This window comes from Seriola dumerili, unplaced genomic scaffold (genome assembly GCF_002260705.1).
Source record: "Seriola dumerili isolate Sdu_G_001 unplaced genomic scaffold, Sdu_1.0 BDQW01002429.1, whole genome shotgun sequence".
Classification (NCBI taxonomy): Eukaryota; Metazoa; Chordata; class Actinopteri; order Carangiformes; family Carangidae; genus Seriola; species Seriola dumerili.
Window position 1 is genome coordinate 313,894 of NW_019176684.1, and position 66,780 is coordinate 380,673.

The window sequence follows — 66,780 nt, forward strand, 5'->3', positions numbered from 1 at the left end:
GTGTGTTTGCTTTGATCGGTCCAATATATAAATAAACTATAAAATGAAATTGTATATTCATGCCCCCTTTTAAAGTTTAAATTCTTCAATAGGAAACAATGGGCGATGCATCGGGTGCCACAGAGAGGGTTCACTTTGTTGGCAGACTCTGGACCTGGTTCATGTGGCCTACCTGCTGCACAGGGGAAGTGAACCACTGACCGGTGCGTTCTTACCTCTGTCCATCACTGACCCTGCTCCTCCACACAAAGGAAGGCCACTGTCAGCGGGGAGGAGAGGGAAGGGAAGAGCACCACTCTGTACCAGCTGGGGTGGGGTGGTGGGGTGAATGCATGGAGGATGAGATGGAGGGATGTTAGAGATGGGAACATGAATCTTTCAGTACAGCACACGTGAGCAAAATATTAAGAACACCAGGTGAAGTTTCGGATCTATTACTGTTTGTTTGACTTATTAAATATACTGCAGATCAAAGATGATGAGGCTGAGAGGCGGCAGAAACGCTAAACACTTAAATACAGGATGATTAACACATTAGTCACCTTTACAGCAGGAAGGTGTTCCTGATATTTTGAACACTTTCATTAAAAATTGAAAATGTTAACAACTTAATTACAGCGTATGACATTAAGAGTTTTATTACAGACTAGGATTTCCATTTCCAAAAGCCAACCGTACATTTTTAAATGGACTGCACTTATACAGTGCTTCTCTACTTTTAACAGACACAGCACATCTCTATACTTATCCCTACTCATACAGCATTAATCATATAATTAAAAAAAAAAAAGTATGGTGCTTTCTAAAGAACAGTAGGTAACCTAAGCCCTTGCTTTGCCTGTGAATGTGATATAACTTAAACACACTGTCTCCCCTCTACATAAGAGGATCAGTCAGTTGGTCAATTTTATATTAAATGATAAAGTTTCACTAATGATTTCTATTCAAGTCAGTCAAATTCGTATTAAATGATAAAGCTGAAGTAATTGTTTCTGTTAAAGTTGGGTAAGTTTTTAAATATTAAATAACAGTGTTAAGGTAATTATTTTTTCTCAAAGTGTTGTGGAATAAAACTCTTCTTAAAGGACCACATCCATGTTTTTGGAAACTGGACAAATAACAGTTTAGGAGATGATTGGAATGACACTTAAAAAAAAATGAGCAAGAGTCCAGTTTCCCACACAGTGAGGTCCTTTAAGTTGTGATATGAGATGTAAAGGTGTGGTAATGACCTGATGGCCGGGCGGTGGTGGATATCCTGGGTAATTCACCAGGATGAGTTTGCTGAAGTTGAACTTGTAGGTGAACCTTTTCCCTTTGGTCTTGTGCAGGATGCGTTTGTTGTAGTAGTATCTGGAAATGAAATGTTTCCTGTGTCAGACTACACTGACTGTATGTCTATGGTATGCGCTGAACGTTGCTGTCGGGCACTTCAGATAAAAGCGCTTCCCAAACGACACGTGTTGCATCTGTTTTCAGTTTTTTTTTAGATTTTCAGAATCTAAATTGACAGCATATGTTAGGGAGTGTGTTTTGTTTTTTTTTACAGCATCAGCCTGAGGGAGAAGCTGCACAGAGAGATGATTTCACACATTCACACTTAAAGAGCTGTAACTCATAGTTATTTATGTACACAGTGCATATGCGCACGTCACAATGAATATAACAACTTCACTGGTTTATTTTGAATTACCTGAGCGCCCGGCTGAGCTTGTCATAGTTCATGTGTGGTTTGCCCTTCCTCTCCCCCCACAGCCTGGCCAGCCTCTCAGGGTCCCGTATGACGAATTCGCCCCACTCCCCTCCCCAGCCGATGGCCCCGCCCTCGCCCCGCCCCAGCAGCTCCAGCAAGAAGTGCCAGAGCTGTACTTGTCTGGAGCCTGGAGACCAGGCCGGCTTGTAGGCCCAGTCGGGGAACAGCACTGCTGGAGAGACAAGAGGAAGTATTGTCAAAATTACTCCTTGTGGGTTTCCATCCAAATGTAGAACAAATTTGAACTGAATTTCAAAGAAAATCGCAAAAGGAAAATGCAAATTAATGCGCATCCACTACTGTTATGCCAATTTTTGGTTGAGATAAACAGCTGGTGGCGCTAATTCTCCAGTTGGATACGGGAGTAAAGCAGAATCCCAGCAGAAGAAGAGGGCGCAACAAGATGACATAATTAAAAACAACCCCAGTAAAAACCTCAAATAGTGAAAAAAAAAAAAAAACATGATAGAATTATGGCATTTCATCTACTAATCTGAGGAATCTTAGAATCTCCTCACACATCTGTTTTCGTCTCCCCCCGCTACTTTTGGTTCGAGCAGAAGCTTCAGTGAACGTAACATGCTTCATGTACGTCATGATTTATTCAATACGTCTTTCTCCATTGTAGCATTTGTAGCATTTTGTTTTTATAAATACACCAATTCTTCCACCTCAGACAAGTGTAAAAACATTTTAATGATGTTTGGAGATTTTTTTTAAACTTATTTCCAGCATTTCCACTCAAATTGAAAATCTGCATAAAAACAGGTGGAGGGAAACCCAGGAGATGAGCTCCTGCCTGTACGTTTATTTTTTCATTTATTTGTCAGTTGGATGCATGTTCTCTGGAAACCACAAATCAAATTCTGCTGAAGCAGGAGGCAGTAAGAGGTTCAATTTGACATTTTGGGGAATACACTTGCAGAATGTGCCTTCATGGTGAGAATTTAATGAGAAGATCGATACCACTCTCACGTCTGTATGGCAAATATGACGCAGCTCAGCAAACAAGACATAACCTGTTAATTAGTGAGTATTAGAGGAGCTGCTGGGTGGATTTTGTTTCCTTTGGAAGAAGCCGGGTTAGCTGTTTGTCTCTTAGCGGAGACAGAGAAACATGAGAGTGATATTGATCTTCTCATCTTAACTCATGGCAAGAAACTGAATTTGTGCATTTCCCAAAACCTTGACCTGTTATTAGAAGTACTTTAGGCGGTTATTTTATGCCTGTATTAGAGCCACTCTCTAATACAGGCATAAAATATCCACTATAGAACAGTGTGGAGAGAGAGACATCACAGTTCATTTTTTAACCTGCTTATTTGCATAAAGTCGTCAGTGCGACCTTAGATGATTGGTTGTTTCACCAACTGTGCTGTACATTCATGACCTCTGACCTTGAGACTAACCTTCAGACTCCCTAACCTTGGGAAATGATTCGTCTCACACAAGCTATTTTTAGTTTTAGATATAAACTACTGTACACGTTACATAAAGTTGTCATCATTCATTCATGAGCTATTGTATATGTCCATTTGTCCAGTTTGTCCATAAATGTCTCACACATATCTATTTTTTGGGAAATGAGGAAAATGAAACATTTTACCACTCAGCACTAAAAATTAATTGTTGTTAATTAATGTTTTGGTTTTTTTTTTTGCAGTGGAGGAGTTGCTAAATATTCACCTCAACAAGACATGTGATGTAAAACATTATCTCGGGTGACAGAAGAGTGCATGTGTAATTATTTACCCGTCTTCTTCCTGTGATCAAGAAGCTTTGCATTCCTGTGAGCACAAACTAATCATTCCTTCATTATGAGAAAACAATTTCAAGCTCATTACGCTGCATTCACAACGTGATTCTCTGTTACAGAGGTTTACATTTCTCACTGCAGAGGAGATACCTGTGATGACATCTCATTACATCCCGTGACATGCCTGAGTTTTCGTAACATGCGCCTCACACCCTGCTTACTCGGTTTAGCTTATGAAACAAAAGTGGAATTTCACATGGAAATCTTGAGTCTTGTTTAAACATTTTGAGAAAAACCCTGCGCTCAGCGTGGCATCGTATCGAAAAATAAATCTCTCTCAGCTCTCCACGAGTACACGAATAAATGAATTGAATTTCGTGTGATAAGGAACAATAATTTTGTAACGAAAACGACCTGACTTTGTGATCACGAGAAATAAACAAAATCAATATCTTTAATCGCCCCTGAGCCTCCGTACAATGTAGGGACCGTCGCTGCTTTAATTTAAGTACATTAAAGTAAATAAAAATTACAACAATTGTGCCAAAGTGGGCGCAAAAATCAGAGGTCGGAACAGGGCAACTCAGAATATTGTTTGCTGATTTGTTATGAGGGAGACTGCATCATTTGTCAGGGGTGACATGTTTATTGTTGCTTTGTTTGTCATGACTATTTTTATCATGGTGCTGTAACACAGACAGACGCACACCGCAAAGAATGAATATATAATAACTCTTACATAAAAACGAAAAATTCTCCCACACAAATACCAACCCACACTCATGTAAATAATCAAGATGAATACTCACACACACACACACACACACGCACGCACGCACAGTCTTACTTCTACTCCAGTAAGGCGATGAAAGGGGTCCGGCCGAAGAGCTACAGCTGCACTGCATCTGAAAACACATCATTTGTGGTTTCTTCATCACTATGATCATCATCATCATCATCGTCATCATTACGGTGAAGTCAGAGAGGTGAGAAAAGAGGGAGAAAAAAAAACTGCTCAAAAGAAATTTCAATTAGCTGTTATGTGGTGTTAAATTAGCCATCACAACAAAGCACAGATGTACGGTAACTGACTGCAGCAGCTTCTGCTCCCAGTGACACTTATACGATTAAATCATCTTCACACATATTAATTTAATGACAAATCTAAACCCAGAACAAAGACAATCTCCAGACTCTATATTGCATCAATATCAGTATAATTGTCAGTTCATGATGTGCTTGGAATTACATTTACTGAGGCATCAGCTGATTTGATTAGAGCAAGTCCGAACCTTTTGCAGTAAAATAAATGTGTCAAAGCATCGTTTTCCCTGCAGAGCCTGTTTAGTATTTTTCTATATTTTTTTCTGTAATTTCATCCCATAAACACACACACATCATCCACCCACAGATGCAATGACCTTCCCAGGCAATTCGAAGCAGCAGAGACACCCACCATCTTCCCTGGAAGGCTGAAAACTCATCTCTTCCAGAAGTGCTTCACATAACCCTTTTCCCCCACTGAATGATGTCTCCTCTCCTATAAGCCCTCTTCCATGAGCTGTAATATCCTCTTATCTTGGAGCAACAACAACAACAACAACAACAAAAAAATCCCACCATGTCTGCCTTTTTCTGCTCTTATTTTATTTCCTTCTCCCATGCAGCACTACACTCACACAGGATCACTGCAGGGTCACAGGGACATTATCAGGAAACCAGGAATGCTGAGCCAAAGCTTTTTGCCCACAGACAGAAACTTAAAGAAATAAACAGATGACAAATTAAAACATGAGAAAAGGATAAAGAAAAATACAGTCATGCTCCAATAAGAGTGTTTCCTGTGCAATTCAATACAAACACTGGCTCTCGTGTGTGTCCCTCCCTTTCCTTTTTATTGGTTGATTTGTTGCTTAACTACAAATTAAAGCTCATTCTACTGGATAAGAGAATCAGCTGTGTCCCTAAATATGCAAATCTAAGTGCACTGTCAGTCTAATGAGTAAAAAAAAAAAAAAAAAAAAAAAAAAAAAAAAAAGTTGAAATCATCATGCCAGTCAAGCACAAAAGGGTCGACAGAGAGGTGATTTTCAAAAGTAGACTTTCACGTCTAATTTAACTAATCACTAACAAGAACTCTCCCTTACAATCATCTCGTTTACAAAGAGTGGGCTGATTAAAGGCTCCGGTGTAAGTGTAATAATAATTCAATTGGTCCTGTTACCTTGATTTGAGCAGGAGTGGAAAAGGCTTCGTTAGATGAATAACAATGATCTGCTTGTCTGTCGGCCCCACTTCAAGTCTGGGAGGACTGAAGGATGGATGGACCGAATCTTAAACCCTCTATCTCATCTCCCCCCCCAACCACACACTCCCCCACACTACCCTCCCCCCAACTCCCTTCCCCTCCCCTCTCCTGTAACATCCCTCCATCTCTACCCCCCCCCCCCCTTCCAGAATTAGGGAGACTAGGTCAAAACTAAACATCTTATGCTGATTACATTGATCAAGTCTTTGAGAAAAATAGTCCCACTTCTCAATGTAAGTCACACAGAGCGTCGAGACAAGTCAAAAATCCACAAAACTGTTTCCTTTTGCTTAAAGGATTAATTAGTTTATCAACAGAAAATTAATCAGCAATCAGATAATCAATTAATCAAGGGCTACAACCCACAATTAAATTAATTATTGATGAATCTACCAATTTTTTCTCTATTTTTTTTTGTTTGTTTGTTTTTTTACAGTTTTTAATGTATAAAATGTTCAAAAACTAAATTCCTGTTTTTCATCAGGCTAAAACTCAAAGATATTCAGTTTGCAATCTCAAATGACTAAGAAAAACAGCAAATCCTGACATTCCTCTCAATGGAAGCATCAAAATCAGATAATTTTTTGGTGTTTTTGCTTGAAAAATGACCGAAACGATGAATCGATAATCAGAATAGTTGCTGATTCATTTTCTGCCAATCTATGGAATAGATTAATCCACTAAATTTTTCAGCTCTTCTTGTCATTAATCATTAATCAAGCAAAAATATTTAAATTTGAAGCAGATATCAGAACTTACATTTATTTATTCAGACAAAACAAATAGGCCTAATTCAATGACATGGACATGGAAATTATGAGGGGCTTTAATCACTTTTTCCTGATAATAAAAAAATACAGTTGCAAGATTGATTTAGAAACCTAATTTGCAGCCCTGCATGTGACTGGGAATATTTATAATAATCATATAAATGAGTAGTGATGAGTGTAGAAAGAGAGAAACAGTAGAATAAGTTTAGATGACCATCATTACAAGTGAGGGTGTAAAGGGTTCGACCTGACATAAGCTCAAGGAAAAAAGAAAAAAAAACAAACTGGGATGAAATAGGTGAAGGGACTTTTCTTCCACGTCAGGATTGGAGCGTATTACAGCGAGCCGAGGGGGGAGATATGATTGAGTGGAGTGAAGGTGACTGGAGGTTTTTCCTTTGCTGAATCAAAGAGGTGATGAACTCAATACCAGAGCCACACTTTATTCCACTACAGCTGCTTTTCACTCGACAAGGGATGACTTTCTCCAAGGTCAACAGGCTGTTCAATACTCTGCCGCACAGGCTCAGGAGGCTGTTAGTGGCGGAGGCAGCGCTGACACATTTTGCTCGAGCTGACGTCCTGCTGACTGTCCCTCAATTACTCCAGTCTCAAGTGCTCGTGTCACTCCAGTGAAACTGAGGATGAATTCCTGCAGCCTGTATCTCTAGAGGAGAAACTGCTTACCAAGTCGTGATGCTTTTAAATTCTACACATTTAGATGAGACGTAATGAAATATCTTCATCCTTTGATGGTCATTTGCGCAGGAAATTCTATTAGCACATTTAATGCCACATTAAATCTTCTTCAAGAGGGACATTTTTTTAAACTTTGGGCATAGAAAAACATTTTAGATTTCAGTACACTATAATTTTACATTCAAAAGAGGCTGCTTTTTCCAAAACTGTCTCAAATCCAAACGTTGCAAAATACTGGAAGTAAAAGTTATAATTAAGTGTCAGATGCAACCGTGTTGATTTACAAGTAAATGTATGAACGGAATTTTCATTTTTATCGCAATCAAGTATAAATACAGGTATGAGTTAAGACTATTTATATTGATAATGTCAGTTGCTTTTCCTTTTTAAAAGAGGACATTTTTATTGAAGCAAAGTTATATGACTGCTTCTGTTTAAATTCAACATTTTCAGAGGAGATCAACACCACTCTCATAACTGTGAAATAAACAGGAAGCTACCGCCAGCAACCGTGTACTTTAGCTTAGCAATAAGGACTGGAAACGGCTAGCCAAGCGCTGTCCAAAGGTGACAAAATCCACCTACCAGCACCTTTAAAACCTCACGAACTCACATGGTATATCACATTTTTCAAATTTGTACAAAAACCTGGACAAATTCTTAGCCACACTTTCTGGAGTTTCATTGCAAACTCATGGTGATAATGACTGGACAGAGCTGGGCTAGCTTATTCTTCATGCTAAGCTAAGCTTCATATTTTCCCTACACACAATAATGGTATCAATTACCTCATCTGAATCGAGGAAGAAAGCAAATAAGCGTTTTCCCCAAAATCCTCAATTAACATTTGAGATCATTGTCAGCTTCTTTAGTTTAGTAGAAAGGTTTTGTAAAGAAACATGTTTATATTTCTTCAAGTGTAGTATCGAGAAGAAAATGGTATTATTGGTATTATTACCAAAACTCTGTTATTGGATCAGAAGTCGTACTGTAAATTTTTACAGCATAGCTAATCTGTCATAGCTGCATAGCTTAATGGAGTCTAATATGTGTCACAAAGTTTTTCAGTGAGAAGTGGGTTACAAGTTAATTCTGTACTTTAGTAAAACTCACTGTGTGTGAGTGTGTGTGTGTGAGTGTGTTTGTGTGTGTGTGCGCGTGTGTGTATTGTTGCGTTTGTAGGTGGATTAGCAGTGATTTAGTTTTCTCTCTGCAGCAGAAAAGGAGACAGAAAGAAAAGCCTCCAGCAGTAATCCATTTAGGCTTATGACATACATGCATCCCTATACATTCCTGCCATGCTCAAACACATGCACACACACACACACACACACACTCACACACGCACACTTATCGTCCCCCAGATGTGATAGCTGACACCGGAGGCTTTTAATTCCAGTGTAAATACAAATACTCTCCCAGACAGCTATCAATTATGCATGCTGCTAATTGAGTTGAATGTTGTGCTTTTAGCAGCCCAGGGACCCTGGGTCACAACCAACCAAACACACACACACACACACACACACACACACACACACACACACACACACACACACACACACAGACTAATATTTATATACTTACACTTTTGCACTTATGAGGACTCTGATATCATTCACTCCCTTGCTTCTAACTTTAATCTTAATAGATTGCAGCAGTGATTTTGCATGCTTCAGTCCATTTACTTTACATTTAGAAAATTTTACATCACTGATGATGATTTTGCTCACACTGCTGTGGAGTTTCCATGCTGCGCAAGGGGCCATTAGTTTCCATTAATTTCCATTTGCTATGAAAACCAGTTAGTAGACTCTTGAAACATGCTTGAGTCGTGTAAGTGGATGTTTAGTGTGCATTAATTATGGTCAGTTATATTATTGTTTTGTAGAAACAGTGTAAATATTGCACTTAAACCGCATCACCATGTAGCAGTGATGGGATTTTGAAGAAAAAAAACCAATAAAGCAGGTTTGATGTTCACTGTGATGGATTTACTCAGTTCACACTGGTTTCATAAGCAAATATGAAAATGCACAGAAAGAACAGCTGAAACACCAGTGTGGTCCTTTAACCATCATGTAAGTGCAGTTAGCTTAGCTTAGCATATAGACTGTAAACAGAAGGAAGCAGCTACGGTCTGGCTCTGTCCGAAGTTAAAACATACTCCTATCGACAAAACTGGACAGATGCTGAATGATTTTACTGTCGTTGTATGTGTGTGAACCCGACACTACACATTTTTCTGCAGGGCCAGAACTTTCAGTCTCTCTGCTCACACGGTACGGGTCAATCGACTGTCCACTAAGCAGCGCTCACATAGGCATGGAGCCCCCAGTCGCATTTGTCCAGTGACATTTCCAATAAGGTTTATTCTGACAAGATGACGGCGTTCAAAAGAATTATACGGAGCTGCAGATGGCTGGAAGATGCAGACATTACTCTTTCTGTTCTCCAGCGAAGTTTATTTCACAGCAGACTCAAAACTACAGATTTAGCCACAACATGTAAAATACTACTCCACAGCTCTCTACAATTTATAGCAGATATTTTGAGCGCAGCCATGTGGGAAATCAGACTGCAAGACAGCTGACCAAAATTTCCATCATGCCAAAAATCTATCCGATTGTCTGGGAGCCAGATCACTGATCATCCAGGTGATTAATCGGGCACCGTGACCCCCATTAAACTACACGTCAAGCGACAACCACTCTGGCAGAAATTCAGCCCAGTTCTAAAATTACTCAGGGGTGACCGATTCAGGGAATCCATACAGCGTCTGCCCGGCTTAAGGCTCATTAATTAACACAAACAGCAATGTAAAAGTCTTAACTTGTGGCTGTAGTGGGAGTTATGTGCTCTAACTGTTATTGGCAGCAACAGATGAAGAAGAGCTGACAGATAAACACGTGTTAGTCAAGAAACATTCACGGCACATTTAGGGGAAATTCATGAATAATCTTATCAATCAAGTATCAATCTTCTCATATGACTCTTAAGAATATTTCCCAAAATGGGAAACTAATACTTTAAATGTTGCGTGAACACAAACAGCCATGCAAAGACTTCGCTTAAATGAAACAGTCAACAACTGGAAAAAAATTAGATTTAAACCATCTCATTAAGTAAACAATATTTCCCCAAATACACTTTTACCTGCCTAAAAATGTAACAATATAACTATCCCAATCTAAAGACAGTTGTTGGTTGTGTATTTGCAATGGTGACATCATTAATTCAACCACAGTCCTGATGAAGCAGATTAGCCATAATGAAGGATGCTGTTAGTTTTATTTTTGCTTGTTTAATCACAAATATTTAAAAGTAAGGCTGCAATGAATTAATATTTTCATTGTTAATTAATTCTCCCAATTAGTTTCTTCATTAATCAATTGGTTGTTTTCCCTATACAATGTCAATAAGGAGTGAAAAACAAACATCACAATATCCAGAAGTTTTCATGTTTGTTTTGTTTTACCAACAGTCCAAAGCCCCAAAATACTGAGTTTATCAAAGCAAGAATTAATTACATTTGAGCAGCTGCAGCCATTAAATATTTGGCAACAACTGAAACTTAAATGACTGAAAAAAAAAAACTGAAACTAATAATTTCATCTCGATTTAATATTACAAAGAAGAAAAGGTTGAGCCTCAGAGTTCCTTCTTAACCTTGGACACAATAACAAAATCTCCACTCAGGTTCGTCTTTGTTGCTTGTTCCGGAGCTTTTCACCACAGTCACACAGTCTTCATTAGCAGATGAAGTTTGCTCAGTTGCAAAGTTGTATAACAAGCTGTTCCCTCGGTTGTTAAGCTCGACTTCCAAAGCAACATGGACCAAAAATAACACAAGACGTCAGAAAATCTATACTTACACGACAACTTCATCTGCTGATGAAGGCCATGTGATGTGGATGAAAGCTCTAGAACGTACAACTCCAGAGCATCAACCTTGTTTTGTCAAACATTTTCAGGTGCTTCAACCCCAAAAACCCTCAATTTGAGTCTGAGAGCACCAGCAAAAACATCCTCACTTCCCCAAAATGTTCTCATTCAACCACCAAAATCGGAAATTGGTCTCCTCAAAGACAGAAGTACAAGTTGTTGCACACAATAAAAGACACTGCTGCTGCTCGTGGATTCACAGAGGCATTTCTTTGTACACACACAACACACAAAACACACATCCACAACAAAAAGGAAGAGGCCTCACACTGAGTATAAAAGCTGACAGTTTGGAAATTGAGCCTTTGGACTGATGGAGCCGCCCAGGCAGCATCCACACCCAGATGACAGGAAGAGAGATTTAAACAAACGGGCTGAATATTGAGGCGAGCAGCGCTGTCAGGGGAATATTACTGTAAAGATGTAATATAAACACTGAATTGAGGAGGGAAAACTCCCTCCTCTGCCTTATTTACTCTTCACTGTCTCTCTGCCAGATATTAGCCCGGGCTAACACCAACAGAAGCAGTGCAGGGGGAAAAAAATGAATATAATGAAGGACTTCTGCCTGGGTATAATAAGACTGCACATTCCCTGAGGGGCAATTTAGGTAGCGGCACACAAAAACGGGCCCTGAGACGGGAATTTGCTTTCCACCAAGATTGTCATCCTTTTTTCTTTTCTTTTTTTCCCCCCTCCCCTCCTTCAGCGAGCTCCATTATCTCCTCTGTGACGGACTGTGTGTGTGTATGTGTGGTGCGTGTGAGGATGAGGATGAGGAGGATGAGAGAGGAGGGAGTGGTGGTGATGAAGGGGGGGGGGGTTAAGTCGGGATTTGATCCCCGCTAAAAGGACTGTTTGTTTTACAGCTGACGACCCCAGAGTTTAATCTGGTGCTTAGCTGCCTGCTCAATCTCTCCTCTCCTTCGTCTCCCTGCATCCTCTCCTCGTCCCTGCCTCTCTCTCTCTCTTCCCTCTTCATCTCTCTTTCTCACTCACTCAGTCGTATCATCCTCTCCAAGCGAGTTAACCCACCCACCCCTCACCACCACCTCTCTCCGTCACCCTCCTTCTCTCCATCCTCCACTCCATCCCTTGTCATCTCCTTATTTCTCTCCCCCTTTTTTTTTTTTTTTTTTTTTTTTATTAGAGCGCCAGGAGCAATTGTACGCAATTCACATTTAACTGGATCCATCAAGTTGTGTGTTATGCGTAAAATTATGCGGCGTTACATCATACAGTACAGTGGGTGCATGTGTGAGTGTATGTGTGTGCATGTGGGAGGACGGTGGTTTCGGGCCCTGAAATGTTTCCATGCATGTGTGTCAGGGCCTCCAAAATGTGTGTGTGTGAAACTGTGTGTGTGTAAGTTAGGAGGACAATAGTGAGAGTGTATGTTAAACAGGATGATGGAATTGCAGCAGATGAGGGTCATGCTCCAGGTCTTAAGGGTCAAATCCTGTTAGAAGTAAGAGGGATCAAGGCTTTAGCAAGGCGCTGCCTTTTTTACTGCTGCAATATTCACTGACAGTGTGCAAGAGGGGCTCTGTGAGTGTGTGACAGACATTTGGAAAGAAAGTGTGTGTGGCTGTAGAGTGGCTTAAAACTGCTTAGTTTGATTTGGTTGAACTTAGTTACATATAATAAAAAAAAACTGCGGTAGAAGAGACAAGAAAATGACAGGTTGTGTGAGTGTAAGATAAAAGAATAACCAGAAGAAAATAGTGCATCAAACTTCGATACTTTCATGGACCGACTGAATTTGTTGGTTTGATACAATTGAGGATTGAAAAATGTTTTGTCATTCAATACCTAAGGAGTAAATGAGTAAATCTCATCAGCGTCAGTGAGTCAATAAGCACCAAGATCCACAGATTGGCTGTTTATTTACACACATATGTTTGAGTGAGTAAAGAGACCGAACTTAAAAATACAAGTAAAACTAAAATTTGGGCCGTAGTGTGTATTGTAATTTTCTTTTTGTTAAAATGGATTTCATTAAACTGGTATTGGAAAAAGTATTGGTAAGAATCGTCAAAGGTATTGGAATCAGTCCCGGGATCGAAAGTTTTTGAACGATACCCAGCCCTAGTAGCAAAATACCCCTTAACATAGGCTTCGCTCCCTGAATGAGCACCGTATGTACACATTATATATCAAACCCAAGACTGTTTTTGGAAACATCGAAATATTCTTGGTGTCTTGAGCATCATTTTATAGAAATTTCCTGAAATTTTAAACTTCACGCTTTTGGTATCTACCGAAATGTTCTATCTCGAGTAGAATTTAAAATAAAATTTTGTAGGTTTGAGCGATGTTTGAGGAAACAACATGAGTTTGTATTGGCTGACACTGTTGGGCTGCTTCACATGCATTGTGGCAAATTATAAGAAGATTAATGGATGACACGGGACCAAACATCATCAAAAAGGTTGAAGACGTGGACTAAGTTGCACCAGCTTTTCATAAATCCATAACTGAGTTTGAATGTACTGTAAAGTCCTCCCTATTCTCTTAGTGACTCCCAGCTAGTTTGCAGCATTAAAACGTAAAGAATGTCTCGGCAAGTAAAGACTTCAATAATGTGTAAATGGGTGTGTAGTCAAGAGTAATCAACATTGTAAACAGGAAGTGATTGTTGCATCACAAGGTAGCATAATGTCCAAAAATTTAAGTATTAGAGACACAAATTATATATCTTTTATGAATGTAGATATGACTTTGTGAAATATGTGTTTCTGAGTAAGTAGAATTCATACATTTGAATAAGAGAGAAACATCCAATTACAATAACCAAACTGATGCTGTCATTGACAAAATGTTTCATAATTTAAGGTATGATGACATCTATTTAACATCTTCATTGTTTACATCACAATTAGACAGCATTAAATTTTCAGGTCAGATATGTCGACGATATTGCAATTCATCTCTCATCTCTCTTACTTTTCACTTAAACATGAGCAAGATGTGAGCATAGTTTCACCAGACAGACTCGACATTAGCTTTCTTTGAGCTGCAATAAGTCTTAAAAATGGTTGAATTGCTTTAAAAACACAATCAAAACAGAGCACTTATTTAAGTAATATCATGCAAATAAATCTAACGAATCATACTTATATTAACCTGGAGATTTGGGATAATTCCACAGTATAGTCTGCAGACTTGAGCTGGAATCGTATCATGGTTACATCTCACACAGTTGTTTCAAATCACCCCATCAGGAGATATTTGGGGTTCAATGTCTTGCTGAAGGACACTTAAACATATGGCCACAATTAATGGGCAACCTGTTCCATCTGAGATTCAAACGCCTCATAAAGTAATGACATGATGATTTTGTGTTATCATTTCAATAAATCCTGTTGTCCAAATTACTGATTCACAGCAAATGTTAATTAAAAACTAAGTCGTTTAGTTGTCAGACAACTCTGTGGATCACACTAACACTGAGTATTGATTTGATTATTGAATGTATGTTCGGCCTAGATTTCTCATTTTGTGATATAAAGCAAAAATCACTAATATGATAATGGGAAACAGAGATTATGTACAGTTTGTTTGTGAGAGGTTTGAGAAAATAAATATATAAATTACAAAGAACTAGAAGTAATAAAGAGAAAACATTATTAATATTATAATTTCAACCTTATTGTTAAGCTCTAATCAAACCTCACTTTATTTATTCACTTTATTTATTCACCAAATTTCCCTCTGAAATTTAGCCTCAAAATCATTCATAGCATCCAAAGTAAAAGCAGCTTTGTCAAATGTCTGTGACGCAAAAGCCATTACCAGTCACGTACTGGATTTATTGTTTCGCTGCCTTTTCAATGGTGTTAAAAAAGCAATTCTCATCAAAAAGAGCATGTTTCCTAATGGCTGGATTAGTGAAATTGTAATGAGCGAAAGGATTCTCAACCGTGAAGTGATCGGCAAAAAGCATTGTCTGCAGCAACAACAATCTTACAGTACACTAGATACTGTACTTGGCAGTTGTACAAGGCAAAATAAATGTAGTTGTGACAGTCATGATCCAAGACAGACAAAGACAGAGATTTATACTATATGAAATTTCCTGTCTCCTTCCTGCCTTATACCATCTGAAGAGTCCCACATCGAATGGAATTGTCATTGATGTATCTCACGAGGGAAAACCATCAAGATGGCAAAGAGAACGAAAACGGAGAGCAGAGGCAGCAACGCTCCCTACGGAGGTAAAGCAGTACAATATCATGAATGAAAAAATAAGGAAATAAAATGATAATAAAATGGACCTGACGCATGTTGAGTAGGATTGTGTGTCCATGTGAGAAAGAGGCTGAGTGTGTGTTGTGTTACACAATGAAAGCAGGCAAATGCCCTCTCACCTAAAACCAGGAGGTTATAGGACCAATTGTCTTCCTCGCTTTTTTTTTTTTTCCCCCTTTTCCCCTTCACTCAGCCTCCCTGCTTTGTGCTGCTCTCCAGGGAGCTGTGGTTTCTGAAAGGTTTCTCAGTGTCCTTAATCCCTCCATCTCTTTGTGTCCAGGCAAAAAATATATCCGCATGAAACTCAAGAGGCCGACAGGGGCCAAGTCGTGTGAGAGGAGCTGCTGCTTAAAACTGTGAAGGTAGAAACTAATTTGGCTTCTTTTTAAAGAACAGCACAATGCTTCAAATTAGTGGTTACTTAAACTGGAGTCTTTCGGGTTCAGCAAAAACAGGAATGGCTTGATTTCTCTCATTTTAATAGCTACAAATTACACGAATTAAGAGAGTGGATGCCGGCTTTAATCACTGCTCAGTTGCCAACATTATAAAATCAAAAATATAAACTATCACAGATGGGGGTATGTTAATTGGAGGGGTATGTGGAAAGATTGTACAGTAGCTCAACTAATTTGAAAGATAACATATATTCACATATTTAAATTTTTTAATTTAAAAGGCAATTTAGTCCAAGGCAACGTATAAATGAGGTACAGATTGGTGTGATGCGCATCTTTCATATATTTACGATAACCAATAACCAAAAATAACCAATAACCCGAGTCAGCTTTAACATATCAATACCACATGCTGCGATCAATAGTGTGTAAAAACGAGTTAGTAGCAAGCAGAGAAGACAAAATAGCTTAAAGTAGTGTCTAAAATGTTGAATTAGCCAAGAGTAATGGATAACTGTTGAAACAGTCAACCAAATGTATGGATAGTTGATTGATGACTCTTGCTAACCAAGAGTCATCAATATACTGATATAATTATAATAATTAAGCTAGCTAAAAGCAATGAATACATGATAAGTTGGCTAAAAACAATAGGTAGCTACATGGTGGAAATGGTTAGTTCAGAGTAATGGAGAAACAGTTAAAATAGCTAAAGAATAAATGGTTGAAATGATTAGCTAAGATACATTACAACTAGCTGTAACCAAGTGGCAACCCTTAGCCATAAGTAATGGATAATTGGTTGAAATAGTTAGGCTAGCTAAAAGTAAGAGATAAATAATTGCAATGGTTAAGATACATTTTTTGAACTAGTTGAAACTGTTATTAATAGATAAATGGTTCAAATAGTTTACTAAGAGTAATGGTAAAAAGCTAAAAAGTTAGCTGGTAACATAAATCAGTTAAATAGTTTTGGACAGTAGGAATAGTTAGGCTAGCTAAAAGGGATAAATAGTCGAAATGGTTAGCTAAAAATAATGGATTAAATCGTTAGAATAGATAATTGAATTAGCCAAATGCAATGAGCAATCGAAATAGATAAAAGTATAGGATAAATGGTTGAAATAGGGAAGGATAGAAAGAGTTAAGAAGTAATGCTAGTAGTGCTAATGCAAACTTGACAAAACCCATCTAAACACTGAGATTTCAACAAATAATTTTAAGTTAACATCAATTCAAAGCACTGGAAGAACAGAAACATGGCAGTGATGTCATTTACGGCCGTGTGTATAGGTCACACAAAAAGGTTGGAGAGCCACTGGATTACACATCCAACCTCAGTTTGGTACAGGTGCTGGACAAAGCAGCATTTAAAGTATGGAAAAGAAAGGTGGTGCCAACACTGAATAGTGCAAATTCCCATAATATTTATGATTCAACATTGATGATTGACCTTGGAGATCTTAGTCAGGCATGTTTTCTTTGAAACGCTGCATCATAAAACTCATAAATCATACATTTTTTCATGTGGCATCTTTCAAGTAGACAAGTTCCTTGGTTGACATTTGGAATGACAGCAAGTTTGGAAATAATAAAATAGAAAAATAAATGAAATGTACCGGCATTCATGGCTTTATCAGATCCTGTGTGTCGTTCAAAAAAATCAGATATGAACTCGCATCAGCTGTTTTGTACATCATCATGTCTTTATTTGTGTGTAAACAAACTCTGAAAAGAGCATTAGCCAGGTTCTTTATCATTGGCATTAACATGATTGATTTCTTTTGCAGTCATGGATAAAACATGATCACTCCACTGCAAAAAAGGTCTTTTTTTTAAACAAGTCATATCACCTTAATTCTGTCCTATAATCTTATCTTTTCTAGTTGTTTCCAACAGTCTAAAAAAAAATTATGCTCTAAACATCACTTGCAGAAACTGGCAGATCATTGTACTGATTTCAAATAAGAAAAAAAAATGCCCTTGGACCAGTCTTGAAAAAAGTGAAATAATCCCACTCCACAACAGACTTTTTCCACAACAAATAAGATTTAAGGACTTAATAAAATGACATAACTGTTAAAGTAGCCCTTTTTTGCAACGTGCATAATAAATAATATGACACTTCCATATGAACTGTCCGCGACCTCAGTTCAGTCTAGCAGGGTAACTTCATCTCATCTTACTTGGTGTATGCAGTGTTTCTCACTACTGTTTAAGGTGCTGGGTGTGTGTTTGTGTGTGTGAGAGAGATAGAAATGTCATTGCTTGGGAATGTGATTCGGTCGTAAATGTTGTTGGTGTGTGTATGTTGATGTGCTTGTGTTTGTGGTTAAGATTTGGACACGACCAGGTGTCCAGAGGCTTATTAGGTTAGTAGTTCATCAAATCATTAAATATGTAACAGGTGAAGAGTTGCAAAAATAACCTTCTTAAAAATAAACAAAACATCCGCAGCGATCACAGCAGTAGTGTTAAGCCCGGAGTGCAACATAATTCACTTAGTCACTTCCAATGTACATCAACAACAAATATATTTACAATCAAACAAAAATACATAATTCATAACATAAGAAATGCCACCACATTCAGAAGCACAGACAAGTCATTATGGGACTTACACTGAGTGAGAATGTAACATGTAGTGTGTGTTTGTGTTTGTTACTGACCTATTCTGACTGATATCAAGCTTTGAGTTGAGAGGGTGGAGCTTTCCTCTTTCACAAATATTCAAATGGCCTTGAGGCGAAAGCACCATCTGCAACTAACAAAGTAGAAAGCTCAGGATCAGCCTCCATCTTCAGTGACATTAAAAGTCATATTTTCACCATGAATGGTCCCAAATGCAATGAAAAGGCTGACAGAGTTGAGCAATATGGTCTTTTCCGGCCAATTACATGATCTTATTTGAGCGATGATGCATTTAGATACATCCCAACATTTTAGGATTGGTATCAGAAGCTACAAATGCCTCAAGTACTGTATTTTTTAGCTTAGTGTTTTCACATATTCAACCTCTGCTAGCAAGCACATACAGACAGGTCTGAAAATTCTGTTCTTAGCCTTCTCCCGAGGATGAAAACGTACAATTAATGCCAGAGAGCAAATCTAAAACACTCCTTATACTCACAGGGGTTTTGTGGGTATGAGAAGGCAGATATCGATGTCTAAAAGCCAATAGCTCGTAGTGTTTTCGTTTCATGTTTTGGTCTGTTTCGGAAAGCCGAGCAGAATAAAATGAACTCGGGTCAAACCTTCTAGACATATGTAATAAAGTAAACCCGTCTCTTGGATTTCAGAGGAAGGGCTTTGCCACACGTTGGCGTTCATATCAACTGAATTTATGTGATAGAAGTTTTTATTTAGATATACTTTAAAAATGAAGTTTTAAAGTAACCTTGTTGCTATAGTTTGGATCAAAGAAAAGGAGCTGGAGATTGGGTACCACTCTTATAGGAGCAGGACAAATTATCCAACTTTTACACAAAGTGGCATGCATGTCATTTTTTCCAACAGTATGGAGAAAATGTGTTCACCAGACATCTTTGAAGAGAGAGGCTGGGATGTCTTTGACAAACTGGTTTCTGAGCTGTTGCAACTCTAAAAGAGCATCCTGCTTTTGTTGTGTACAGCTATCCATTCATGTGGTTGTGGATGTCTGCGTGTGTGTGTGTGTGTGTGTGTGTGTGTGTGTGTGTGTGTGTGTGTGTGTGTGTGTGTGTGTGTGTGTGTGTTTTGAATCCTTCTATCACACCTCCTTTTAAGGCTTTCAAGCTGCTTTGGATCAAAGTCAGTCCCAGGGGATAATTCAGCATAAACACCGAGTTCAGACACATCATAGCCTACCTTCACATACTGCTGAATTCAATTTTTCAGACACATTTCAGCACCTACTTGATCTTTCGATTCACAAAAGGAGGCTGATGTCCCTCCAGTCACTCCAGTCATCTTCTACTGGCATCGATTTTTTTTTTTAGCTTCATCTGACTTCATCGCCGCTTTCACAAAATAATTTGTTTCTCTGTTTAAAAAATGTTAAATGCTGGAATACTAATGTCAAATTAGGACTGAAAAGGGACAGTCCCCTCCAAAAAAAAAAAAAACAAGGGCTATATTCACATCTAAGACGTAACTTGAAGCCCTCGTCTCAGAAGTTCAGAGAGTGCAACAGATGTGCCACAGACTAAAGCCAAAATTTATAAACAACAACAAAGGGGGAAAGAGAAGAAGAAAAAGTGTTAAAAATGTTAAAATGAACCCCACACTGGCCATGAGATTAGAATAGATTAACAGTACATTAGGCTATACGCATCATCATAGTTATCTTTAGATATATAGCAGTCGCAGCCACCGCCATCCAGTTTTAGAAACACGTTTGACTAAAAGGGAAGGAACAGGAGGAGGAGGAGAACCTTTTCTTTCTGGAGTTGGGTTTAAATAAATATTCTGTTGTTTTTGTGTGTGTTTTTTTTTTTTCTTTTTTTTGAGCCATCTTTCCTCCTGCCTGGTGGGTTGAGAAGAAGGGTGCCGCAGAGTTGAAAGGGACTCTATGTGAAGTTCTGGAGGGGCTGGCTGACCCTCATGCAGGCCCAGTAGAAGGCCCGAGCCAGGGTGACGAGAACCAGGAGCAGCAGCACTGCCCACGAGGCGTAGATCCCCTGGTAGGTCTGAGCCTTCACCCACGTTCCAGCCTGAAGAGACGCGGCGACACAAAGAGGAAGTTTTTAGGAATTCAGATGATGCTCATAAAGCCATTCAAGGGAATTGCAAGCACATTCTGAGTGTGTTACGGTGATTATAATGATCCAGCTCAAGTCTAGTCAGGCTAAACGAAAGCAACCAGAGAGCTAAAGCTATAATCATGTTTGAAAATGTTTTCTACATTTATTATCTGACCCATTTATGATGTTTTAAATGGCACCAAATTCCAGCCAAGTATCCAGCGATTTCCACAGAGTAAAGATGAACAAGCATGGTCACTGGTCAGCATTACAATAATGCTTACTCCTATTAGGGCTGCAAATAATGCTTATTTGTATTTATTGATTAATCTGTTGATTATTTTCTCAGGGTTATAAGTCACCAAAAGTATGTGAAGCCCAAGGTGATGATATCAAATGTCTTGTTTTATCCAGACAAGACAGATAATCAATTCAATATATTGTAAGAAAAGATAAGGCAGCAGATTCCAACATGTGAGAAGCTGAAACAATCAAATTCTTTAGCACTTCTGCCTTAAAACTGATTAAATGATTATTCAATTAGCAAAACAGTTCCTGATTAATTTTCATTTGATTGACTAATTGTTCCAGCTCTAAATCCAACACAAATCCACTTCACAAGAACGTCACAAAGACAGCAACACAGACAAAACACTGAGTTCAGTTTATGTATCTATAGTGAGCGATTAACCCACATGAACCATACTAATGCAATGACATTGAATTGTAGGGCTTCAAATGCACAATTTTTCATGGAGGAGCTCATATTCAACACTGAAGAATGAAGAGAGAGCGGTAAGAGAGAAAATGGCTTTCCCATCAAGTATTAAGTGTGCAGCTGCTCAGAAGAAAATTATTTAATGAAGATGGCAAAAATGACTTTGAGAGAACCCATAGGGATTTTCTGAGAATATGGAAATATGAATTTGAACGGTTTCAAAGTCACAGCATGAGAGCAAAGCTAATATGGATATAAAAAGTCAAAAAAAATTTAATGAACAATGATTTAAGAAGCATTTTGTCCAACATATTGTTGTACTGCTCATTCCTGTAATAAATAATATTCTCTCCTGTTTTGACACCCTATAGGACTATAGGGAGATAAGGTTTTGGGTTTCAAAAGATATTGGAAACACTTCTGCTCTGTGTTGACATGATTACATCACATCACTTCTGCAGATTCAAGTTGCCAATCTCCTGTTCTACCACATCCCAAAGGTGTTCTACTGGACTCACATCTGGTGACTGGGGCGGCCACTGAAGTTCACTGAACTCAGGTTTGAGACCAGTTTGAGACAATTTTTCTTTGTGACATGGTGCAATATCCTGCTGGAAGCAGCCATTAGAAGATGGTAAACTGTGGCCATAAAGTGATACACATGGTCAGCAACAATACTCCGATACTGGATGTGGCATTCAAGCCGTGATTGATTGGTATTGAAGGGCCCGAGTGAGCCGAGAAAACATTCCCCACATCATTACACCAGCAGCCTGGACTACTGACACAAGGCAGGTTGGGTGCATGGATTCATGGATCCTCACTTACATAAGAAAAGAGGAGAAAAAAAATGAAACACACTGAACTACAATCTATATTAAATGATTATTTCACTTGTCAATTTGACCTTGTACAACCGTTTTCTCCTCAAGGCCGGGTCTTATTTTCCCTCTGTGTTTCTGCCTCCTCTAAAAGGTTAAGACGTCCAAATTATTTAGTTATTTAGTTGTTGGCCTCATTTTCAATCCATTTACTCCAGACTCTTGGGAATTCTGTCTTGTGATTTCTGATTGTAGAGGTTATTCTTTCCATTTCTAATATGCATTTACTTTTGACTTCAATTTTTAAATAAAGCTGGAGCAGGTTGTTTCATTGCTGCAATTCTAAGTATCCTGGAAAGGTATTTGTCCATTTCTAAAATGATGTCTGATGGACATATGACTAAAAGTAACACATTCTGTTCAATTTTAATTATTTTGAAATTAGTTACCAGGATATTTTAAGAAGTGGGCAGTAAAAGAAAACGTGTGAGTGATTCATATTCTTCTTAGCAGATACTTCTCCAACAGTCCAACTGAATAGATTTTGTAAATTTGGACGGCATTGTGCTACACTCATTTCTTAACTACCTTCATTTAAAAATCACTGCTTTTGTATTTATAATTAAATTCTGTCTGGAAATGAAGTTTCATCTGTTACTTGTCTCGGGATCTTGCTGTTAAAGTTTATTGATGCAGTGCACACCTCTAAGGATTAAACTGTCAAAACACCTGCTCTTGAACCATTCTTATAATTAAAACTGCCTTTTTAAGTCATGTTGTGACATTTATTGCCACCACACCACCATTATGCAACGCTGTCAATACAGCATATTTATTGTCTGCGCATTGTTTACTGTTCTCCATGCTGGCAGGCACTATGCCTCTTGTGTTGAATGAGTCTTTACTGATTTACGCCATTTGGTGCTCATCTTGCACCCTCTGCTGTTCATGAGGCAGAATGTGCCGACTATCCAGTTCTTTCTATGTGTCCGTGTTTATTTTTAGACGTTTGCTCATTTACTCCCTCTTGTCAACAAAACTGATCGACTGTATAATTTGACAATATTCTACTGTTGCACTCTCATTCGAAACATTTAAACAAGAGCAACAACTGAAACAGAAAATAGAAAATGCATTGTGAGCCTTGACAGCTTGTGTGCAGATCAAAGTGAGTAAAAGAAGAAAACATGGAAAAACTGAAGGTCATTCTGTTCTGCTGTTCAGTGGGTGTTGAAGCTGGTGTTGCAGCCTGAACACTGCTTATAGTAGGCTGTTTGTGCTGTATCTCACTGACAAATAGAGGCCTGTTGCATAGTGTCTGGGAAGCTGCTGCAAGGTGCACATCCTCCATGTTAAACAAGTGACAACAAAGGGAGAGGCTGTAAATGCATTTCTGCTGCAATGAAAGGTTTTCACATTGTAAAGAAAAAAAGGAGGACAGGTTTAGAGAAGATGGGATAATAGTTTAACAGTGTTCAGCTATTGATAATCTTTTTTTAACAATGAACAGGTCTAAGTCTCTTGGATGTTAGAGTGGCATCCACTCACCATCAGCCCGGCGGTGGAAATGCTAAATAGCAAGCAGAGTAGAAAACACCACAAGCTCCGCCTCCGGGGATACCTCTGACCAATGGAGGAGCTTCAGGTCCAACAGAGAAGAGAAAAGCAGACATTTAGTTTACAAGGAAACGGAATCAAATGCAACACAAGTTACGAAAAGCAGAGGCATTATTAAGTGTCTCAGTAAAACATGACAGCATGACAGTGAAGCAGCATGAACAATACCTGGACCCTGAAATCGATGCAGCTGAATGGAATTCAGCCTCCATTCATTTTATTATTTAAATGATGTTCATACTGTTACATGTTAACATGTCTTCTGTCCTATTAAATAATAACAATGGGGCTTAAAATTAATTTGCCTTTTTTTAAGCATAATGAAAGAAATACGCATAAAGGATAATAATGATGCACCTGCAGAAATTTTACTTCAAGCAGCACCTGTCCAGATTCACTCCAGGTTTTGGGGCCATTTTGGATGTAACAAACTGAAATCTCATGACCAGAGCTGTTTATGAAGATTGGTAAGGCACACTTGTGTGTCACAGTAATACAACTAACACACTGGCAGAACTCTTATGCACCTTATGAAGCTAAATGCTGAGAAAGAAGGAACAAGGCAACGAGTTGCTCTACATGCCTGATAGATTGAGGAAAAATCCCTGTAATGAAAACTTTAAATTTTGAAGACATGTGTCCTCACTTTTCAAAATGTTTTTATCCAGTATTCTGCATTAGTTCATAAACAAATCATCATTAGAAATCACCAATAACACTATACTATGAAATTGTAATATTGCAGATATTTTAAATACGCAATAAATAATGGCTTATTAAGATTTGATTATGCATCAGATCTGGTTATGCCTGATAAGTCCCATACACTTTACTGACCATGTTAAGAAGCTTATGGAGCTAGTGATATAGGAATGTGGTTAGTAGCCAGGTTCAAAGAAAATCCTGAGGCACCAAAACACACATGGAGTAAAATCCCACAGATCAGCGACCTCATGATGTTATGAGACACGTGTAAGCACACTGTGGCTGCTGGGAAATATGTGGTGTAGCAGCTGAGGTTAGAGACAAAGTCGCATAAACAGGATACCACAGGTTTGATTCTCAGAAAAACACAGTTTGTCTTCTGTCCTTGAGAAAGTCTCTGGAGCCCCTTCCTGCTCACTGTTTGTTAGGTTTCTCTGAACAAAAGCTTCAGCTGAAGACATAAATCAAAAATGTAAACGTACAGTGAGAATGAGGTGGTGTAATGGATGAATTGCTTATAAGTACTTACACTTTCCTGCAGTGTGGGCACCTGGCCAGCGTCCGGTCTGTGAACTCTGTCCACTGAAAGCACAAGGAGAAAGAGGTTCAGCCACAAACCAAGAGACAGGTTTGTCAAATTATCAATTATAGTGATGACAGAACGCTATGTGCCAGAAAAACATTCACTGTCATTGTCAATACCACTGTTTTTGCTGGTGCTAACACTTCACTCATGGATGCACAATCAGAAAAACATTATTGTCTATCAAAAGGCAATTTAAATTTGTCCTTGACATTGCTCACAATAAAAACATAGAGCTAAAAATTAATCGGGGAAGATAGATAAGGTAAATATGGTTGTGCAGGAAATAGAAAAGAGGAAATATGTGCAGGTGTCAGAGTGCGGCGTCCTTCACTGCTTGTTTATAATGTGTTAATGGCAGTTGGAATGAAGGATTTTTTTCAATGTGTTTGTCCTGGCCAGAAGGTTTTTATATTAGTGACCTGACTGGAGGAGCTGGAGTGAGTTATGGAGGGGGTGTGAAGGGGATGATGAGTTGTTTGCCATCCAACTGGCTGGATGCAGAGAAACCTGTATATTGCATATTGCAAGATTATAATATTGGCAATACTGTTCACCTGACATTCGTGCCAATTGAATTCATTATCTTTAGAGACTATAAAATGTCAATAGAGTAAATAATGCCTATCGCACTTTCCCTGAGTGCAAGGTGATGTCTTTTTTTCTGACCAATCATCCAAAATACAAAGATATTCACTTTGCAATTAAATTAAAAAGAGAAAAGCAATACTCCTCACATTTGCTGGAACCAGCAAATATTTGGCGTTTATGCTTGATAAATGACTTAAGTGATCAATCGATCATCAAATTGTTGATAATTTACATTTGTATAAGCAAGTTGATGCAAAACTGCACTGATGGGGCAAGCACTTCGACTGCACATACATGTACATGTCATGTGGAGGCAATACACAACCTTGGGATAGATTCCCTTACAGATGGCCTTATTCAAATATGCCTGCAGTTGCACGGATTGATGACACTTTCCACGAAATTTAATACAACCATCCCAGTTCTTGCCAACAGGTGCTGCGTGCCACATAAAAATGAGAAAAGAAAAATAGCCTTCTCTCCAGTTGTAGACATTTGTTCCCTCCCTAATGTTGGGGTGTGATACATTTGTAAAACCTGCAGAGCAGAATACACTGCCCATGTTGTATATTCTTCTCATTCTGGTAGAAACACTCTGTATGGGAAGCACAGAGAACATTATCACTAGATCTGCGACTAAAGGATCACTGCAACGCCACCCAGGGCACAGATTTGTATTTTCATTCAGCCACCCTGTCTTTAAGCAGGTAGGAAAGGTCCAGCTGAATGCTAAACACCCTGTACCATCCATCTCACCTCCTTTCACAGCTCTATTCTTCTCTTTCCCTGGCTGCGCCACCCTCCTTCCTTTCACCATATATCCAAACCATCTTTACCTGTCCCACACATTGTTATAGAGCAGTAAGTTAAAATTTTACTTCCCCTTTCGAACAAAAATGGCCAGAATATATCAGCAGGGAGTGGATAGGGTTATTGATCTAAACCAATAACTCAACATTTACTTGGCCTGGTGCAAGAATATTTTTGGCTTTTCAATAATTCACTTCTCTGGCTGGGCGACAGTACATCTCACAACAAAAACCTTGCAGGCCTAATGAAACTGTCACAAGACATTTCAACTACAGATGATAAAAGCCAAAGTAGCAAATGCCAGGGCAGTTTTATTATTCAGCTAGTCTGCATGGTAATGCAAAAAAAAGTGTTTAACTGGATCTTGGCTCTCTGTACTGTATGTGATTTTATTGGTTGTGTCTTTTTCAGGTTTATGTTATTCGAAGAGACAGAAGAGGTGGGGACTTGTGCCAGAGACTTAATAAACAGTGGTTGTACTGATGTTGTAATTCTGATTGCCATAGAGGTTGATATGGGTCATCAATTAATGTCTTTTCAAATAAAACCCATACTAGAGATGATGCAGTTAATCCTTTGAAAGTCAAATTCTTTTTTTTTTTAACTTGGAAAAGTACAGTAGTTTGCTCTTCTGAATTTTTGCAATACATCTTAAAAACATAGGAGAGGAATCCAGTGACATTTAGTGAACATAAACAGTATGTAAAGAGAACATTCATTAGATTTTGCAACAAAACTCAAAATCAAGATCTATTTACTAGCTTTTGGAGCTTGAGCTGGCTTAAGAGTGAAGCTTATTATGTGATGACACCTTAGCCTGCTCCATTTGCTGAATAAAGACTATGAGATGTGACTGAAGGCTCCAGAAGCCAGGACATGGACTATTTTATTACTTGTTCTGTACTTTGAGGTCCAGAATGAACTCTTTGCTTGAGTATTACATTCTGTTTTCAATCGAAATCTGACATTTTCACCTCTTTTTGTGTGTTTTTTTTGTTTAGTCTGAAAGCTCACGTACTAGCCAAGTGTTAAATGAGTGGGTCGATACCACTCTCATATCTGTGCAATCTGTGTAATTGATCTTCTCTTTTAACACTTGGCAAAAAAGCTAATACTCTTCCTTTAACTTTGAAACTAATATAAATTGTGAGTGTGTGTGATTCCAAATCCTGTGGGGGTGGGTATTTTTTCAACGTCACAAAGAATGAAAAGTTTAATCTGATTAAGCAGAGAGAGTGTGGTACCAGGAAGGTGTTGCTGCAGTGTCCACAGGAGACCCGGGCCCCGGCTGGCTGGGGGTCAGGACTGGCTGGACCAGGATGGACTGGACCCAAATTTATTATCCTCTTGCTGTAAAGAGACAGACCCACACAAAGTCAGCATCCACACCACAAATGGTTCAAGATATTATTCAGCATTTAAACTAACATTCACTGCCAGATGTCGTGAGCAGTCGCCTCATTATGCTGGTGTGGAAAGGCTGACGACTGATTTCACTTTTTCTGGGGGATCCATCAGCAGCCAGTCCTCTCATTACCACCAACACTGCTTTTTTCTACAACCAACCTCCTGAGACAACTCCAGTAGCTCAGGATCACTGATCAGACAGCAGCACTGAGATGTGTCTGGTTCAGTCAGCATGTCTGGATTGAATGCAAAACAGTGACACTGGAGGTAAACTCTCTAGAGCAATTTCATGCAGGAAAAGTTTCTCCACTGAGGAGTATTTACAGTCTTTTGGGATCACTTTAACAAAATGGGCAACCTATGGTCAGGTGTAATAAAACCAGGCATTGTTAAAATTTACATTAGAAACATGCAGAATCCCACCACTCAAGTATGAGAGCAAACGTTATGCCAAACAATTTCTGCATCTCTTCCACTGTTAAGGACACAGCTGATACAAATTCAGTTTACATACAGCAATCTTAAACAAAGTTAAAAAGAGATTTTTTTTTTTCTTTCTTTATTTTGTTTATTAGGTTTAAATGTGCAATAATGTCAAAGCAAATGGCTGATTACAGGGTAAATTATGGAATATTATTGTTTAAGACATTAGGACATTGATGAAATTTTTGCCTCCAATTAACATTCAAACCCTAATTAGCCTTGAGCCTAACTTGATGATCTGCACTGAAGCTGACAGATGAATTATGGATTTCAGATATTTATAACAAGAGATTTTGTAATGTACAGTTTAACATCATACATATTTAGATAGCAGCAGAAAATTAAAAAAAAAAAAAAGAGAGAAAGAAAATGGATGGCTAAAAATGTTGCTCTTGCATATTTTATGCCTTGGGCATAAACAAGGAATCTTATCTTTCTGAGCAATTACACGAGGCTGCAGCAGCATGATGTTCAGATGAGCTGCCAAAGCGGTGCATTTTCATTGACATCAGCCTTGTGTTTTTGACGATAAAAATCCCAACACAATGGCATCTCTTTGACCTGTAAAAAGTGTTCTATGGTTTTTTAATTGAACAAGTTTCCTGACAGGGAACAAGAGAAACTTTCCCCTCCCAAACTGTATTTGAAGTGTCAGCATCCCTGTAATGTTTTCTTTAAGCCTTGCAATATAAAGAATTGCAACACAAGTGACATTTAGTGTAATTTGTGGAACTTTCCCAGTTTACTTTCAACTGCTTTTGTTCTAAAGAGGGTTCTGTGCTGATTCAGCCCTCTGATATTACTGTACAATATGAATGAATTTGCTAAGTGTGCATTTGGTTGGTATCTACTCTGTGGGAGTTTAAAGCAGATACATGCTGAATAAATTTTGTGATGTTTTTTCTAGCTGCCATGTGTAGACTGTAAATTAAATCTATACATAATCTCCATCCCTGACTAAAATATGGCCTACAAAAATTCACAATACATACAGTACATTACCCATACAGACACACCTCAAATACTGAGGACATGCAGAAGTGAAACCCATGATGTGGCTCTTCTAATGAGGCTGTTATTTCCTCATCCGGCTCGCTGAGCACCGCATGTAAACTGCGCTGGGAGCACAGCCTTAATTGAGGAACCGCTGCTCCCACTGCACCTTGTTTCCTCTGCTTCACTTCTCTCTCACACAGATACACAGTGTTCTTTCAGTCTCACAGTGGTGTGCGCACAAACACACACACAGAAATCATCTCTTACCAGTATGGCCGGGGACAGGCGATCCTCTGGGAAGTGACTTTGCAGATGAGCAGACAGTTGCAGGGGCAGCGAACGTACTTCTTCCCTGCTGGGGCATTCTTAATGGGCTGCAGAGGGAGACAGAGGCACACGGGAGGGGAGAAGATAGTAGAACAACGAATTAGAATAGGAGCAGATAACAACCCAATTATTCTTGATGGACGAGAATTAACCAATACTACGAGAGGAAGAGAGGTATTCTGAGAGATATTGGAAATGGCTGTGCAGTAGTTGTAGTTAAGGAGCCGAGGGACGGCATTACAGTAAAGTAATACTTATGGTGCCGCTTGTTGCTCTACAAATGACATAAAAGACATAATTATACAGCTCTTGAGTAATTAATAGGCAAGGTAAGATTTTAACTCAAACATGCATGAAGCACTCGCTCCATGTATTCAAAGCTGCATACTGTGAGGAAAAAGGGCAGCTCGAGGCCATCTCCAAAGCAACAGGTCTGTCTAGCACTTAATATTAATATTAATAATACTGAGGGAATTTAATATGAATAATGCAGAGGGAAATACAGACAGAGGCTTCAAAAATATTTAGGCCACAAACTTGCATTTGATAAGGAACTGTTCCAGAGACTTGCATATTTAAAGATTGTTGTTGCTGTTTGTAATTGTGTTCAAAATTCTTAAGTCTTATGTCTAATTATACAATTATACTCTTTATAAATTAAGTAAGTACAAAGCATTATGATTGCTGGAGCTGCTCACCTTGTATCAACTCACTAGGTCACATAATACTGCAAGGCAGTTATAAAGGCCATTGCTTGAGGTCACCAAGAGAATGGAAATTTGAATCTGTGCTTTACCACTATATGAATCACACACCTTCCTCTGGGCTTAAGATAACATCCTGCTGTCAGACCACTGTCTGTCCTGCTCATGGTTCTCTCCACAGCATCATTAAACTCTTACTAACTAGACTGAGACCCGGTGTTTTCGGCTCCATTATCAATTTCAGATGCAAAGTTATATCAACCATGTAAGGAAGGAGATAATGGTGAGGATTAATTTCCAACTTGGTGGAACCTGATAGACTGCTGATCTTTATAATTAAATTCATAGAAGTTTTTCATGATGTTTAAACTCTATCTATACACACTATATCTAAAAGGGTTGGTTAAACTACAAAAAAGTTTAATTGGAACAACTTTCTACTGAAGTATATTCTGATAGGGATTATAGGGACCATTAGTGACCTTATTGTAAACTCTGTGGATTATCCAAAGTAATGGAAAGAGATTCTGTTGATTTGTTTTTTTAAAATGTCATTTTCCTTTGCTTTGCATACCATACATTATGTCATTTTTAACAAGATGGAGGTAGAAATCTCAGAGATGCTTATTGGAAAACCCGGGCAAATAAAAAAAAAAAAAGAAACACTCCCCCTAAGGCTAGACATCACTTGAAGTCTATGAGAAAATGTTTTTGTAATTTTGTGAAACAACCCTTTAACAGAAGATACTGGTGTTACATCTGAGTGTACACATTCCTCTAGAAACTTACCGTAGCTTCATTGCAGACCCCACATTTCACCACATGTTGGTGGATCTTGCCCTCCACAGAGATCAAGCTCTGACACACCCTGCAGCTGATAACAGGGGCACTGCCACTTTCCGGGGAGGTGAGCGGTGAGTAAGGAGGAGGATCCTCCCCTAGGAGCACTGAGGGCTGAGTTGGGCTGGGGAATGGAGGGAAGCCTGGATGGGGGGAGACAAGGAAGGGAAAGAATGATGAATACAATAGTAGTAGGAGCAGTGACAAATGAATGATTGTTGAGGAAACTTGGTCACAAGAGTTGCCTCAATTCCCATGACTAGTAACCTCTTACGTTACAGTTAACAAGGTAATAAGATTTTGTCTTGAGTTCAACTGAAAGGAGCTTTAGAAGAAAAACACTCCAAGAATGCTGAGTGGGGTCAGTTTCAACAAATAAATAGTTTGTCTGAGAAAAAGAGAAAAGCAGCGAAAGTAAGTGTAACTAAATGGAACAGACTTCTATCTAGAAATCTGATGCAACAAACAGCATTTCCTACTCTGCTCAAAGCATATCTGGCAAGCAGAGTGAACGAATGTTTAGAGCAGTTTGTGAGAGCAAAACATAATTATAAGCCTTATCTCATGCCTTTTCCATTAATGTCTTCAGACACAGTTCCTCCCTATGAGAGCTGCCATTGGTCATAGCTGTATCTTGCAGCATCCATGAGCAGCCCCAGTAATGGCTTTCTTGTATGTCAATCAGATCAGGTGTTTCTCAGATGCTAGCTAGCTCAGCGGTACATGTACCTAGCTTGTGTGTACAGTGAGCACCACTCAGCTGCTGAAATACATGCAAAAATCTCTTAGCAGACGTATATAAAATATAATTTATTAAGATTATAATGGCAGTATTACTGAACTGCAAAACTGAAGCTTTGCCGGTGCTAAGTAGAGCTAGCTGTCAAGCTAATAAACCGGTTGCTAGGTTAGCTAGCTAGTTAGCATAACGCTGATTCCCTTCAGCCTCTGCTACATTATTATTGCAAAACAGTATATTTTACCCCTCAAGGGGTGCTCATAAAGAAATACTCCTGAACCTAACATTATATCCTGCACATACACAGTCACAACAGGCCGGTTCTTTGTCGCTGTCACAGCTGAGCTAGCAGGCTAACCAGAATGCCCAGTCAGTGGAGGCTAACGTCGGCTAGGTTAATTCAGGCTGGAGTCGGGCGGAGGAGAGCGCACCATGGATACTCACTCTGTGGTTTGTTGGGCACACCGTAGGGCGCTGCGCCGGGAGACACCCCGCCGTTACCGCTGCCAAGAGCACCATCTCCCAGATCTGATAGTAACGGGGACCTCTCGCCGTCCGCCATACCGAGAGCGAGGCGTAAGGAGGGGGGGAGACAGTGGGAGCGTGAATGCAGACCGATACGGTGTTGTATTGTTGTGTCGGAAATGCAGGCGTCACATGATCACACCACCGCTGCTGCTGCTGCTGCGGTAACGGTGCTCGGGGGTGTGGCACTTACTGCACACCCAGGGATGCTCCACAAGTTCCCCTTAATATGTGTTAATAGGTTCAATTACATGAGAATTATGTTTGAGTTATTTGCCAACAATGACCACTGTATTTCTGTAAGGTAGTGTTAGGCTACTTATTTTATCTTTAGCCAGAGGTGGAGAGAAAGTATTTACTAAAGTACTGTACTTACAGCACACCTGGACAAATTCGATATTTTGCTGATTTCTGAAGTGAAAAGAAGAAAATACAAAGACATACCTTTCCTCCACCCCTGCCTTAAAATAAAGTTACTCTTAAGCTAAAGTTGCTCTTTAGGTGCCCAGGATGTTTTTCAGATATCGTACTTCACATTTTAATACATATTAAAAACACAAATTCACTCCTGCAAGATGCCCAGTACAAACAAAAGTCTTTTTTTCACTTTTGCTAGGGTACAAAAGAGTTACTCAATGACTTGCTCACTTTTATACTTGTTTCAGGATTTGAAACACACACACACACACACACACACACACACACACACACACACACACACACACACACACAGACACACACCCAGGATCACTGTATGGCATATGGTTTGTAGTAAGAATAACTACTACTACTAAAGCACAACATCAATTGACATGATAACACACTAACCTCTATCAAAGCTGTCATACAAATGAAGTTTGATTTAAATTGATAATAAAAGCCAGAAGATTGGTTCATATTTTATCACCCAATCAGAAAAGGAGCCCTGTGTAAGAATCTAATCATGATATGAGTTAATATTGTGCTTGTATTGAGCATAGTCCTAAATTAGTTTGTGTTTAATTAAGTTACCACAAAGCAAATTTGGAGCTATGTATTATTCCATCCAAGGAATACTGTATATAAGAAATGGGCTCCCAGCATAATGAGTTCCATTATGTGTAGTAAGTATGGTAATGTTTATCTGGATTTACTCTGGATCTCTAGTTATAGCGCGAATAATCAGACAAATATTTATAAGAAACCCATATCTTAATACTAAGAGAATCAGTGGTGAAACATGTAATAATAGCAAGAACTGAACATTCACATTATGTGAATTTCAGGAAATAAACAGGCTTTAAACTGATCCGTTTCCAATCCCTTTTTTCCTTGACCCATAAATACGGCAGTATGTATAATCTCCACTGTTTGTGTCACATCTTTTCTGTTTCCTCTGAAGACTTGTGGCCTGTTTCATTCTTTTTTATTGCACGCTGATAAAATCCATGGAGCGGTTCAGTAGCAGAGTCACCTCCAGTTCCTCTCTCTCACTGAAGAATTGAGCCTTACCCTCGTGGCTGTGGATGGGATGCGGGAGATGGAGACCCAGTTTACTGCAGAGAGGGGAAAAGACAGGTTAAATAGATGGAGAGAGTGTAAGGGAGCGCGTGTGTCTGTGGTAACCAAGAGAGGAAGATGTTAAGAGCTGTGTGAAACAGCAATCAAAGCTCAGATCATGATGTTAAACTCTGATTAAAAGGAAATGTCTGGAAATGGGAGCTTTTGGTCTGAACTGCCGCTGCTCCGTCTTGAGGGGATTAAATATTAAAGAGAAGATTTTCAAAGCATCTCTTACTATTTTGGCGTTCGTAGATCAAGGAACTTCTCTTTTACATCCAGGACCACATCTGTTGCTTTAGTATCTGGCAGTTTGATTTTCACCTAAGAGTAGGAAAAAGTCAGCATCGTTAATATTTTACACAGTGTACATAAAACATTCTATGTTACATTTATAATAAGAGAATGTGATATTTCCACTGGTATTTTGCTATCCAAACAATTCGTTTTTCTATTTTCTTTACTTTCTATTCAATTCTAATACAGCTTAAAAAAAAGTATGAAGAACCTTGTTAAGGATGATATAGTATTAAGATGTCTTCCTTATATCCAAATTAGTGCATGGTGATAAAGTGAGATTTGTAACATTATGCTTTATCTAAATCTATACTCATTCATGCTGCTTAAGTTGGATTTTGTGTTCCTTAACATTTTTATTCTGTTTACAAATTGTGTCAGAACTTTTATACATCATAGTTGAGGCTGAAAGAGTCTTAAAAGTCTTAAAATTAATTTACTGAATCCTTCCCATATTTTGAATGATGTTATCATTCCTGGTTGTTTGTTCCTGATCGCATCTTTGTTCTTGTCATTTATCGTCATCACACTAGTATATTTTGTGGCATACAGAAATCCTGTTGAAGTTTGTTTAGTTTACGTACCAGCATGGCTTCACAGCACATGGAGGATGGGTCCTTTCCACTCAAGCCCAAGAACAGATCCTCTGTGCCCACACTCTGCTTCAGGATTATTTCATACCTGAGGACCAAAGGTTATACACACTAATGAAGGCACATACAAAAACACACAATCAGTGAAGTATTCATCTCGTTAAAATAGCTTCACATTGGGATGGAGAAAACAACAAAAAACACAAACAAATAGGCAGAGGAGGGTGTTAACTGAGGTCAATGGAGTGTGGAAAATGTTATAAGCAACTGTAATAAATAGTTTCCTACAGGCAGCTTCCCTCTTCCATTGTATTTCTATAATTAATTCTATAATATCACAATGGTAATAATGGCCAAGTGTTTATAATAATTGAATACCTGGCCAAGGTGGAACAAAGTCTTATAATGAGAAAGTTTTGTTAAACTTTACATGGGAAAGTGTGGCTTTCTGGTTTTAAGGCTTAAATATGTTCAAAAAGGTGAGGATGAGTGCTTCTCTAGCCTCAGTGGAAGGTGCAATCCCAATTAGAAACCAGGTGAAAAAAAGGACTGAAGGGGGCCCATCTGTGTTTCCCAGTGTTTGACTCCTTTAGCAGTGAACCCCTCCTTTAGCAGTGTTTGTCTGTCTTACTCAGGCTGTGGCCGTGGGTCAGCCAGATCATCATACTGGGAACCCTCAGCCACCTCTTTCTCGCTCCAGATATCTTTGCTGTTCTTCTTCACATAGGCAGTTGACTCTAAATAAACACAAGCGCGCGCACACACACACACACACACACACACACACACACACACACAGTCTGTACCTCCTCTGTGTTACTATAATGATTTAGGAGTTATTTTTTTATCTGCAAGACATTCAAAGTATTACCTTCTTTATCTTTCTTGGGTGGGGGACCAATGTGACCAGGACCCAGCTGTCCGCAGGCTGTCGCGTTCTGTTGAGAGTAACTGATGTTAATGTAAACTAATACAGTGTTTATGCCTTAACTCAAATACACACTAATGGCATCCAGTCGTTCAGTTAGCAGTCATTATAAGGCAGTTATCAGAACACAGTAAAAGAACAAATCTAAACAAACTCATCATATAGATTTTCTCTAAAGCATGCTTGTCTTTTAATGACTCTTTATGTCTATTTGATATATATATGTACATAATGAACATTTACATATCCAGGTGGAGTGTAACATTTACTCAAGTAGCCTACATTACGCAAGTACAGTTTTGAGGTACTTTACTTGAATATTACTTTTAGCTTCTACTCCACCACATTTCAGTATCATATGTTGTAGTTTTACAGATGGTCAACTTATACAGTATGTTTAAAGCCATAGATAAAAGTCTCCAACAGCATAGGCTATAAAATAGTTAAGATTAGCTTCACCTCAACCAATGATCTTTAAATCCTTATTGTGTTAATGCGTTAGTAATAATAATCCAATAATATGATATAATAATAGAACAGTCTCAAAAGGGCTACTACTGGTACTTTTACTTTTGATTAGTAAATGTTGCTTCTTTTGCTAAAGTAAAAAACATGAGTAGCTACTCTTGTTACCAGTGAACATATCATAACGGAGTAAAATAAATGAACAGACTGACTTGAGATCAGTTCACTACTGAGAGCACAATATCTTACTCTTCTTTCTTCATCATCATCATCATCATCCTGCTGAGTTGATAACAAGGCAGACAGAGCCTGTAGGTTCTGAACAGACGATACTCCAAGACAGTCCATTCAGAAAAGCCTCCAAAAAAGCTCTTTTATCTCAGGAGGGCTACTGTACAAGTGTAGTTACTGCTAACTGAATATCAGTTACTGTTGACGCTTTCTGTTTCCCCGGAGACGACCAGGCTTCGGGCTGTCATGGGAACCAGTGACGCCACAGGAGAGAAGGAAAAAAACCCACATAATAATATAATAATAATAATAAAAAAAACAGGTACAACGTACAACTATAACGTTGTGTATTACATATAACTATTTATCTGGAAAATTGCAATCTAGGTTTCAGCTATGAGCTATGACCTATTCAAATAAAAGAAAAGACGAAATAAAACAACAAAATAAAACAAACAGCAAATTAATTAAAACTAATAGAATTTCTGTATGAATTAACATGCAAGAAGAATTTAATGCTGAAATTGGTTTGGCTATTTTATAACATGATTACCTTTTGTATTTCATCTTTAAGCTGCATTGAGTCCTTACTTATTAAATAACCTAAGTAACTAAATAATGGTAACATAGTTAATGCGTTTTTATAGTAATTTAAGTCCTTTATAAACCACACTTCTCGAATACAGTTTGATATGTCTTGCCATTGTGCTTTCAAATCATATAAAAAGGTTTTGTCAACAGTCAACTGAAAGGCGAAGTGATTATCCCCTCGAATATGCATGTCTCTCCTCGGACACCGTAGTGAATGCATGGCCCACAGGGATCATGTTGAAGGTGACAGGTATTGCAATGCCGGGGACTTTGAGTCTTTTGCCGATCACCGTCTTTGCTGGTGGTGACGAAGAAAAAGAGACAACCACCCCGTTACATCTGGATGAACTGTCTCTGTACACGGCTCCTCAGCAGAAGTCTCGGTATGTGGAGCCCGAAGCCGGTCAGCTTGAGCAGAGTGTCGCCACCCTCAGGAATGTGGTGGAGCCATACACGACTTGGTGCCAGGGCACTTACAATAAAATTAAACCCAAAGTTCAAAGTTTCGTCCAGCGTGGGAGTGACACCTACGACTACCTGAAGAACCCTCCGAAGGACTTCTACCCCCGGGCAGGAGTCATCGGCTTTACCGGTGTCCTGGGAGTACTGCTCGCCAGGGGCTCAAGGATTAAGAAACTCATCTACCCGGCCGCCCTGATGACAGTGAGCACCTCTCTCTACTACCCGGAACAGGCTGCCGCCATCGCAAAGTCAAGCGGGGACTCCGTGTATGACCGCGCCGTGCAGAGCTACGCTGCGCTGGAGAAGATGCTGAACCCCCAACGCAAAACTGAGAATGGTACCGACCCAGTACCTAAACCCTGATGACCCCTGCGACCACTCAGCAATAAGAAATCATACAGCAGCTTTTTCGTGATACTGTAGTTTGACATGAGCTACCTAGACCGGCAGTGATCTGTGTGACTTTCTCATGCCCACTTTTTGCACTAAGCTTCACGTTTCTCAGGCCGGGCATGGCCTGTCACAAGGGGTTTGCAACCTGAATGATTTACTTCTGCTTCTGATTTGAATGTATATTTATGTAGAGAATTAATAAAAATCGATTGTCTTACATTAAAATCTTTAGACATCTGTTGTTATGTACTGCCAGTTATTAGTCTTAATTCTGTCTTGAACAGTCAAGTCATGTAAATTAAGATGAATTTTAATCAACTATCTGAAACAAAAACAATTTAATATCAGTTAATTGTTCAACATTTCTTGCTTGAAAATGACTGAAACATACAGAGCATTTGCAGCTTTTACATCATAGTGAACTGAATATCTTTGATTTGGAAATTTCAGGTCAGACAAAACCAGACATGAGTAAGACAACTTGTGCTCAAGATAACTATTTATCGAAACAATTTACTTTTATGATATTTTACAGACAAAATTATTTGATTATTAGAGAAAACTATTGGTTAATTGATTGATAATTAAAGTTATCATCCACTGCAGCCCTAAAAAGCAACTTTAATCATTAGCCATTTGTGGAGACCAAGCTGTGTTATTTGTAATTACAAAATTACTGAGGACAATGCCTGGAAGGGGAAGGACCACCATATGACTGTTAAACATCTTTATTCATCTCAGCCAAAAAAAAAAAAAAAAAAAAAAAGTGTACAAAAATTAAATATGAATCACTTTAAAGAACTCCCCTCAGAGCAGCACCAACTTCTCATTTAGAGCAATCTGTGCTTGGGTCAGGTTAGATAGGTAGGTCACCATCAACAGGTCCTGCAACAAGAAAACAGAGCATTGAAATTTTGTTAATAGTCTTATTCATAGTCATGTAAAATGAGATTAAGAGTAAAACATCATGACAGTATTACAAGGAAATAAAAGTCAAGGATTACAGTCAGTAAAAGTGTCCTACAGATGTAACAACTACTCCTATATTTCTAAAACAAGTGATGTGTAAAGTAGTATGAGAAAGGGAGCCAGAAGAGAACTAACAACATAAAGCAAAGTCTAATTAAGTGCTTCCTGTAATCAATGACACCCCCCCAATGTGCTAATAACAAGCCTTAGTGCAGCACATACATGGAAGGCACGAGGAGATGCACTAAATCTAAAGAGGAAAAACAACCACCAGCAGCAGCTGAAGTCGTTTTGGAGCTGATGAAAAGAACTTACGTTGATGTTGGAATTGAGCATGTTCTCAAAGTCCTCAGCTGAGATGGTTGGCACCTTGTTGACCAAGTCCATCAGGAAACGGCCCACGCTGTTATCTGCTGTCACTTTGCCAGACTGAGACAGATTGAACACAATTATAACCATCGTTAGTGTTAAACTTAAGTACTTAACAAATGATCTCCACAGAGACGGCTGATTCATAAAAAATTAAATAGCAGGAATATGTTTTATCCTGGTTTGAGTCACACTATCATTACAATATCTTTAATGCTCACCAGCACATCTTCAATGTATGCAAGCATGGTGGTTAGCATGTCCTGTATCCTGGCTGCAGATCCAGCCACCTGGGACAGATCAGAGGTCAGCCCCTTGGTGCGATTGGGAGTTACACGTGTCCTCTGCAGAAGGTCCACTGCAACACAGATATGGGCAGTTACAGTATTACAGAGAGCAAAGAGACAGCAAATACATAGGCTAGCTAAAATATCATTAGCAATAACTTTGAGTACATTGTAGTTATGACTGAGATTGAATATTTCTATTCGCAACAAAAAAAAGGTACAATTCAAAGATCACAGCTATTTAGTCAAGAAGCATTTGTTTTCATACAGCTATCCACATTCATTCTTCATATTCTTACCGCCTATCCTCTCAGTGTCATAGTAAATATACTTGACACTCAGTGGAGTGAACATCACACCAACTGTCTTTCCTGGCACGCCCATCTGTGCACTGTGTGGAAGAAATAAACAAGCACATTCTCAGTTTTAGTTGATCACACAATCAAAGAGGTCACGATTGCAAGATCAGCCAACCTGACGTAAGCGCGGATGTTCATCTTGCCACTCTGCAGTGCTGAGTCCACAGTCAGGTGGATGGGGTTGGAGGCCTCACGGCTGTAGTACTCATGAATGAGCACCGAGTGTTCTGTGATGTCAAAACCTGTGGCATACCTGTGAGCAAACATCACTGTTGTGAAAAAAGTTTTTTTTTTTTCCCTTTCTAATTCCAACTTTGAAATTCCAAATCTGATCTACTGACGCACCAGCCGATGATGACCTCAGTGGGGGAAACCCTCTTGTGGAGCTCGTACATGTTCTTGGCGAACTCCATGTCCACAGCCACCTGTTGTCAAAGAGGATAAATTTTACACATGGCCACTTTTATACAAAACCTTTTCTCTCTTTTATAGCATTCAATATGAGGCAGCCATCTAAGTCTAAAAATGTCTACAATGTCTACAGTTAAACAATGTTCATTTTCTTCATTAATTATTATCTCTGCAACTTTACTTATATAGAATAGCTACCACTCCCTAACATGAAAGTCCCAAAGGAATATGTTTCAGTTGTGAAGGAGACCTGCGGCAATAATATAGGTATTGTTGAGGTGTTACAAAATATTTTGCAGGATAACTCATGATCTTCCAAGAAATTTTGAGATATCCAATGATAAACTTCACTTTCTTACAGCACATACAGTACTTTGCAAAAGTTTTAAGCACTTGGCACTTTAGCTGTTTAGCTTTATATCCATCACACAAGACCTTCAGGGAGGCGTTTGATCGCTCCTAAACTCATTTTGCAACACGACAACACCATCCATACAGGCAGTCATAAAGAAATATCCTCAGCAAAAAGAACAACAAGGGGTCCTGCATGACCCCCACAGCACCCCAACCTAAAGAGTCAGTCTGGGGTTACATAAAGAGACAGAAGTCACTAAAAACAGCCTAAATTGACAGAAAAACTGCAGCAAGTTGTCCAAGATGCTTGGAACAACCTGCCTGCAAAACTGTGCAAATGTAGAGTACTGTTTTTAAAGACAAAAGGGTGGTCATACCAATTATTGATATTTTTTTTTTTTTTTTTTTTTTTTTTTTTTTTTCTGCACTTTGTATAAAGTTAACTGATGACTAAATCCTGTTCTTTGAATTGTCTTCAAAAACATGCTTACTTTATTTTTAGTGCCTAATCCTTTGCACAGAACTGTATTTACCTTGTGAGGCGAGCTCCTGCCATAACAATACAACATAAAGTATGTACTTTGTAGTTCAAAAAGTGTGTAGTTTAAAAAAAGTTATGTATATTATCTAATTTCTTATCTAACTCTTCTGTCCATTCAATATTTGAGTGATGTAACGTGGCTGCTGTAGCATTACGATTATCCACTGAAGTTGATAAAATATTCTATGTGGAGATGTCCCACAGAACAATAACTGTCCATTCACCAAAAATGCGTCAACATAACATAATTCTGTGAATGAGTCCAAAAACGCACCTCGTCTTCAGACTCATTGTGGGGGACAGAGAAGCAGTTGGTCACCTCAATAGAGTGCTTGTCAATGGTACCTGAAAAGGACAAACGTTAAAAAACAGCATTAATACTTAGTCGACTTAGCACTGTTAGCTACGTAGCACCCAATAGACAGATAGATAGATAATGACGAACCACCGGCACTAGCTAACATCAACGCTAATAACAATGCTCAACCCTAGCTGCTATATGTCTTAACCGTACAGAAATAATCATAACAGGAAAGATAATCTGGCAAACTTGATTTACATAGTCAAGGTATTTATCAACATGATCATTTGAACGGACAGCCAGCTGTTACAAGTGATGCTGCGAGCTGTTTGGCTGGCTAATAGCAGCTAAGGCTAATGCCAGCATGCGTTAGCAGACAAGCTAAAATTAGCTAGCGATCCATCACCTGTCCTAACCGAAGGCCGTTGATCCAGTGGAGGACAAATATGTCAACTTTCTACTTACCCAACAGGGTTCCAATCACACGGCTCGCTCCTTCATTTCTCCGCTCGTAAGAGTCGCAGATAGAAGCGACAACGACGGGGTGAATTTTCACCACTGGCCCGTACACCGACATCTTGGAAAAGGAGGATCGATCACCGGCTCCAGGGGACATGTATACTACCTCCTAGAGGCCGGAGGGCGAACAGAGGTTATTAAATATGTTGAATTTAAGCCTAATTATAATCAAATCATTGATACCACTGATGATACAATGTAACTTATCTGAGATCAGCAGAAGTTGTTTCATTACGGAAGCTTAATGTATTCACTTGAGAAAAAAATGCTTGTCCTGTTTTTCTGAATTAATGAGATTATTATGTCAAATTTCTGAGATAATAATCTCCTCAATTCAGAAAAACAAGAACAGTTTTTTTCCCCATAAAATTTTTTTCAGAATTCTGAGATATGAATCTAATTAATTCAGAAAAAGGGCAAAAATGTATTTATCAATTCTATGCATTACGCTTCCGTATATAAGGCCTTTGCATTTCCTCATGTCTGAACTTTGTGCAGATACTGAGGGTCTGACAGTCACTCAGAGGAGGGAGACGAGCGTCCCTTCTGTTGTGGAAATGACAAGGGTCTGAGGCAGGCAGGGTTGATAGGGGCTGGGCTGATGACAGCATCCTCTGCCGCTCAGTGGCTCCACACCTGACTGACTCCATCAGATGCACAAATGATGGAGCTCTCCGCGCTGCCGGGTTATCCTGTTGCCACCATTTCGTACGTCTACTGTCCGACACATGTTCTCCAAACGCCGTAATCATTTAGACTAGAACTGTTTTTGCCGGGGTCTTTATCTTTTATGCTTGATCATTCAGTGGATGGGGTGTTCCCGTTTTTATTTACTGTGAATGCTGAGTGGTCGGATCGAGGTGGTCTTTGTTTTCGTGGAAAAAAGCGAACTGGAGTGGACTGATGCTGCGTCGCTGGTAAACACCAGAAATGGGTGTCATCGAACCAAGGTTGCAAATCCCGGTTCGTTCTTGGACCAGATTTTCATTTTTCTTATGATACAACATCTGTCCAATCGAGCTCTTATACATCTACAAGTTGCTACACTGAGCAGGTAAGATTATGTTCATTCCCAGCTGCCTGGCGTTAATCCACAATCTTAGGCTTATGGTTTTTGTAGCTTGTCGGCTGGCTAACAGACTCTCCTTAACAGAGGCTATTTCGGATCCATCCATCAGGCGTAGTGCGTCATCTTGATTGTCACCATCAGTCTCCTCTTGCGTCCATCCGCTAATTGTCCAAATGGAGGCACATCATCCAAGGCTACAGAGGGCTAGGACTCCATTTTACTGTGCAAATATTTCAGAGACACAATGTCTCACTGCCCACATACATATTTAACTCTGCTTCTTAGACTTACACTGTGGGACTTATGTAAGAAATCTCAGCAGGCCTGTAGTATAAATCCACTACATTTAACATAGCAGTAAGCGCACTTACACAACACACACATACACATGCATGGGCCACACACACCAACCCCAAGGCATACATGCAAAAGAGTGAAAGTGACTCTAATGTGTATATACCACATTCTGCTCCAGGATTAGTATATCTCTGTCTTGCATATTTATGCTCCATTCTTCCTGTCTAATTCTAACAGTTAGAAAACTATGTAAGATCAACCTCAAAACTGTGATCTCCTTTTTCATGTTGTTCTCAGTTTGTTTTTAAAAGGGGTGAAATGATGAAACAGTCAGAGACAGGAAGCCAAATCTGCATGGCAAGCAACATATAGGCTTTGTTAATGTGTTAAAGAAAAACTTGAGAGAAATTAAAGGGACATAGGAGCTGAAAAGCACCTGAAGTAGGTTCTGTTTCTTTTTAAAAATCGTTTGTCAGTGAATAACTGTGACTGAAAAACAGCTAATCAATTTCATGACTGCATTCGATAATCGTGTTCTTCTCTATTCTAGGCTTCAGTCAAGCAAACAAATGTTCCAATCAATAGCCACTGGACAGAGTCTGCCATAGGGAGGATATCAATAACACACTAATACACTTGACACACACACACATACACACACAAACACACACACACGGGCCATGGCACTGGAGAACTCGGTCTTCCCCTCTCGCCCAGATTCCCTCTCGCTCCCCGTGGAGGAGAAGGGGGAAGGGGAAGAAGTGGAGGTGGCCACTGAGGCCACAGCCGCCACAGGAGTCTTTAACCTATCAGAGGAGCTGGGCCACGTCGTCACCACAGAGACAGCGCCGTCCCCTCCGCCCTTGGCCAAGGTCAGCAGGTCGTTCCAGGCCAAACTGGCTGAGAGAGAGGCCCAAGCCAATCAGCACAGGAAGAAGACCCAGGGGACGGAGAAGGAGAGGGGACGATTCGGCTGGGGTGAGTGACCCTGAATGGGACTTCCTGTCTTGGATGGCCCTCCATTTCAGGGCAAAGACAGTGAACCTATTTAATGATAGACTAAATGTCTGTAAAAATCTTATGACTGCTTTCTAGTCACTTCATTTAAATCTGCTCATCTTGCAAGTACATCGTTATTAGTATTTATTTAACTCCTCCAGAGATTGGGACTCTGGATCAACATCCACGCACACATACTGGGTATCAGCTGAACCTGTGCACCTGTTTCTCCTCCCCATCTCACTTGCAATGATTGTGAATCTCCTGTAATTTGGACCGTGCTGCGGTGCTTCACCCCTCAGCGACTTTGACAGTCGTGCACATCTTTTTTCATTAGGCCTCTCCAGTAGCTCTGCTCTTTGTTTGCTCCAGTTTCCCCTCCTATTTGTTCATCTTTCTGAATTAAAACCTAAAAATACTGTAAATGAAAGAACTAGGTCAATGTGATATTTCTGTGGCCCTTTGGTTGTTAAGATATCTGTTGTTTTTGTGTGTTTATACCACAAAATATGAACATACAGACAGAAATGTATCATAGAAAAGGCAGTAAGACTGACATTTAGGGCTAAACTATTCCTTTAGCTATTGATTTAGCTTCACAGTAAAGGATATCCATTGTTGTTGTCAGAGTAAGTGACAAAACACCAGAATAGTTTTGGGTTTTCCCTGTGTCCTGAGAGTTCTGGCCGAGTGCACCCACAGTAAAAAGACTCTACAAAGAAAAAAAAGAATTATATATTGCCTTCAGGGTTGTCCAGTAACTAAAGTCCAGCGTTGTAACTTTTCTCTCCTGAGTGTTTGATGACCTGTCCCGTCGTACTTCATCTGCTTTCTTTTCCTCACCTGTCTGTCTTCATTTCTGTTATCCCGTCTTCACCAGCCTAACGCTGTATCTCTCCCAAGTAGTTTTGTCCCCTGGCACCTCCCTGTGTTTATCCTCCAATCTCTCTATGTGACTTCATTCAACTCACGACCTCTGACTGCAGTCAGAGTTGTAGCTTCAAAGAGCAAAACTTTAGAAAGGCGTACGTGTTTTTGAAGTACTCTAAGGGTTTTTTGAAAGGGTTCCTTAAAAACCAGGGTTGTGAAACTGAGATGCCTATGAAGATTCGTCTTCAACAATCCTGTTTCAAATATAGAAAAGTACTGTTGCTGCAGGTGTTTTCCTGAAGAGCAAGATCTCACATTTCTCCAGCTTCCATATTTGTACATGTCTAACTCTGTAGGGTTCTCTGAGCAAATTCTGTTGCCGTGTCTTTTTCACCAGCCCGGACTCGGCGTAAGAGGCAGCGCTATGTGGAGAAAAACGGTCGATGCAATGTGCAGCACGGTAACATGCGGGAGACTTACCGCTACCTGACTGACATCTTCACCACGCTGGTGGACCTCAACTGGCGCTGCTCACTCTTCGTCTTCGTCATGGCCTACGCTGTGACGTGGCTCTTCTTCGGGGCCATCTGGTACCTCATAGCCTACTGCAGGTATCTTCATGAGGATAGAAGTATATTTATTTGGATGTCTTTGGGCCTGAGCTATGCAGTAGTCCTTTGTGCTAACTTCAGCTGTGGCTTAAACATATTTAACAGAAAAATATGAGAGGGGTATCAATCCTTCCATGTAACTACATTTCTCAAACTGTCAAACTCTTCCTTTAAGGAAATCACCACGAGGCGGCTCCATCCTTTTTTTAACAGCTCAGAGACAGAAGATGATGCTGCGAGCGAGGGACCAGCACTACAAGACATTTCTGCAACGAAGGCTTAAAAAGCCCCATTTTTCAGCCAAAAAAGCAGATGACAAAGCAGTATTAATATTACAGTGTATTTTATCTTGATGTGTTACGTCCTCACTAGATGTGTCTGCTGGATCCCCACTCTAATTAGCTAACGTATTCGTCTCGTAAAATCGCGACCTTTTTATATCAATTACAGGCCACCATAAGCGGTGCCAGAAAGCTGTCGGTGTTGCTGCAATTCCTTGGTCACCAACGCAGGTCAATAAAAGTCATAGATTATATAAAATACTTAACGCCACTTTCATTAATTAGCCCTCCCTGTCTGGCTGAAGCTGTGATAATCGGGGATGTTTGCCAGTGTAGAATTCTGCAGACTCTTAGTGGCGCAGCAGAACGGATGAAGATACCGTACCTGATGATATAGGTTGGAAAAGTAGGTTTTTGCTGCATTAAGAAAAAGTGACATCTTGAATGTTAGGTTAATCATTATGTTTAAATATGATGAATTGGATTACTTCTTATCATAAGAATTAGCTGAAAGGAGGTGGTACATAAAGGCAGAGCTGAGTCGTCTCATCGTACATACTGTATATTTCTGCGCCTCCATTCTAAAGATATAAATCTTCTCGCCCTCTGTCTATTTTTTCCCTCTTGACACCCACGTTGTCACCCTCCCACCTCCCCTTTCTCTCACATTCTCCTCCTTTTCTTCCCAAGGGGTGATCTGGACCATCTGGAGGACGAGACGTGGACGCCGTGCGTCAACAACGTCAACGGCTTCATCTCGGCCTTCCTCTTCTCCATCGAGACAGAGACCACCATTGGCTACGGCCACCGTGTCATCACTGACCAATGTCCAGTGGGCACGATGCTGCTGCTTCTGCAAGCCATACTGGGATCAATGGTCAACGCCTTCATGGTGAGCACTGGGGCAGGTAGAAACCATTGCTGGTCAGTAACAGTGAAAATGGCAGTTAAGACTAGTTTGTAGATACAGCACTGTGATGATTTTATAGATACAGTAATTTGGTGATAAAAAAGATTTTTATGTTTTACTGTGAAAATAAAATACGCTTCCTGCATCTTAGATTGTATTTTTTTTTATAGTATTAGTATAGAATAGTATTTATAGTATTTTTTATTTGCGACTAGAAAACTTTGAGAATTTAATGTACAGATAAAATTTTAAATCAAATGTTTAAATTTTCTGTTATGAAAGCTAAAATTACAGGATATAATCATGTGTGGTGATTTGTGCAGACTTATTTCCACATTTAACTAATTTGAAAACATTACTCTAGCATATTATAATAATGAAATATAAATTAAAATTCATGTCATGGTGAAGTCTGTATTCAAGAATCTTAATATGGCTAATATAAAACCTTTCTTTGTCATACTGACACTGAATGATGCTGACCATGGTGAGAACTTGAATACCGACTGTATATAGCACATTAGTAGGTCAGCTTGAAAAAAAAAAAAAAAAAATGGCTTTCAGATTCTCAGTCAAAACTTCAAATTATCTAATTTCATTGGGCAATGCTCCACCTCTCTGAAAGGCACATAAATAAGCTAAAAAAAAATTAAAAAAAGGACATGTAGATACCGTTTGACTCGAGAGTGTTTGATCAGAAAGAGGCCTCCTGTCAGTTCAGGTAAATCAAACCTAAAAAAGTACATACATTTTTTTTCTTGCGCCTAGAGACAGAGGAGTGAATGCATGAAACTATGCAGACCAAATGACACTAATTCAATGCAGATGGTATTCTTGCTACAAACGAATAGATACTTTGAAAGTGCTAATGGAGCTTGATTTTTTCGCACCAAGTAAGCACTCTTTTGATGAGGACGCATCCACACATTGACGTCCAGGCAGGATCATGTTTATGCATGTTTGTGAGCTGGAAACATGCCATATTAGCAACTGATGGAAATGTGGGCTGTTGTACTATGCATATTAAAAAATGATTGAGTCTGAGGTTAATTCAAGTGTCACTGTTGTTTTAAACATTGAAAACTGGAAATAGCAGGCTCTATTGAAAAAAACAAACAAACTTAGCCTGCATTCAGCTCTCACAATGAATGTGTCCCAGCTGTTCAGTCTACATCAGGACTGTTCGGCTATTTAGCTGACGTTCATTATGAACACTGAATAACAAGAGATGTCATTCATTTTCCTATAATCCTCTGCTTTTCCAATTAGTGGAAATATCTCTCCAAGTTTTGAACAGAGCCTCAGTTTCACACCTCACCCCCACCCCGTCCCTTGCCTCCCTCCCATTCAGGTCGGCTGTATGTTTGTGAAGATCTCACAGCCCAACAAACGAGCCGAGACGCTGGTGTTCTCCAAACACGCCGTCATCTCCCTGAGAGACGACAAGCTCTGTCTGATGTTCAGAGTTGGCGACCTGCGCAGCTCCCATATCGTAGGGGCCAACATGAGGGCCAAGCTCATCAAGTCCAAACAGACTCAGGAAGGTGAGACTGCCAGATAACAGCAATACTGATGTGATTTCTACAACTACAACTTGTACTGCTACCATTGCTGCCACTATGGCAGCTACCAGGAGTGTTTTAATATATATATATTCCATTTTTGAGCATATTATTATAAATATTATAAAATCAGTAATTCTACCTTCACTTAAACAGATTTTGTGTTTACCTGCTTTAAGATAGTCAAGATTTATAGCGTTACGAACCAATCAGGAGAATCTTCCCTTTAAATTCGATGTGATTGTTGTTTCGATCTGTCCAAAAGCATTTTCGATAAAGAAAAGCTCTCATCTGAACTCTTTCTCCTCCCTTCCTTTTCCTCACCTCCCATGTTCTCGTCTCCCTCAGGCGAGTTTATCCCTCTGGACCAGACGGACATCAGCGTGGGCTTTGAGACAGGCGATGATCGCCTCTTCCTCGTCTCGCCGCTGGTGATCTCCCATGAGATTGACGCACATTCGCCCTTCTGGGACATGTCCCAGGCCCAGCTGGAGAAGGAGGACTTTGAGATTGTGGTCATTCTTGAGGGAATGGTGGAGGCCACCGGTGAGGAATGTGTTAAACATACTTGTAAAGTAATGAGAACACAAACGAAAATTTTTACACACAAAATTGTTAATCTGTCTCTGGTAAATCACTATCCCCAGTGCTCCATGCTAAAACGTGACCAGTGTTATTTAAATGAGAAATTAGTGAGATAAAGAGGAACTTTTAGATTTGCTTAAGGTGATGGGTAAGTAATCTTAAAATACTATATGTACATAATTAAGTCTGGTAATTTTGTGCACAAGATAGATAAAATAATCATGAGTGAGCAGGAATACATTTCCATGTTTGCATATGAAATGAAAATGAGGGCAATGGGAAACCATGTGCTGCTAAAAATCACTGTGCAGGGAGTCAATACATGGTGACTCACTACAAATAGTGACAAAAACAACTGTAGCTATATTGAACTGATTAAGATTCCATTTCAAAATTTATGAGGGTACAAGCTACAAAAATAATACCATAAACAATATTTTATTACTTGAGAGTTTTATACAATTACAATTATACAATACAATTGAGTTTTTTTAAGTTTAAATAAAAAAAAAAAAATTAAATATAACAGTTAATACATCATATTGTATGGAAAGTAATACCTTGCAATTTAATTTGATTGTAAAGTTCCAATGGTCTCTATATTGTAAATGCATGTTTGGCTGCAACATCTAGAAATGAGCATTAGGATATTAATCTTGCAGATGCATATAACTATCTGATATTACAGTAATATCATCACTGTTTTTCATGAGGCACACTCTTTGAAACTGTCCATTAGAAAATGAAATTCCTCTTCCAGGATGTAGAGGAGTGTAGAGCTGCAGTTTTTTGTTTGACTGAACACTCATCTGCCCTTGAGCAAGGCATCATTTAACTGCGTAAAATGTGAATGTGTTTTACTTGCTTATAACTTTGCTATGGCTTTGGATTTTTGAAGCTCAAAACACCCCTGACTCTCAAGAGTTTTTTAACCATATTTATCAAAACTTGAGGAGCTCTGTATTTACAATATGTTGAGTGGGAAAATCATTCACACCGGATGGGAAACACACAATCTCTGCTCATGGATGCCCTCAGAGATGACATATTTAGAAGTTGAGTTTAACACATTTGTTGTATTCATGGATATATTTCATATTGTTGACTGAATTGACTTTTACTTGTTTTACTGTCCGAGAACTACAAATCTAAACTTTTAGGAACAAGTAGCCAGGCAGCTGTGCGGACTGTGTGGACGGATTTGGACAGGCCGTGCTTATCTCTTTTCCTTTATCCCCATTTCATATCGCCTATGTCAAATTCATTTTGAGAGGATAATATACTCAACTGTTCCTCACTGTCTGGCAAGAATTCAGTGTATCAGCGCTATTCATGATGCGTCTCCATGAGGTAAAGGTGGCCTCTCTCTGCCCACTCCGTATATTGATTCCCTTAGTCAGAGTGCTGTGGAGAGTTACAAAGAAATAGCTGACAGTCATAACTCTGCTGCAGAGAATATTCATGTAAAGACAGCTTGCCAATTATATTGTTTGTGTCTAAATGGGTAAATTAATTATATCTGCATTGGAGTTTTAGGTGTGGTGCTTTGACTTTCTGCCACATCTAAGCGCAGACAATCTTAGTTATTTCCTCTTGAATATAAACCAAGGGGCTGAATAAGTGTGCTCAGGCATAATGTGTATTATGAATTAATGTATTGTGTGTGTGTGTGTGTGCAGGGATGACGTGCCAGGCGAGGAGCTCCTATCTAGCGGAGGAGGTGTTGTGGGGTCACAGGTTCAGCCCGATGATGTCTCTGGCAGAGGGTTTCTTTGACATTGACTACGGAGCCTTTCATCACACGTTTGAGGTAACGTCTCTCGAAGCTGGAGCCGTGATGCAGGCTTACTGAAGGCTAATTATAGGGTTGTTTGATTTCGCAACCTGGGTGAGCTGACGATATGAAATAGGAATCAAACCATGGTGACTCACTCCATGTCAGGGACAAATATTTAATATATATTAATAATTCAATATTTTGTGACTAAGTCTTTGTATTATCTGAAGTCTTCTGAGAAAGCAAGGCAGAAGTGTGTTAATGAAGAATTTAACAGTTTTTATGAATGTTTTTCAAGGAAAACTGTAACTCTTGATTGCTGTTAACATAAGTATGTGTTCTGTTGGCAGTGTGCCTTGTCTGTCTGGGTCAGTCTGTGGGATTTTCCTCACTTCTAGACAAAGACTACATGACACAGTGTTCAGATAATAGCACAATGGAGTTTGGAAGTAAAAAAAAATGTGTCAAACATTTTAAACATCAACACAAATGTCAGATTTTGGCCCCAGTCCATCAGAATCAAACACCACTGGCTTCTTTCTGCCATTTTGCACTGTTGTTAAAAATTTATCGACACAAGACAAGAATGGACTCTGCAAGAAAAACTGGAACAACTCTTGCTTTGTTTTCCCTATTCCTGTCTCCACCTACATGTGTAACCAGCAGCTGAATCCTCACATTCTCTTGGGGTTGCTAAAAAGGCATGCTGGGAAATGTAGGAACTCTGACTACAGTATTTATATCATGTTGATTTTTGTAGGGACAAGCACTGTACACAGTGTGAACCAGTGCCACATCCCAAAGCTTATAGAGCCTTAACTAGTTTGCAATTCCCATCCCAAGATGAGTCTTTAAACACATGCACACAACGTCTTGGGATGTCTGATCCCTTTTGAAAACGGTTTCAACTGTAGTTAAAAATGATCCCATTCATGTTCCATTGAGCACCTAAACAGAGACGACAGGGCACTGTATAATTTACCATAGATGCAGCCAGAGTTGTAGAAATAGATGAGTCAGATGGAACAAAGATGCGTTCACTTAGAAAGTAAATTCAACAATTTAACTGTAGTGGCTCTGTTCGGCTTTGCGTTGCCGTTGTCCAACAGTGGTGCTTTGAGCTAAATGCAAACTTCAGCATGCTAACATGCTCACAATGGCAATGCTAACATGTGGATGTTTAGCAGCTAGAACGCTTACCATGTTCACAATGAGGGTGATTGGACTGTCATTAGTTTTGCAGATATTTGGTCATAAACTGAAGTGTTGGACAAATGGAAGTGTTGACCTGATGATGGTGCAAGGTGAAAAGCTAAGTTATTTTAATTCCTCCTGAGTGGGACATAAATGCCTAAACCCAGTGTCACGACAATCCATTTAATAGGTGTTAAGATATTTTAACAAAATCCAAAAATGTCATCCTCATGTTGGTAGTAGAGGAAAAGTCATTAAGATTCATCCTCTGGGGACCATCAATGTCTGTACCAAATTTTACGACGATCTATCCAATAACCAAAGTGGGGGACTGACCGACCAACATTGGTAACGCTAATATCATCAAATAGACATCTAAATTGAGGTTTTAGTGATTTTACCAGCTCTCATGTTTCTTCTCCCCTAAGGTGGACACGCCCTCCTGCTCAGCACGAGAGCTCTCATTGGCTGCAGCCAGACTCGACGCTCACCTCTACTGGTCCATCTCCAGCAGGCTGGATGAAGAGCCCACCCTGGCCAACCAGGCAGCCAAGCAGCAGGACAGCTGCTCGGCCAACAGCAAAGGAGGGGAGCCGACCTTCATTGTCGGGGAGATGACTGACATTCAGGAGCAATCAGGACTGGGCGAGCTGAACGGCAGCGTCGCCACCGACCAATCCGAATCGGAGGCCTAGAATATAGAATGTTTACAAAGACCTTCAGTATATCACCACCACACCACAGTTAGTGTTTGCAGATCTTTTTCTTTCAAGGCAAAATTAATAGTTTCATTAGACTCAGTTCTACAGTATATGCCATATCTTGTGTTACCATATGAAGGAGTTCAGTTCTTGATACTTGTCTTTTATTTCTATGTTGATCTTTGTTACAGGTGTCCTGTATATGTGCTATCTCTTTTTTTTTGATCTGTTGTGTTAGCTCCAATCACCCTTGCCTATATCTACATTTAAATGACAATACTATGCTTCAGGTGGGGTCAACTATAGTGTATCCTTTGGACCAGAGGAGAACGTTAAACAGACAGAGGTCATTTGTCTTGCTGGACAAAAAGATGTGGATTTATGTGATGATTTAAATGATGGATTGTTCACATTTAAAATAGGTGCAGTGCATAGACGCTTTAATTTCACCTGCGCATGAATATCACTAGATGATATTGAGGTATGGACTGAAATTGTAGAAACCTTAACTTTCTTTAGATGCAAAGATTTACTGTACATCAATCAGGCGTTGACAGGGTGGGAAAGTAACACCAGCCCAAATGTGTCTACTCTGCTAAAATCTTAATTTAGCCTCAAACCATGATTTGGTGCTAGAAAAATGTTCAACAAATCCTATTTGGCTGATAAAAATAGCAACAGTGGCCTGAGAATTGTGGCCTGTGGACAACAAAGCTGGTTTCCTGCCCTTGAGGAGGCACAGAGTATAATGTTTGTTGGTAACACTATAAAATACATGTGATGACATTCCTAACTGCACTCAACACATTATGGTGAATAGGGTATCTATCTAGAACTGTTAACATAGAGACAGGTTAACACTCGAGTGTGTCTGTGGCTTCGTTTCACGTACGATGTGTGTAGCTCAAGGATTATCTATGTTTTGTCCCAGGCCAAGTAGAAATTAAAAGCACAACAGTGTCCTGCTCAGTTCAGCCCTAACTCCTGCTTCTGCTGCTGTGTATATATGTGGCCATTTTTACTTGATGTTTTTAATATTTAATATAACACATCGATTAGAATTAATAAACTATAGTATATTCAAGAGCAACTGTCTCAGATTGTGTGTGGTGTTCTGAGGAGGGGCTACATGTATAAAAAACTAACTATATATACCATACTGTACATACTGTATGTGGGGTAAGAAAATCAAACTTTAATCCAACAAGGCAGAATTTGTCTTTATGCTACTTTATACTTCTAATAATATTCTACTTTTTACTCTACTATATTTATTTGAAATCTGTATTAACTAGTTACTTAGTACATGTTAAAGTCGACACAAGTCATATAATCTTTTTATAAAACATGATGAACCGTGACTGAATAAACTACTCAATAGTCACAAAGTAGTTATAATTAGCTTCACCTCCACCAGCTACATTAAAATGCTGCTCAGACAGTAATGCAGCCATAATAATGAATAAATAATATCATCTACAGGAACAATTTTACTGCATAACAAAGTACAAACAACAAAGTTTATATCTGATACTTTAAGGACATTTACTCTAGAATATTTTTACATCATGGTGTTGCTGCTTTCTGAAAACCTTTTCCCACCACTCTATAAACTACAGAATCTCTTTTCAACTTGCAGGAAATTTACGGTAATTCTGTTGTTGTCTAGAATCTAACAAACAGTTGGGTTATGAAGTAATCCACCAAATCTCAACTGGTGTCCTATGAAGTCACCACTCTCATAATCTTCTGACACCTATATGGGGATGTAATTAACATGAATTATGACAAGTTCATAGATGAGCAGATGCTGAGAGGGAACCGGCTGATTCTCATTTGACTACTTTGTAGCAGAGGGGTTCAATTTTTATCCTTTATCATCCTCTGTCAAAGAAGATTTGCATTGGACCATGGACCCCAATTAATTAAATGTAAAATTGTGTCCTATGAACCTCATAAGATCTTTATGATATGTAGTACAGTACAGAAATATAATGAATGAGGTGCAGTGGTGGAAGAAGTATTCAGATCATGTACTTAAGTAAAAGTAGTGATAACACAATAAAATACTCTATTACAAATAAAAATAGGGGATTACAACTTTAAATGAAGCAAAACCAGAGAAACACTGGCAAGAGAATGTGTTTAAAGTATGAAAGGTTTTTTTTTTTTTCTAGAATGGCCCTGTGAGTTTTATGTAATTACATGATTGAATAACAATCATTGATGCGTTCACATATAAACACAACTTTAATGTTGTAGCTGCTGAGCCACTTTTAACCGTTTTATACTGTATACACCTTTATATACAGCTGTGTAGTTTATAATAGTTCTGCATATTTTTTAAAGCTAACCATATAATTTACATGTAAAATCAGAAACAGTAGCAGAGTAAATGTACTTAGTTACTTTTCAGACAGAAACATGTTTTTATAATTTATCTCTTGATGTATCATCACTCTTTTAAGTGTGATCATTTGCTCAGCCACAAGCTTAATCAGCCTTACTGCATTTGAAAAAAAACCCCACACATTTTGTACAATAAATCACTGATTATCACTGACTGTTACTATCTGACTAATGGCCCATATAAAACTTTTTATCCGTGTCTCATGTAAAGCCTCACAATGCGATGTATCTCATTAGGAATTCAGGGCTGGATCTTGGCGCCAGGAGAAGTCAGCATATTGGGTTACTAGGCAGAATCTTGGCGTTGAAAAAATGAAATGTCTTTCTCTGTTTTGGTTGCTAGATGGCGATAAAGATCCCAGGCTTCCTCTTCCAGCCAGTCACACAGCTCTATTGGTGTGTAATGAGATGGGGTCCCCGTCTCAGCTGTCTCCTAGGCAACCAGGGCTGGGGACAGGGAGAGGGCAGAGTGTGTGTTTGTATGTGTGTGTGTGTGTGTGTGTGTGTGTGTGTGTGTGTGTGTGTGCGTGTGTGTGTGTGTTTGTTATTGTGTATTTGAAATGGACTTCACGACTGATAGGGGAGTTTGAGGATTGTCAGAGTTAAATTGACATTTGAGTTTGATATTTGTGTGAGATTAGATGATGGCGATGATGCACAGCAGTGACCCTCAGACAAAGGACACTGACATGTTTTGATTTTGTTTTTACCTGTCATAATAAAACTAACTTGAATATCACATAGAACTACAAGTTTTAACATCTAAATATATCCTTTTTTTTGGGTCACTAAACAGGATGAAACAAGACAGACAGAAGAATGTATTTAGTGTATTTCTAGAGTTAAATAGAAATACACTTTATGTTTAAAGAGAAACTCAATCTAATGCTGGAAAGATACAGCTTCAGCAGACATGACGCTGCGTTTAGCTCTCACCTCACGTTGTATGAGATGTCACAACCGGGATCAGACATGTTTTGTTTGGGAGTGTAAGATTCAAGTGCAAGTTTAATAGTTTCCAGTGATTTTCAGTTCGCCACAGAGTTGAACCCTCATATGCCATTTCTGAACACCCATGTGCCATTTCCAAGTTCTAATTATGATTTTAATGACAGGCTGTTTTGCATGATCCCTGCTGAGCTGAAATCAATGTTTCTCCTGATGGAAGGAAGTCATGACAGTTTGGTTTCAGTCTAGGCTAATGGAAAAATGAATAGGAGAGAACCAAAATTTTAAAAATAGAAAAAAAATAAATAAATATTACCCTAACCCATTACTTACAAGACAATGACCTCCAGTATCCAAAATAGAAGACTTTATGCAAAACAAGGCTTTTAAAAAAGTTTTGGAGAGCACAAAACTCCCCACACAAAATCCAATAACAGTAAATGGTTAGTTGTTTTAGAATCTGATCTTAAGGTATAATTGCTTTATATACAGCAACATGGACACACGAAACCCATGACAATGGTAGTTTTGAAAATATTGGATCAATAGTGGGTCATCATTGTGTGGTGATGTTCCAGTGAATATAAATATGAATAGATCAAGCCTGAAACAAACTGAGAATCACTATGCTAATGTATTTATGGCTATTGGTGCAAATCATTGTTAGTTAAAGCTGCTCTTATCAACATTTTTATGTTAACAAAGATCAAATGACTACAACATGTGAAATGGATCACTCATAGTGGTGAACCCACAGAGGATTATCACCTGTCTCTGTCTCTTTCAGCATCTTTGTTTTTGTATTTTACAGCCTGCAACTGTACTGTATTCTCATCAGTGTAATTTTTAGCAACAGCAGACAGAAGCTCTACTTGTCCAGCGCAAAACAACTGACAGACGATGTTAGCAACTAATTGGTGAAAAGATAAAGGAGCATTTGGCAGCTAAAGAACCTGATATTTTCCTCAGGAGTTAGTGGAGACCAAACCTGAGCTAAAAGCACAGTGAACACTGGACCAGTCTCCTATATCATGCATCATTACTGGTTTTGATCACTTCAGTACGCCAATGAAAGGGAGATACAGTGTAGGCTTGTGTCTGTTTCTTTAGCATCCAATATAACTGAAGCTCCTATGAGGTTATAACAGTGCATCTCAAAGACTCCTGAGTGGTGTGGTCGTGGAATACTAATACTGTTTAGCATCCTGTTAAGAATATGAACAGAACAGCCCAATATGGAAATAGAGGAAAATGGAAAGCTGTGTGTTATTAGCTCAGAGATCCAAACAAATTTATTTTCAGAACAATATGACTGTGTCTGGCATTTACAAATATAAAACCTACATGTTGAACTGTTGTTTCAAATTCAGGTATGGAAATGACTACATGTAAGTGATGTCAGTTGTAGGTTCACAGTACTCGACTGATTATTTTTCCTGCTGCTTTTATTGCCCATATTAAAGATCATTTCCTCGCTGTATGAACCACAAGGCTCCACTGCAACACTCTGAAGCCACCGACCTTCATCGAGCCTCCAACAACTTAAGTCAGATGTTTCTTCCTGCTGTACCGCTGATGTGAAAAACATGCAGCAACACCTCCTGTATGTGTAATGAGTTCAATCTAAAGTGAGATATTCACCTCCGGGTAACAGCTGCTCTGAGAATAACCACAATTAAAGCACAACATTCAATCAATGTACAGAATCATTTAATGCAATGCTTAAAATCTCAAACCATCTTTTTTCCAAGAGGTGTATACAGAAATACAGTATTTAATCAAAGGTCACCATTTGATAGAAGAAGAGAGCCTCCCCACTTCCACAGTTGTCTTGTGGCTTTTTCGGTCACAGATCTCTGAGCCCTTTAGTCGATAACTATAAAAGCTGTAAATTAGAAGCAAAAGCCTCTATCCAGTAAAAGTCAGCCTGCCATGTAAAGTAGAACAGAGCTGATAAAGGTGTTAGACCACCCACTGTAACATGCAGCAGGCTATGAGACGGGCTATAGAAATGGCAAAGTAATTTTCCAAACGACATGATTCTATATCACCCTGCCACAGCAGGAAGATATAAACCAAGGACTCTTTCTAGGTAAATCTCAAGACCACATCCTGGCAAACGACAAACTATTTCTAAGTAAATCTCAAGACCACATCCCAGCAAAACTGAGGTGATCAACAAGAAGTCCTGATCAGACCTAAGCAAGTTAGAGTCCTACTTAAGAGCAAGACCGAGACATGCATTAAAAACGTGAAGCTCCTGGCAAAACAGAGCTCACCTGAAGTTAAGGCCTGTCACACCACTGAGACTGCACAGGTGAAGTCCCGTTACTTGGTTATAGTACTGGGGAGAAAATATGACAAACATAAACAAAATAAAAAAGTTGAGACAACTTCCGTCTCTAGTAAAGACAAGTCTAAGTCAAATTCAGCACATCAACAAAAAAACATAATTCAAATGTTTTGTAGATGTTATGTTTGATTATGATGTTTTGATACTGTATCTGTCTCAGTGAAGTTCAAAGATAAAATTAGATTCATGCTAAACAAGTTGCTAATTAATAATTCAGTGTCTCTCAGGAAAACCATTCGACCAATATTGACCCTTCCTGTGATCAGACCAGAGTCCGGCCTTCACCTCCCTTTGGGCAATTTTTCTAAAAAAGCAACATGCGCTGAAGTACCAAAAGGCTTATAAGCGTCCATCAAATGGCATAACCAACTGTATGTTACCATAGAGATGGGAATCACTGGCGGTGCCTTGACAGTATGACAGGAAGCAGGAGAGGAGCTGATACATACAGTGGTCTGTGTTCAGCGGGTATTCCTGGTGGCAGCATTTGAAATGACCAGACATCCAACACAGGGCCAGTGAAATCCTAACATGTACATAAAGTATATGTGAAGTGGTGGAATTCCTTCATCACACGTAATTATTAAAGGCCTAAAAATACACTGCCTCTGATTTTATTGATTGATTCTAAACGTCACTCAATATGCCCATAAAATCATGACCCATATTAAGGTGTACAGCTGAACTGTGTATGAATCAACGCTCAAACATCTGTACTGGCTATGTTTGAGCTTGCTCATATGTTAAGTCAGGTGTTAGGAGGTTGTAGATATACAATACATCTAAACACTTTTCCTGTAAAAATATATCCTATATATACATTTTTTTTTTTTTGAAGAGAAAGTGAACTTTGTATAATGTAAAAGTTTTAGCTGGAACGTATAGCTCAAACAGGTTTTAGAACTACTAACTTTAAAGCTCTGATTGTTTGTCTTTTGCGTGTGAACCTGTGATCTTCCAGTTAACACCTGAAATGTCAACAGATTCTTAGGGTCTAGGAGAATAACCTTGAATCAATGAAGAGCAGTGGCGGTCATCCTGAAATTAGAGTATTTTCTTGCTGTAAATTTTCCAACAGCTGTTAAAAGATGGCATCTCACCCTTTCATGTTCTTCATCAGCAAAATTTTGCTAAAAAAGCCTGAAAAAAGCTAGTAAGTGAACCTTGAGTTAAGATCTTTTTATATCACATCAGGAATTTCTTCAAAGAAATGACAAAAATGGCAGTTACGAACCAATATCCCCATTTTAAGGAAATAAAACACAATTATTACTGATATTAACACTCTAATAGGACAAACAACTCCAATTTCAGAGTGAGGACAATATCTGCTGCCGTTTATGGTTGACATGTTTATGAAAAAGATTTTGGAAACAGAAAATTAACAAGTTAAACTTCTGTCCGAGTTGTAGTGACAAAACATCATCCCGCTCTATACTTCTTCTGTCTTAGTGACGAGTGGTTTCGCCAGTGTAGGAGGCAGATTAAAAACAGAAAGGTTATGAGTTAACTGCTGTAAAATCTGGACTGGAAATTAAATGAATGGTATTCTGTACCTGAAATCCGAATGTTTCTGCAACTCTTCTCCGGCAGAGATGAACATGGAATCATGTTTAAACTACAGGAAAGACAATGTAGTATTGCTGAACATATGTTGCTGAGTTTGATGCATGACAATGATGCACAATGTCTTCCAAATGCAATCAGCCTGGTCAGCAGATTTGGCTGTGTATTGGCACCGGGGGACCAAATGTGAGCCGACTGCAGCACATGTATGGCTTGCACATTCAGCTGTATTGAAGATGTGGACTGGATGTTAGTAGCACTCAGGTTAGCTTTAGGCCAGTGTCAACCAGGTGCGTCATTTATCGTCAGTCTGATAACCAGGTGTCCTAGAATAGAGCCTGTATTGAGTCAAAGCATTTTGCCTACTTGGGTTCACTTGAACAGTGCTGCCTCCAACCTGAATAGATTTAATTTGCTTTGTTAAGCATGGATGAAGTAACAACAAACTATTCATAAATCCATTATGGGTACTATCTTTAACTTAGTGAACTGCTCAGTAGCTGGAAACCACTGGGCAGCTCCCAGATGTCGATACATGTCAGCTTAAGCCGCGTTTCCACCGCAGGAACTTTCCCCAGGAATCAGGAACCTTTCAGAGAACTACTTGAGGTCTAAATTTATTTCCGGGGTAATTGATCGACCCTCAAAAAAGTCCCTGGTCGGGGAGTAGTACTTTCCAAAGGTTCAGGAACTTTGGGGGGTGTGGTCTGCATTTCTGACTGGTTGAGTACTCGCTGCATTTTATATGGTGTCTGCTTTTTGCAGGAACCCTTGAGGTCAGCCTACGACACTTCCTCATCAGTGAGTGGATCTCTGGGATGTGCATGTTGCCAGTCACTCCTCCGAACGAGGGATCCCTCAGAGTGCAGCATGTCACAGTTGGCACAGGAAGGCCTGAGCCCAGCACATTTAATTAGCCAAGCTGTCTTGGCATTGGATGGGAGGGGGGACACACACAGTGACGATTCATCAACATCACCAAGGGCGCGGTACTGCTTGCTGCCATACTGCACATCTAAAACTTAACAGGATGGGAAAGGGACACATGGGCGTTTATAGAAATTTGGCACTTTGAGATGAAGGGTTTTTTTTTCAGCCGAGTAATGCAGCAAAAAAAAAAAGAGCACAAGCAGTGGCCGACCTTTCTTGCAGAAATACATAAGGTGTGTTCCTGTCAGGTTTTTATCTACCAAACATGTGGCAGAGCTTAAGACACAAAGAGATACAAGGACCTCACTGCTCCACATGTCTGTAGTTATCATTCAAGTCAATATGCCAGATTGAAAGAAAAAAAAAAATGACTGTTGCTATGAAAAAAAAGAGCAAAGTTAGGAGAAACTGTTTGGAAGAAACCATTCTGACATCCCTCTCTATGGCTGCCTGCATGTGAGGAGCCCACCCCACCTCAGCTGTAGTGAGGAGAGCCCAGTCCAGGCAGCCAGCAACCAGCGCGTCTCTGCCTACCAATAGGCATGCTCGGCTCAGGCTCTGTGCAGTGCTCTCAGTCTCAGCAGCTGAAGCTGGGCGCAGGGGAACTGCGACGGCCGCGCCAAGCATCTTCCCAGGTATGCGTCTCTATGTCGCTACGCCCTTATTCGTTTTTGCAATGTTATGGCATCCTTGCTGCATGCTGTTTCCCGCTCTGCCGACTCTGGCTTATTTCCAGGGAGGGGTTGCTGTGTCTTTTTTTTTTTTTTTTTCTTCTTCTTCTTTTTTTTTTTTTTTTTTTTTTTTGTGGCTCTTCTGATCTCCACAGTAGCGCAGGGCAGCGGTATCTTGGTAAACACTCACAGTCAGCGAAGACGCATCTGCAAAACCTCCTCGTTAGCCGCGCGTCAACTTGCACACACCTCAAAATGTTCGCCCTTCGACAGATCAGCGCCGAGCCGCCGCTCGTTGGAGGCGAGGCGGGGATGTGCGCTCGCCGCTGTGCTGCGTGCATTTCTCGGGGAAAATTTGCAACGGGGTTATGATTTGGCCAAGCGGCTTTTAGTCAAAACATGACCGCTGACTAAATTTTCAACTTACAGTGCGTGCAGGTAGAGGTTGTTTTTTTTTTTTCTTCTGATAGGCGCTGGACTTGCGGCACTGGGCGAAGCAGGTATTGGGAGCTGATTTGAGAAATCATTTCATAGCAGTCAATTTTATGTAGGCTGTGCCATATAACACTGCAGTAGGCTATAGCATGGCTATAGTAGGTCATACTGTATCTATGCACAGACAGCGATTCCTACAACAGTGATATATTATTGATAGCTATGTGTTATGATACAACGGGATCTATTTCAAATCATTATTCATTCATACAGTGAGTTATCATTCAGGGGAAATGATGGTGAGGAAGATGTTTTTAAGAGGATCTGATGGACTTAGTTAATACAAAGTGCTCTTAATTATAAATGTGCTGAACTTGTGCTTTAAACGAGTTTGCATAAGCAGTTTTTTTTTAATGATTAGCCTCATCTGTGGCGCTCTGTTTTCCCTGTCACTAGGTAAGATGTAGGTACACTCCCTTAGCAGTTAGGGTGGTGCTGCCTGCTAGTGCTGATGTGTTACAGTGGCCACTACCTGTGCATGCAGTCTGCTAGGCCTGGATGTACATTGGGGGCCTCCCTCCCTCAGTTCCTCAGAGGGTGCTTGCTTGGGTGGGTGGTGGTCAATAGAATTAATTTTTTTTTTTTTTTTTTTTTTAAAGTTTTAAGTAAATTTGGGCTCAGCCTCCAAATTAAAGTTGATGCTTTTAGGGCTGCACGAGAAAGTTACCAGTGACAGCTTCTCATACAAAAATGAATCTCTGTTTCCAAAAGCAGAAACAGACTCAAACTCTTAATAGCACTTATCTGCTAATGAATGTTATTTACAGCAACTTTTAAAACAGCTGACCTTATCATTAGTTCTTGCAGCACACAAAAAACTGTCACATCCCTCAGCATATCAATAATGTGCATGTGAAATATACTGGTGTTGCATTTATTAATGGTAGTTTTGTTGTTGCTATGCAAAAAAGGCTCATGTGCCATATTTCCACTGCAATCATTTGAAGCTGTGACCTTGTCAAAAAAGGGCCACTGTGCGTCTGGTTCACTCTGCTTCTCTCTCATCAGACTCTTTGTTAAAGGAAGCTACTTTTCTATATGAGTCCATCTTCACTGGTCATGACTGGATTTGGCTAATTCAGGAAGCCCTTGAGTTGATTTTTGCTGCATTTACCACACTATCTATTCGCTCCACTTGAAGAGCTAGGGATAGTTGGAGGACTTATACATCACAAGCTCTGATTTCAGCATGCTGATTTGTTTAATGTTATTTTAGACTCTGTTAAAGCTTGTCTACTAAGTGAAGTTACAATGACATTCATGTATTGGATAATCCATTTTCACATGTGTTGTCCTTGAAAATATGGTCACACACAGTGTGGTCTTAAAGTGGAGATTTTCTGCTGAGCATACATCTGGATAGTATTCATTATCTCCAGGCTATAGACTGATCTCAAGTGTTACAGTGAATCTTACAGTATGAAATAAGCTCCCGGGACAGAGGCAACGCCGAACTGCAAAGTGCACAAAGTTGTGGAGTGAGAAATGTTAAGGTCACCTTAAGGTCAAGAGAACGGGAGCGAACATTTTTGAAATCATTCAAATGAAATGATCATTTATAAAATAAATATTTTGCATCAGTGATAAAAAATGGAGCAAAAAATAAATTAATAAATGTTTTAGGTAAAGTTTTTTTGGAACTGTTTTCCTATGTGATCCTGTGATCCAGTTTAGAGTTGCAGTGATTAGTCAATTAATGGATTAGTCGACTGAAAGAATAGGAATAAGCTACTACTTTGATAATATTGTTTCAGCAAAATATTTGCTTCTCATATACAATGGTTTTCCCGCTGGTCTTTGTCGTATATGATAATAAATGAAACATGTATTTGTTTTGGACTGTTGGTTGAACAAAACAAGCAGTGTGAAGATATCACTGTGACCTTTTTCTTTTTTTACTTTTCATATATTAATGATTAATCAATTAATCAATAAAATAACCATCAGATTAATTGATAATGAGTCACAGTACTAGTCCAGTTATTTTTAAACTTTAACATAAGTTGTAAGATTCATTTCTAATTTCTTATACTGTATATTGTATTGTCCTGTCTTAAAAAAACAGCAATTTCCTTTATAATAGTGATTGCTGTAAGTCGTCGACCATCACTAACATCAAAGAGGACAGATGGAAGTCTCATAGAAGCTTATTTAAATGAAGCGATTTGCTACTAAGATTCTTAATGTTGTTTATTGTAAACTATCAGTATGAAATGAGTGCATTTGGCTCATACACATACAAACTGTGACAACACGTACTTTGTTCCGGGAAACTTCTAGAGAAGTCTAGTAGATGTGGAGTTTACCGTAGAACAGTAAAACGTGTTCAGTCTGTGTTATCTTTGGTATTACATATTCTGTTTGCAGAATATCTTGAGATACACCGTAGTTCTGTCACATAATCACCAATAAAAACAGAGATGGAGTGTTATAGTTTAAATAAATGTAAATGTGTTTGCTATGAACAATTTTGTCAAAGCATCACCCTAACTTTGAGTTAGTAGTGGTATGTTAAGTCTTCTCCAGTGCTCACGTCTTTGATTCAACAATGTACTCGTCCTTTAAGTGACACCTTCATAATGGAAAATGAATAGTGAGCCACTATTCAAGTCCAAACATGATTAGCCAAAATGCTAATGTGTGCAAAGCCTTTGATCACTGTGTTACTGTTTTATAAGCCATCCACTGTCATCTCCAGGCAAGACAGACTGTTATAGCCACTAATTAATATATCAGACAGGCAGGGCTGGTTGTGCATTCACACACACACACACACACACACACACACACACACACACACACACACACACACACACGTAAACACACAAACAGCAGAGGAACTTAGCAGAATAGACTCTTCACGTTAGCATTTTAGTCTATGTTCAAGTAAAAGAATAATTTCAACATTTCTGCCCTTTAGTCGTGAGGTTTCACTGCTTTTCTTTATCCCTTGTGATCATATACAGAACATAATTTCAACTGTAGGTTGAAGAAAACAAGCAATTTTATCACATCTCCTTTGCTTTAAGAAATTTTGATAGGCCTTTTCATCCCTTTCTGACATTACTCCGACCAAACAATCAAGTAATTGAGACTGTAATCTGCAGATTAATCACTAAGGAATTAGTCAATTATAATTTAACAATCCAGTATTAGGGAGTTTTAGCCAAATACCTAATTGTCAACTGCCTTACTGAGTGTTAAAAACAGCAGTCGGAGAGAAGAGCTGAAAAGCTTTGTTGTTTGATGTTAATCATGTCCACATTTAGTGTGGTGGTCTGCAAAGCTTTGGTTTGGTTTGGTTTTTGTCATAAAGTAGGTAAGTCAATAAATACAATGTGATCAGAATGTATTTTTACAGAGGTATGCATACATCAGTCTTTTCATTACGATGAATGAATAGTGAATATTGTATATACATGTCTAGAAATAAGGATCATGTTACAATATAAAATGAAATTTTTCCTAACCTTAACTAAAGACAAAAGGAATTACAATCATACAAGTTAGTTTTTGTACCATTTTAACTTACACTTTACTTTTTTTCAGTTCTTCTTAAACCTAAATTTTGTGTTCAATATAGTTTTTTGTTAACATTGCAAGTTAGACTTGAAACTATCACCTGGATTATATGAATCAGGGGCTGAATCCCCTTAATTACTTGTAATAAATGTACCATATTTTTTCCTGATGCCATTATGACACAGTAAATACTGGCAACTTTCACACTTGCACCATGCATGCCGGCACACAGCACAGAGACAAAGGGCAGTATATATTATATTTAGTAAATTATACTGAATATTCCATTTTCCTGTTCATGTTCACCAGATATTTGCAACTCTATTAAGTTAGCAGGAGAGCAAATGTATGATTATATGTATTAGAGATTACCTTCCCAGTATCTGACACAGATTGAAGAATTTATTTATTGTTTCTGTTAACATACACACAGTTATTCTTGTTTATTGGAAGGAACCCTGGTCTGCAGAATAAAAACTGTGATTGTACTGACTGATGGCAAATGTTCCTCCAAGAACCTGCTTGTGTTGAGGATAAATCACATATTTCACCGTATTTATCCCACACAAAGGGTAGAGAAATCATTTATGCAGGCAGTGGTTTAATGGACAGGAACAACTCTCAGTTTAGAAGTTCCTGTGTTCAGACAAATTTGCTGTTTTCCACACTTTGAAAGGATGGTAATATGTCTTTCGGAGGAAAGGAGGGTGTGGCTTTTAACTTAACAGTTTCTGGTTTCTAAATTTGAAGATTTGTCCAATGTTGAGAAAATTAAATCGAACTTTACACAGAGTAAGAATAAAAAATATGATATTTTCAACTGTGCATTTCAGAGTTGCCCTTGGAGACACAATAATGTCTGAACAAAAGACTGAGTTATGTTTAGCACACGTTCATGTTTAATTTAGGACAAACTCAGCTTTCAAAATAGCACATGAAAAAGTAACGTTTTAG

At 39.1% G+C, this 66,780-nt stretch overlaps 5 protein-coding genes across 5 annotated transcripts; 2 read left to right on the forward strand and 3 right to left on the reverse strand.

Moving 5' to 3' along the window:
• Positions 1 to 17,571: 17,571 nt before the first annotated feature.
• pip4p1 (phosphatidylinositol-4,5-bisphosphate 4-phosphatase 1) lies at positions 17,572 to 32,564 on the reverse strand. Its single transcript, XM_022769261.1, has 7 exons — positions 32,387 to 32,564; positions 31,153 to 31,346; positions 29,600 to 29,706; positions 27,691 to 27,796; positions 24,992 to 25,044; positions 23,689 to 23,779; positions 17,572 to 20,571 (listed from the first exon to the last, which is right to left on the reverse strand). Exons 1-7 carry the CDS (start codon positions 32,502 to 32,504, stop codon positions 20,428 to 20,430), a joined length of 813 nt encoding a protein of 270 aa, XP_022624982.1. The 5' UTR covers positions 32,505 to 32,564; the 3' UTR covers positions 17,572 to 20,427.
• A 425-nt stretch (positions 32,565 to 32,989) lies between these two features.
• On the reverse strand, positions 32,990 to 36,790 carry pih1d3 (PIH1 domain containing 3). The gene is made up of 6 exons (XM_022769259.1): positions 36,539 to 36,790; positions 35,768 to 35,834; positions 35,528 to 35,633; positions 34,888 to 34,984; positions 34,245 to 34,330; positions 32,990 to 34,002 (listed from the first exon to the last, which is right to left on the reverse strand). Exons 1-6 carry the CDS (start codon positions 36,635 to 36,637, stop codon positions 33,873 to 33,875), a joined length of 585 nt encoding a protein of 194 aa, XP_022624980.1. The 5' UTR covers positions 36,638 to 36,790; the 3' UTR covers positions 32,990 to 33,872.
• A 508-nt stretch (positions 36,791 to 37,298) lies between these two features.
• LOC111239377 (MICOS complex subunit MIC26-like) lies at positions 37,299 to 38,221 on the forward strand. The gene has a single exon (XM_022769249.1). It carries the CDS (start codon positions 37,346 to 37,348, stop codon positions 37,934 to 37,936), a length of 591 nt encoding a protein of 196 aa, XP_022624970.1. The 5' UTR covers positions 37,299 to 37,345; the 3' UTR covers positions 37,937 to 38,221.
• Positions 38,222 to 38,700: 479 nt separating this feature from the next.
• On the reverse strand, positions 38,701 to 42,159 carry eif3f (eukaryotic translation initiation factor 3 subunit F). Its single transcript, XM_022769248.1, has 8 exons — positions 42,023 to 42,159; positions 41,531 to 41,601; positions 40,296 to 40,375; positions 40,066 to 40,203; positions 39,891 to 39,982; positions 39,526 to 39,662; positions 39,251 to 39,364; positions 38,701 to 38,851 (listed from the first exon to the last, which is right to left on the reverse strand). The coding sequence occupies exons 1-8, from the start codon at positions 42,132 to 42,134 to the stop codon at positions 38,774 to 38,776; spliced, it is 822 nt and encodes a 273-aa protein (XP_022624969.1). The 5' UTR covers positions 42,135 to 42,159; the 3' UTR covers positions 38,701 to 38,773.
• Positions 42,160 to 42,754: 595 nt separating this feature from the next.
• LOC111239374 (G protein-activated inward rectifier potassium channel 3-like) lies at positions 42,755 to 53,994 on the forward strand. The gene is made up of 8 exons (XM_022769247.1): positions 42,755 to 43,130; positions 43,993 to 44,420; positions 45,709 to 45,922; positions 46,894 to 47,095; positions 48,465 to 48,657; positions 49,024 to 49,221; positions 50,940 to 51,070; positions 52,660 to 53,994. Exons 2-8 carry the CDS (start codon positions 44,123 to 44,125, stop codon positions 52,924 to 52,926), a joined length of 1,503 nt encoding a protein of 500 aa, XP_022624968.1. The 5' UTR covers positions 42,755 to 43,130; positions 43,993 to 44,122; the 3' UTR covers positions 52,927 to 53,994.
• The last annotated feature ends 12,786 nt before the right edge of the window (positions 53,995 to 66,780 follow it).

What these genes read in the sequence shown, in the direction of transcription:
- pih1d3 (XM_022769259.1), bottom strand. Translation starts at nt 36,637, where the DNA reads ATGGACTGTCTTGGAGTATCGTCTGTTCAGAACCTACAGGCTCTGTCT. An exon ending in TGTGCTGTGAAGCCATGCTG is followed by an intron (nt 34,331 to 34,887) that starts GTACGTAAACTA and finishes TCCTACTCTTAG; the next exon opens with GTGAAAATCAAACTGCCAGA. An exon ending in GATCTACGAACGCCAAAATA is followed by an intron (nt 34,003 to 34,244) that starts GTAAGAGATGCT and finishes CCCTCTCTGCAG; the next exon opens with TAAACTGGGTCTCCATCTCC.
- eif3f (XM_022769248.1), bottom strand. Translation starts at nt 42,134, where the DNA reads ATGTCGGTGTACGGGCCAGTGGTGAAAATTCACCCCGTCGTTGTCGCT. An exon ending in ACAATGAGTCTGAAGACGAG is followed by an intron (nt 40,376 to 41,530) that starts GTGCGTTTTTGG and finishes CTTTGACAACAG; the next exon opens with GTGGCTGTGGACATGGAGTT. An exon ending in TGACACTGAGAGGATAGGCG is followed by an intron (nt 39,663 to 39,890) that starts GTAAGAATATGA and finishes TCTGTGTTGCAG; the next exon opens with TGGACCTTCTGCAGAGGACA.
- LOC111239377 (XM_022769249.1), top strand. Translation starts at nt 37,346, where the DNA reads ATGTTGAAGGTGACAGGTATTGCAATGCCGGGGACTTTGAGTCTTTTG.
- pip4p1 (XM_022769261.1), bottom strand. Translation starts at nt 32,504, where the DNA reads ATGGCGGACGGCGAGAGGTCCCCGTTACTATCAGATCTGGGAGATGGT. An exon ending in GGGTCTGCAATGAAGCTACG is followed by an intron (nt 29,707 to 31,152) that starts GTAAGTTTCTAG and finishes CTCCCTCTGCAG; the next exon opens with CCCATTAAGAATGCCCCAGC. An exon ending in TGCCCACACTGCAGGAAAGT is followed by an intron (nt 23,780 to 24,991) that starts GTAAGTACTTAT and finishes TTGGACCTGAAG; the next exon opens with CTCCTCCATTGGTCAGAGGT.
- LOC111239374 (XM_022769247.1), top strand. Translation starts at nt 44,123, where the DNA reads ATGGCACTGGAGAACTCGGTCTTCCCCTCTCGCCCAGATTCCCTCTCG. An exon ending in TACCTCATAGCCTACTGCAG is followed by an intron (nt 45,923 to 46,893) that starts GTATCTTCATGA and finishes TTTCTTCCCAAG; the next exon opens with GGGTGATCTGGACCATCTGG. An exon ending in CAATGGTCAACGCCTTCATG is followed by an intron (nt 47,096 to 48,464) that starts GTGAGCACTGGG and finishes CCTCCCATTCAG; the next exon opens with GTCGGCTGTATGTTTGTGAA.